Here is a 72,089-nt window from a genome sequence, read left to right as displayed (position 1 = left end):
AAAAAAATTTTTCAAGACTGACAGGTTGGGGGATGTGCCCACCCCACTGCCCACCCCTCGCCCGGCCTCTGGGCTCTCCCTGACAGTGGCAGGAAGTGCTCTCAGCAGCCGGTAGGTGTCGAGGTTTAATCAAGAGCCCACTGAGCAAACAGGAAGTGAAGAGGCAGCAGAAACACAGAGAGGCCTGGAGACCCCAGGCCCAAATGCCCACTGCCCACTCACAGCCCCTGGCCCTCCTCCCGGCATTCACACCTTTGTGTCAATAGGTCCAGCCCCCCCATCCTCCTTACCCGAGAAGCCTCGACCTCTGCTGCCCCAGCCCCTCTGGCTGGGGTGTCTGTAGCTCACCCCTTCCTCGGCTCCCCTGTTATACTCCCCACCCCAGGTCTTGAAGGAAGACTGGGCTCCTTGAAAATTCATCTCTGCGGGAATACAAGCTCTTCCACACGGCACCCCTTCTCTGGGTGTTCCCACTGGGATCCACACCATGTCCTCCTTGGGGAGACTACTGCCAGCAGTGTCCCTTGGGCCCCACTTCCTCAGCTTCCCTCCACCCTAGCACCTGTCTCGCAGGCTTCAGAAGATTTGTTGACTCTTCTTTCCCACAAGATAAGGTGAAGCTCTCCTTGAGGATAGGGTCTGAGGCTTCCTCCATTTTCTTTCCAAGATTTACGCACACACACACACACATATATATAAAGAGAGAGAGAAAGAGAGAGGAAGGAAAGAGGGAAGGAACGGAGGAAACCTTTTCCATCTTTGCCACAGGGAGGACAGTTTATTTCATTTTAACATTGGTCCTAGCTTAATTTTCTTTTTCCCCCCTCCCAGCACTTTTCTTTCTTCCTCAGAGTCTCTGCCAAATTCTCTTGGGGTCTGCCTTCCTAATGAGCCTCTTTCAACAGCAACCATTTATCAAGCTTTGTACTGGTGAATTATGTACACTACCTCATCAGTCTTCTCCACAGTACTTGTGTAGTAGTAGAGAAGTCGGGTGTATGGCGGTATCGAAGGCCAGGACATGAGAACTCTGAGAAGGAATATGGTTTATTTCGACTGGCCAGACTCGGCAGACTCCTGTCCTAATAAAAACTGAGCCCCGAATAGAATTTTTGGGTCCCTTTCATACAGACGAAATAAGAGTGGGGAGTCAAACGGTGCTTATATGCAAAAGGACTTTTTGTTAATTTCTTCAAGTGTTTTATCTGTTAGATAGGTTATTTCCTCTAGGTAAGCTTGATTTAACACAAATCCCCTACATTCTAGGTAAGCTTTTAGCATGAACCCCCCACATTCCAGGTAAGCTTGACACATTTGGCTTGCGTCCCCCCTGAATATCCAAAGCCTATAGAGTTTATACTTCTAAATTGGCTTTCTAGGCATATTTGGATATAAAATAAGTTTGAATTTATGCACAGGCTATATTACTTGGACATAGATATTGTCCCCGTTTCACAGAAAAGGAAACTGAGGCTGGTGAGGGGTGCAGCCTCTGCTTGTGCCCCCAGTGCTCAGATTGTCTCTACCGCCCAATGGGGCCATATTTCTGTTGGTCACCAGGCCAGACAGCTGCTTGGCCTCTCCATCCCTTCCCCACAGGTCCTGGCCCAGCACTAGTAGGTATCTTTGAAAAATATGGAACTTTAAAAAAAAAAAAGACAATATCAGCTGCACACCCAGCAAAATTAGCATTTATTTCTTCATGCCATTTAATATCCAGGGCATGTTCATTTTCCTATTTCTCTCAAAGATATTTTTGTTATAATTGATTTCTGAGTCTGACATGATCCAGCAGTCTTTAATGGCTTCCTTGCTTTCAGATTTGACAAACTATCTCAAGCTCATACTGTACATTTCCTCCCCTAGACCTAAAATATTTAGAGACTATCATGGGTGGGGAGGAGAACATATTGCCATAGGGTTGTTTTGTTTCTAGGTCTTTTTAGCAAGCAGAGGTAGGAAATAGGTATTTTGAGAGAGAAAAATAAATCATGAATATTTTAGTTTTCTTTGGCTGTCATGCAAATGCCATGCAATGAGTCAGCTTAAACCATGGAAATTTATTAGCTCACAGTTTTGAGGCTAAAAGAAAGTATAAATCAAGGTATCATCAAGGCAATGGTTTCTTCCTGAAGGCTGTGATTCTTGGTTCTGGGCTCCTCTGTCACATGGCAATGCATATGGCAGCCTCTCCTGGACTCTCCCTTCTCTTCTGTTCCATTGACCTTCAGTTTCTTGCTCCCTGGCTTTCTTTCTCTTTATCTGAATTTCATTCCGTTTTTGAAGGACTCCATCCTGATTGAGGTGGGTCTCACCTTAACTGAAGTAATCTCATCAGAAGGCCCTACTTACAATGGGTTCACACCCACAGGAATGGGTTAGGTCTAAGAACATATTTTTCTGGGGTCCATACAACTGCAAATCACCACAATGAATATTATACTGATACATTAAATTCCTTTATATTTGTATCTCCTTTTTTAGGCTGAACATCTTGGCTGCTAACAACATTAACATTATTTATTTATCATAAAATGGCCATGTTGGCCATGTTTTTAAAACAATACTACCAGTACTATTACTAACACTGTGCCTCCTGAGTATAGTATGGTTTTGTCTGCTTGTCTTTATCCTCGGGATATATGCTATGAGGGAATCTACAGTCAAAATACTGTGCTGTAGAATCATTTGAAATAAATTCATATCTGTGTGGTTATTTTACTGATATGGTAAACAGCTAGATGCCTTGGTTTTAATTTTATTCATATTTTAGGGATCATTTTTAAATAAATTAAATATTTTTCCTGATTTACTTTTGTTTTTTAAAAAAGTAAATATTCACATTTCCAAAGTCAAAGCCATAGAACAAGATATGTTCAGAGAAGTTTACATTTCTTCCTTTTTCTCCTCCCTCCTGTTCTCTCCGTCCCCTTATAAGGAAGCATTTTTAGTTTATCCTTCTATTGTTTCTATTGGAAACACACCCACGAGTATATATTTAAACAAAAGAGAACATATTATATGTGTTCTTCTCTACTTCTGAGCAAGTTTCTCATATCCATTAAAGGGGATGAGAGGGGAAAAGAATTATTGTCTTGGAAATGACTTAATTGTACTATATAGTGTTTTCAAAGTGCCATTCCAGGCCATAGGGTAGCTGAGGTGGGAGTGGGGGGATCCTCAGGATCCCTGAGCTGGGGGGAGAAGGAGTGGTTGAACACAGGACTTTGGGACCACTGTTACCACATCAATCAGCACAGCTGTGCTTCTAGTCTACTTGAAAACATCCACACCAAATGGGCTTTGAAAAAATGTTTCCACTACCGAAAGAAAAGTCCTAAGAGTCACAGCCAGTTATCAGCTCAACCTCACTGATGCTGGCTTCTAAGAGAGGCTGCTTGGAGACCATTGTTTCCTATTTATTTTACTAGGATGAGATAGTTTTGTCTGGGGTTGCTCACACTCGCGTCCCAAGAAAATCTCTTCTAGGGAGAAAATCCTCATCCATTCAACAGTAGAGCAAAAGACCTGATAAATCATTTTGTCCAAATCTTATTTGAGGGGATCCCTTTTGCATATCTGTGGAACATCTTTAGCTCTAATAAGGCGACAAGAAAATATAGACAAAGGAAACTGAAAAGGCTGCCAGAGATTGGAGCAAACTCTCATTTTGCTGTTAGCACATAAATTTAACAGTGCTTCCAGATGAGGTATCAAATTAGCTCAGAATTGGAAACTGCTGTGAAAGACAGGTATGAAGGCTGACTTTCTTTCGCCAGTTACCATACCCTCCTGCTACCAGCTGCAAAAACCACTCCTGATCCCCATGGCAGGCAGGCAACTGGCACAAATTCCATGCAAACACAGACACCAGCACAAGTCCCGGCCTCACTGGATGTGTTGTCACCTTCCGCCTTGGTGTCTCCCACAATGCCTGGTGTACAGTAGGTGCATGTAGCAGTTGGACATAGTTATGAATTCCAAAAATAGATAATGGATTACGGTTGTTTTTTTTTTTAAGATTTTTTATTTATTTCTCTCCCCTTCTCCCCACAACCCCCCCCCATTGTCTGCTCTCTGTGTCCATTTGCTGCATGTTCTTCTTTTGTCCACTTCTGTTGTTGTCAGCGGCACAGGAATCTGTGTTTCTTTTTGTTGCATCATCTTGATGTGTCAGCTCTCCATGTATGTGGCACCATTCCTAGGCAGGCTGAACTTTCTTTCATGCTGGGCAACTCTCCTTTCGGGGTGCACTCCTGGCATGTGGGGCTCCCCTATGCGGGGACACCCCTGTGTGACATGGCACTCCTTGCGCGCATCAGCACTGCGTGTGGGCCAGCTCCACACTGGTCAAGGAGGCCCAGGGTTTGAACCATGGACTTCCCATGTGGCAGGCAGATGCCCTAACCACTGGGCCAAGTCCTTTTCCCTGGATTAGGTTTTTAATCTGGTCTGTACCTGGGTGTGATTGAGTTACGACCAGGGCTTTGATTGGGCCATGTCATTACGGCATTGAGTCTTCACCCCTTGGTGGGTGGGGACTCACAGATAAAAGGCATGGCAAAGGACAGAGTTGAGGATTCTTAATGCTGGAGTTTTGATATTGGAGTTTGATGCTGAAGTCTTAAGCTGGAGCCCCAGGGAAAAAGAGCCATTCACCTGATAATCTACAGCTAACCTTGTGGAGAAAACAGGAGCTGAGCCCAGAGGAACCCAGGAAGCCTGAACCCTGGCAGACATCAGCAGTCATTTGGCTCCAACACGTGGAAATAGACTTTGGTGAGAAAAGTAACTTATGCTTTATGGCCTGGTATCTGTAAGCTCCTACCCCAAGTAAATACCCTTTATAAAAACCAACCAGTTTCTGGTATATTGCATTAGCACCCCTTTGGCTGACTAATACAGTACACAATATATATTTTTGGAATGGACAAATTAATGTAAATGGAAAGGGGTCAGAAGCATGGCTCATCACTTTTAAAAGCTGACCAATGTTCCTTTGGTTATTGTGTGGGTCTCCACCACTAAGATACTGCCCCATGGCCACTTGAACATATTCATATACTTCAGAGCCATGCCCCGGTGCACTCTCCCCACACATCCCCCCATCACTGACACCCGCAATAATGATCCTCCCCTGCCACAGTTATGACCCTTCTGTGATCCAAACCTCCCTGAAAACAGAGCAAAAAATAATAATAAAAATGATAAGAAAATAAAATAATAAATAAAATACAAAAATAAAAAATAAATTTAAAAATGAAAAAAAAATACATTTTTTCACTGTGTCTTTCATCACCATAAGATCTTTTATGTTTTATGTGCAGTGACATCTTCTTCCATATATTCCCCCAGTGTTTTGTTTTTTTCACTTTATCTTCAAGAAGACTTAAGTTATAGAAAATTACATAGAAATATAGGATTCCCATATACCAACTCTTCCTTCTAATAACATTTCACATGTGTATGACACATTTGTTACAATCGATGTACAAATGTTGAAGCATTGCTACTAACCATGGCCAACAGTTTACATTATGGTTTACATTTTGCACTGTATACTTTTATAGGTTTTGACAAAATTGAAAATGGCCTCTATCCGTCATTGCAAGATCGTGCAGAACGATTCCACTGCCCTAAAAATGATCCATGTTCCATCTATTCTACTCTTCCCTCCTCCTCTACTCGGAAACTGTGGTAACCACTAAGTTTCAAATTCCTGAGAATAAGGTTTATAGTTACATGCAACAATACTGAGGGCTTGACATATTGAATTCCTATCCTGGGAGGTCCTGCTACATTCTCTAATAGAGCAGCAAGAATCCCCTGAGTACATGGCAGCCTCTAGCAAAGGAAAACGGACCATTATGCCAAGCCCTTGATTTTTTTTTAAACTTTATTTTGTACATTTAATAATTGAAAATATAAACAATAATTAAAAAGAAAAATACAGTTGAATAAAAACATGCATTTCTCAATTAAATGTACTGGATACATAAACTTTTTTTAAAAATTACACAATATGTTACACAATGTATTTGGTTCATAGTAATGCAATCATACAGTATTTGTCCTTTTGTGTTTGGCTTATTTTGCTCAACATAATGTCCTCCAGGCTCATACATATTGTCATATGCTTTATGACTTCAATTCTTCTTAAACAGCTGCATAATATTCCATGGTGTGAATGCACCACAGTTTGTCTATCTACTCATCAGTTGATGGACACCTGGGTTGTTTCATATTTTTGGCAGTTGTGAATATTGCCACTATGGGCATGGGTGTGTGGATGTCTCTTCATGCCCTGCTCTTCTGGGTATACACCAGTAGTGGTATTACAGGATCACAAACCTATATTCAACTCCTTTAGGAGCTGCCAATAGCCCTCCACAGTGGCTGTACCATTCTACATTCCCACCAGCGTGGGTAAGTGTTCCTTTCTCTCCACATCCTCTCCAACACTTGTAGTTCTCTGTCTTTTTAATAGTGGCCATTCTAATAGCAGTGAAAGGATATCTCATTCTAGTTTTGATTTGCATTTCCCTAATCATTAGTAGTGTTGAGCATTTTTTCATGTGGTTTTTTTTTTTTTTTTTTGCCATTTATATTTCTTCTTTGGACAAATGTTTATTCAGGTCTTTTACCCATTTTTAAATTGGGTCATTTTTCTTTTTATTGTTGAGTTGTAACATCTCTTTATAGATCCTGGATATTAAATCCTCATCAGACATGTGATTTCCAAATATTTTCTCTCATTGAGTCTGCTGCCTTTTCACCCTTTTGATGACGTCCTGTGAGGTGTAAAAGTGTGTAATTTTGAGGAGGTGCCATTTATTTATTTTTCTTCTGTTGAGCCTGCTTTGGGTCCAAGAAACCACAACCTACTGCAAGGTCTTGAAGATGTTTCCCTATATTTCTTCTAGTAGTTTTATGGTCCTTGCTTTTATATTTAGGTCTTTGGTCCATTTTGAATTGTTTCTTGAATAGGGAGTGAGATAGGAGTCCTTTTTCATTCTTGTGGTAATAGATATCCAGTTCTCCCAGCACCATTTGTTGAAGAGACTGTTTTGTCTCATTAACACGGACTTGGTAGGTTTGCCAAAAACCAGTTGACCATATAGGTGAGGGTTCATTTCCGGATACTCAATTCTATTCCACTGGTCAATGTGTCTATCTTTATGTTAGTACCATGCTGTTTTGACCACTGTAACTTTGTAATATGTTTCAAGGTCAGGTAGTGAAATTCCTCCCATGTCGCTCTTCTTTTTTAGAATGCTATTTGGATGCACTTTCCCTTCCAAATAAATTTGGCAATTGCCATTTCTAATTATGTAAATAGGTTGTTGGAATTTTGATTGGTAGTGTATTGAATGTATACATCAGTTTGGGTAGGACTGACATCTTCCAATTCATGAATATGGAACGTCTTTTCATTTGTTTAGGTCTTCATTGATTTCTTTTAGCATTGTTTTGTAGTTTTCTGCATATAGGTCCTGTACTTCTTTGGTTAAATTAATTCCTAGGTATTTGAGGGTTTTTTTGTTGCTATTGTAAATGGAAATTTCCCCCTGATTTCCTCCTCAGATTGTTCAGTACTAGAGTACAAAAACATTACTGATTTTTGCATATTGACCTTGTAGCCTGCCACTTTACTGAACTAATTTATTAGCTCAAGTAGCTTTGTCCTGGATACTTTTTTTGCATTTAAAGTGTGTTTTGTCTGATATTAAAGCTACCCCTGCTCTTTTTTTGGTTACAACTTGCATGAAGCATCTTTTTTTAACCTTTCACTTCAGCTGGTTTGTATCCCTGGGTCTAAGGTGAGTTCCTTTTAAGCAGCATATGGATGGCTCATGTTTTTTATCCATTCTGTTAGCCTTTATCTTTTGATCGGGGAGTTTAATCCATTCACATTCAAAGATATTACTGTAAATGCATTATTTACTTCCAGTATTTTATTCTTTGGTTTTCATATGTCATATCATATTTTCGTCTGTCTTTCTACTCTTTTGGTTATCCTTTCTGCTATTCTTTCTTCTGTACTTTACTCCAGGCCTCTCTCTCATCTTTTTTCTTTCAGATTCTAAGGCTTCTTTAATATTTCTCGCAAAGGTGGGTTCTTTTTTACAAACTCTCTTAGTTTCTATTTATTCATGAGTATTTTATAATCACCTTCATATTTGAAGGACAATTTTCTGGATAAAGAATTCTCGGCTGGCTCTTTTTCTCTTTCAGTATCCTAATTTTATCATACCACTGTCTTCTTGCCTCCATGGTTTCTGATGAGAAAATCATGATAAGTCTTACTGGGCATCCCTTCTATGTGATGGTTTGCTTCTCCCTTGCTGCTCTGAGAATTTTCTCTTTATCATTGACATTTGACATTCTGAGTAGTATGTGTCTTGGAGTAGGTCTATTCTGATTGGGGTATGGTGCACTTCTTGGACAAGTAAGTTCATTCCTTTCATGACAGTTGGGAAATTTTCTACTATTATTTCCTCAAATACGCTTTCTTCCCCTTTTCCCTTCTCTTCTCCTAAAATTCCCATGATATGTATGTTGTTGCATTTCATATTGTCATTCAATTCTCTGACCCCTGCTCAATTTTTTCCATTCTTTTCTTTTCAATTTCAGCTATTCTGTCTTTGGTATCATTTATTCTTTCTTCTATCATTTTGAGTCTGCTGTTGTATGCTTCTAATGTATTTTTTATCTCACCTTTGTTCTTTCATTCCTATGAGGTCTGTTACTTTTCTGTTCAGGATTTCAAATTCTTCTTTGCACTCACTCAATGTCTTTAGCCATATTGTCTTTCAACTAATTAATTTGATTTTGGAAATTTGTGCACACCTCGCTAATTGGTTCTCTCAAATCCTGCATTTCTTCTGGGGCTTTGATATGTTCCTTTTCTTTGGCCATGTGTTCCATTTTCTTAGTATGATTCATAATTTTTTGCTGATGTCTAGGCATCTAATTAGGATGTAGTTTACTCAGATGCTCAATTTCTTTTTCTTTTATAGGGATTTAGTGGCAGGAGGCTGTGTATTACTGCTGCTCTTTGATTCTTGGCCTGACCGGATCATTAGGATTGTCCCTGCTAATTGCTTAAAACTGAACTCTGGACCCAGTAATTGGTTGCAGAGTCACTTCCTAGGACCTTGGGAAGGGAGGCTATAAAGGCCAGAAAAAGCCTCTCTTACTTATTTTTAATTTTCTCACGTACATTTCCTTGATCTGCCAGCAGATGGTGCTCTTTGGCAGCCCTCTCAGTTGAATACCTGGGTGGAGTGTGTTTGTTGCAACATAGACCAGATCAATGTGATAGATTTTCCTGTCTGAAGACTAAGAGCCTTGTAATTCAACCTTTCTCAGAGACAGTTCTCCAGCCTTCTCTGGCAGCCCCCTCCCTTTTCCCAGTTAGGCAATATTTCCACTCCCCTCTGCACCCTCAACAATTAGTCCTGATTAGTAGAGAAGGAGATTGGGAGGGTTGTATATCTTTAATCCCTTGAGATTGGGAGGTTCATATATCTTTAGCCCCTTGCCAGCTCCAAGACAAACAATGGTGTGGACCCACCTGGCCTGGAAGGGCTTGTGGGACACAGCAGACCAGATTTGGGGGTCAAAAGCTGAGTCAGCCTTAGGCTGTGTCTCTGTCTCCCCCTTTTCCTGTGGAGGTGAGTCCTCAACTGTCAGTCCTGGCTAGAAGAGAGGGAGATGGAGAGGGTTGGATTTCTCCTGTCCTGTGCTGGCTCCCAGGGCAAACCATGGTGTGGTTCCACCCAGCCTTGGAGGGCTGGTGGGACACAGCAACCCAAATGTGTGGGTCAGAAGCTAAGTCAGCCTTAGGCTGTGTCCCTCTCTCCCCCTTCCTGGGGTGGTGGATCCCTAGATTCCCCTCCCCCCACAGAGGCCTGAGTATTCTAAAGTGTCTTTGCTGTGGGGGAGGGTGCAGCAGCAGCCACTGGTTTCAACTCCTTTGTCCTCTCCTTTGTCCCTCTCTCCTCTGGGCAGTGTCCAGTTTTGCCTGATCTCCCAAAACATAGAAAAATTTTTTCCAAGCTGTTTCAGCCTATCCTCTAGCTATTTTTCTGGAGGAGAAGAGAATCCTGTGTCTTTCTAATCTGCCATCTTCCTGATATTGATGGTTGTACTTAGGAACCTTTTCTTGTGAAATTAAAACGTAGCTTGGTATTATCTATTGCCTAAGAGTTGCCCCCAAAAGCCTCCTTGTTGCTGAAATGTGGACTCTTTCAAAGCAATCTCAGCATTTAAATGCACTACCTTCCCCTGGCATGGGACATCACTCCTGGGGTTGAGTCTCTCTGGCACCAAGGTATTATTACCAAGCACCAACTAGCAACACATCTGGAAAAAGACCTTGACCGAAAGGGGAAACAGTAAATATGAATGAGTTTTTATGGCTAAGAGAGTTCAAAGTGAGCTGGGAGGTCATTCCAGAGTACACTTACACAAGTCTCAGGAGGATCTCACTGACTGCCACAGTAAAACAATACCTCAAATAGTGGGGCTCCTGAGGGCTCTAGAGACATCTAGACACAATAGGCAGGGCAGACAGTCTCAGAAATTCAGTACCCTGTCAGTGGGCCTTACTTTGGAATATATGCTCCCCAATGTAACAGAGTTAAACTCATTTATAATTTTCCTACACATGGCTCTTCTGTCTCTTTTATTTGAACCTATAAATAGCACCATGCTCATAAAATATATGTCCCAGAGACTTATCTTTGGTCTGTACATATGCCAGTTGAGCCCTGAATCTCAGCCCAGTTTCACTGGACTTGCTCAGGACAATTAACAAAAGGATGATGGACAATGCCCATCCCCTCCAAAACAGTATTTACAACTACTAGCAAGACAGTTCCAGCCATCTGCTCCATGGGCTCTAAGTCCCCTCTCAATTGGAAAGAGTGGGCATCACTGTCCCTGTAAGGAAGGGGTTAAGTTTAATTTTTACATGAAGGTGAATCCAGAGCCAGCTGTGCAGCTGGAGGAGGGTGGGAAAGAGGTTCTAGCGGCTTTGGAGCCAAGAATTTGAAAAGCGGTGCCAAAGTGAGGGGGATCAATGGTGAGAAGTGAGGGCAGGGACAAAGTGAAATGGCACTGAATTTGAAAAGCAGTGCCAGGAGTGAAAGCGGCGCAGAGTCTACCCAGCCTATGGAGATGTAGGAAACAGGAAGCTGCAGATCAGAGCGGGAACCATGTAAGTTAGACCTCTCAGATAGACTGTAACCCCTGAAGTGCCCAATCAATGGGGAACAGGGGAGGGAACTGAGTGTTAGGTTTAGGGTATAAATGTCAGTGTTTCTTGCTGTTTGGTGCACCAGCCATTTTATCCAGGTCGTGCCCCCTTTCTTGCAAGATCATTAATAAAATTATTTTCTCTTCCACAATCAGGTGAGCTTTTGTTCTCTTACAGGTGCAGTTTTCTTTCTAACAATCCCCAAATTCAGAAGACTGAGGAATGAACAAACATAAGAGGGAAATACAACTATGGACTAAAGTAGTCTTATTATTATTCTAGCAATGGAAGAACTTGTATTATTGATTTAAAGGCAAGGGCCACTAGAGATTCTAAGGGGAGGGAGAGGGAAGAATAAGTGTAACATGGGGCATTTTGATATGTAAATAACATTGGAATTGTCCTCCATGACATTGCAATGATGGATACAGGCCATTATACATTTTGTCAAAAGCTATAAAATTTGGTGGTGCGAGTATAAACTATAATGTAAATTATAGACCATGGGTAGCAGCAATTCTTCAATACCTGTTCATCAATTATAACAAATGTACCAACTAATGAAAGATGTTGTTAATGGGGCAAAGTGTGGGAGGGTGAGGGGGTGGGGTATATGGGAATCTCCTATTTTTTTGTCTTTATTTTTTTAATGTTACATTCATAAAATATGAGGTCCCCATATGCCCCCCACCCCCTTCACCCCACTCCTCCCCCCATAACAACAACCTCCTCCATCATCATGAGACATTCATTACACTTGGTGAATACATCTCTGAGCACCGTTGCACCTCATGGTCAATGGTCCACACCATAGCCCACACTCTCCCACAGTCCACCCAGTGGGCCATGGGAGGACATACAATGTCTGATAACTGTCCCCATAGCACCACCCAGGACAAGTCCAAGCCCCAAAAACACCCCCACATCTCATCTTTTCTTTCCACTCCCTACCCCCAGCAGCCACCATGGCCACTTTCTCCACATTAATGCCACATTTACTTTGATTACTAATCACAATAGTTCATGAATAGAGGATCAGTTATATAATCTAAAGCTTATTTTAGTATTTTTTTTTAAATTAAAAACAAACAAATGCTGACCAACCTCAGTGCTAGACTGATGTCCAAGTAGCATTTTCTATGGGTAAAATTTCCATTCTAGTATCATTTGGGCCAGAAGGGAATTGTTCTGTGTTCCTGTTCCATGATGCCTTGAAATTCAAAGTGTATCTATGGGACTGGCATAGCTGTAAGAAAGCCCTTTGTGAGGTCATCATCCCACACTTACCAGATCTCCATAGTTGTAGGCATGCAAGCTTTTCAAAATATTTGAGGCACCATGCTCCATTTTGCAAACCCTCTTTTAAGAAACATCATTTTCAGAAGTCAATTTGATAGCACCAAGAGGAGGCAATGTCTCCAATATTTGAAAACCCTGAGATCTCTGCAATACGATGGATTTAAGGCCATATTTTTGGGAGAAACTGATATCCCAGAAAGTCTTATAACTGGGGAAGATTTTGACAATGGCTATTTCATGCAAAATCCCACTTGGTGTATTGTGCACGCTGGGGGGAGTCAAGGATGGGTGCCTTGGAAATATCGGGTATTCTTAAGAGATGAGTTATGTACCAAACAAGAAGACGGCCTCTTTTTTGAGTTCTGTGATGTAGTGAAGAAAGTCTATGGAAGCTGTGCCATCGTGGTCAAAGAAAGAAGGTGGCAAAATGGGATGAGGCCAAAGGAAGAGAAAGAGTCTGAGGTCCAGTCCCATGTCATTAACCTAACAAGCATCGTGTGTTCCTCTGAGGTGGCCAAGTCCTATGGCCATGAACTGCTCTCTCTGCCCTCTCCGTACAATTACTTGAGCCCTTTAGATTCAGCCTGGTCTTCTCTGAAATGGTTTATCGTCAATAACAGAAGCGAATTTAGTTTGCAGTCCACTGACAGACTCTATTCTTACCAGTATATACTTTTCAATAATTTAATTAGCAAAGGGATTGAAAGGATAAATCCTGGCAAGTGGAAAATAATAAATAACAGAGTGCGGAGATGGGAAAACTACTATCTTGGTAAATTTTCTTAAGGGTGATTCCTCCAACAAGCAATGAGACAGTGCTACGTGTGTGGTGCTTACTAACTCCATTGAGCTGGATTCTGGACCACTTCAGCCAGAGATACTTCAACAGTGACCTCACAGCAGAGTTGTTGTGAGGATTAAGAGGCTACTAAGGATGTTGGCAGAGTGTTGAGTTTGCTGGAGGCATCAATAAAGTTTATCAGTAGAGGAGGGGGTCTCAACTCTCATCTTATTTAGACCACTTTGTTTGGAGGGCTATGTCAATAGGAGGATCGTGGCTAACCCAGCCCCAGGGAGGATGGCAGTGAGTTGGGGTGAGGAGAGTTAAAGAGTATGTGGACAAGCCAATTAAAAAAAAAAAAAAAGAACCAAATATGCAACAAGAAAAATAAAAATTTAGTGTGCCAACCAGCTGGAGCCTACAAAAATAATCCACAGGGAGGCAGCTTGTCATCAGCAAGAGACATTATCCAGACTATGGCTGAACAAGGCTTTTTCCTTCCCATTGCTTGTCAACAAGATGGAAGAGGGTGAGTGATAGACTCCAGGTTGGCTGGAAGTCCTATAAAGGGACATGGAAAAATATGATAGTCATTGGCTCAAGTGGGGTCATGGTAGATGAACAGATGGAATGAATGTGGGCCTATGGAACCCACTTACCCAATCCCTCCCCCACCCTGACTTTAAGAATCCCAACAGGAGGTCATTAGGCTTTGCAATGGTTGAATCACTGGGGCCTAAGATAGTTGAGCCCCAAGCAGCTGCTACAACAGTACTCTGCTCAGTTTGGGACTGCTGCTGATGTAGGTTGTAAGGATTTTAGAGAAAAAGGCTTTATTTCTATTAAACATATAAAATCCACTCTTCCTTGTATATGTTCAGGCAGTGGTAAAATAGAATTAATCTAGTGTAAAAAATAACTTCTGAAAATTTCTCTCCAAGGCCTAATAGCTAAACTCTACATAAGCTTGTGAAACCAGATAGGTTCTTGATGCTGTGTGCAGAAAGCATCGTATTTGTCATTGACCTTGCCTTCCTGCCCTGCTTTCCTTCTGAGCTCCCTCTCCATGTTACTCAGAAATACCTTGTTGGATGGAAACAGATATTCAGCAACTAAGCAGTGGATTCCTGCAGTATTTTGTTATTGTTACAAAAGGATTCCTAGTTTACATTTCCTTTGGGGATTAATCATATCCAAAACAGCCAGTGGCTCAAAATCATGCTATTAGTTGTATTATTGTGGCCGATCTACTTTATAACTGAAGGGTCTGTATTAGTTTCCAGTGGCTGCTGCATAAATTACTATAAACCTGGAGGCTGAAAACAACAAGAAATTTATTCTCTTACAGTTCTAGAGTCCGGAAATCCAAAATCAGTTTCACTGGGTCAAAATCAAGGTGTCAGCAGGGTCACGCTCCATCTGGAGGCTCTGGGGGTACAACTGGCTCCTCACTTCTTCCAGTTTTGGTGGCTGCCGGCATTCCCTGGCTTGTAGCCACATCACTCCCATCTCTGCCCATCTGGCCATGTTGCCTTCTCTTCTATGTGAAATCACCCTTTGCCTTCCTCTTAGAAGGCCCCCTGTGATTACATTTAGGACCCACCTGGGTAATCCAGGATAATCTCCTTATCTCAAAATCCTTCTCTAAATCACATATAAGGTAACATTTAGAGTTTCCAGGGGAGAGGACAGGATATCCTGGGGGGGGGGGGGGGGGAGCATTATTTAACCTTCCCCAGATGGCAAATCATGGAAATCATGGAAGGGTTTAGAGCCAGGGCATGACAGGATCTGATTTAATTTACAAAGCATCCATCTGACTGGTGGGGGAAAGTAACTGGAAGAGACGAAAGTAGAGGCAGGGCGACCACATAGGAAGCTCCTGCCACACCCCAGGGTAGAGAGCAGGTGCTGGAGCAGGTCGAAGGGGGGATTCTGGTGCAGTGTGAAGACAGGTGAGAGCATTAGCTAATGGACTGGGGGAGTGAAAAGGCAAAAAGTCAGGAGTGACCCCCAGGACTTCTCGACTGAGCTGGGTGAAGGGTGTCACTGCTTATGGGGACAGGGGACCCAGGAGGAGGGACGAGTGTAAGGATGCTATAAGAAAATGAAGAGCTTAGATTTGGGCACACTTTGAACGAATGAAAAGCAAAATGCCCAAGCACGGGATACAGTGAAATCTGGCTCAAGAATCCACCTTCCGAGACTGGAAGGCAGTCTGCTGTAGACCAACTTTGGGGCTTCTTTCTGTGACCATCTGGACGTTGGGGCTATGCCTTTCCAGGACATGGGAAGGCCTGGTCCTTTATGCAGAGTGGTAGCTACTGCTCCTTGTTCACGCCTGCATGGCCCAGTCAAAGAAGTGGATCCTCAGCTGGTGGAGCCATCACCTCCGTCCATCCAAGCTTGGTCATGGGGGCCTTGGCGGAAGCATCACCTTGGCACGGCATCCTCACAAATAAAGACAGAGTCATGCTCCTCCCATGTCTTCCCTCCAAAGGGTCCTGGTTCTTGCATTTTGCAACACTCCCCCTTTCTCCCACATCCTCCCCCGCCTCTCCCAGCTCTGGGCACAGATACTTCCTTTTACTCCTTCCTCAGACACTGAAGCCTGGTAACTCACAAGAAAGGCCTTGATCTTTAGTGAAGGGGATAATAAGACCCCAGAAGAAATTGCTCACCCTATCTGGGAGCTCAGAGTCCTGTCTTAGAACACGCTATTTTGGTTAAACACTGAGGAAGGGGAAACTTCTTCCATTCTTTTCCTAAGGAGCCTGCAGGAATTGTTTTTTTTTTTAAAGGACATCCACACAAAGGGTAATTTCTCAATCGATCACTACTCCATATTTTATTCAGATGTTGAAGTGATCTCAGGAAAAAGAATGATACCTGTTCTGATGAAGACACAAATAAGCTATCTGCAAAGAACCTGGAATAGAGCAGCTCTCAATAGAACAAGAAGAAAATTCCTTTAGAAAATGGAACTCAATAGGGAAAGCCTTACTTGAGGTCATTTGTTCAAAGCCAAGCCAGCTCAGGATCTGGGTGCAGCACAGCCAGGTTGAAGGAAACAGATAGGCAGACAGATACTAATTAAAACCAATCGAACTACTGTGATCACCATTTTACAGATGGGGAGACTGAGGCACAGAGAGATGCTGTAACTTGCCCAAGACATCATAGCTCCCGGTGTATGAAGGAGACTCAGCTGCAGTGTTCACGCCTGGAGCCCTTATCCTCTCTGCCTCCATTAGGAGCAGCTCGCTTAATCTTCATGACAGCCCAGTGAGGCAGGGTCTTTTACCGATGAGAGACTGAGAGAAGCCATTTGGGCCAGTGGGTTTCTAAAGCCCCTGCTCCTAATCGCCACGCTTGGTGCTCTCGTTAAAGCCCAGCTGCGTGCTTTTTCTCCCATAATTCACATGGCATAAGGTTCCACTTTAGCAGCAGAATAGGTATCAGCTGGCCAAACAACCATTTCCAATGGTGAGCTGCAGTAACTTTGAATTTCAATACAAAGTTGAGCTGACGATACAGAAGACCATTTTGGGGGGTGGGGGGATGATTTTTGTGTTTTGTTGATTTTGTTCAGTTGGTTGGTTTTTGTTTTTGTTTTTTTTTCTTTTCAATTAGAGAAGTTGCAGGATAACCAAAAATGCCTTTTAAAGACAACTATTTGAGAGTGAAAAAAAAAAAAATCAGTGTTTTTAGGTAATCAGATAAACAAGATAAACCAACAGGAATTGTTTTTGTTTAAAAACCAAAACAATCTAATAAACCTGTTTGGAGTTCTATTCCTTCGAGGCCTTGTTTAATCATTAGAAAAGCAAGTAGGGGAAATAGAACTTCAGGATAACCAGCTCGAGAGCAAAAGAACCACCTTTAATTTGCAATTTAGTTACATAAGCTTGCACTCATAATTGAGAAGTTCAGTTTTATATTAGGCATGGGAATTTCCAGCAGAAAGTAAAAGAAAGTGCAGTGGGCTCCGGGAACTGGATGGACCTACTTGGAATTTCAATTTGCCAGTTAATTAGCTATGAGAATTTGGGGGAGTTACTCTACTTCCCGGAGGCTCAATTAACTCATTAGTAAATAGGGTTGTGGGCTTTAAAAAAGTTCACCCATGCCAGGCTGCCATCTCACATCTGGCACCCATGGGGTGCCTATAAATCGAAGGCTTTATCAATTCAGTCCAGGCGGTGGCTGAAGCAAATATGTCCACAATTAGATGTCATCTCACTGACTAACCTAACAGCCTTCTTACTCTTTGAGGCAGATGTTTGCTTCATTTTATCACCAACAAATAATAAAAGTAGACATACCTTAAGATTCTTTCATCAAAGGACACTTTCTTCTCTGACATTTCTTTGAAGACCGTCTGCAATAGGTTAGGGGGATTTGTGATAACTGCTATTTTTCTGGTGGGGGGCTGGCACAGGGAGGACAGTAAGTTCAGCCTCTTTGGGGACAGCCATGTTTTGCACGCTGAATGACTTAAACCGTGGGTGACAATACGCAGCAGCACCTGGGTGACCACACTTCCGTGTGGGCAGCAGTCATCTCCTGCTGAGCGGTTGAGCTGATGCACAGCCATGCTCCCTGGCCTCATCGCCACCAACGCCCACATCCCCTTCTCACAGACCAGGGGGACTCCTGGGAGAGTGGAGGATTAGAACACGGCGCTGCCTGGGAGAGTGGAGGATTAGAACACGGCGCTGCCCCAGGCATGAGCCCGATGCCTGCCGGCTCTGGCCAGGTCCACCGAGTAGGGTCCTGGGCCCATGCGAGTTGGATTGTGCCCTCCTGGCCCAGCGGGTTGAGCTGCCCACAGGGGCGATGCCAGCTGACTCCATTTGTCCACTTTTATAGATTCGAGGCCATTCGGTTTAGGCAACAGCCACGTACAGGAGGCTGGGCCGGGATCCTGAAGCTCAATTTACAACTGAAGACGGGGCGGGGCAGCTGCAGCTGGGTGAGGAGGAGTGCAGGGCCCGCTCTGCGCAGCTCTGGCCAAGCGCCAGCGGCTCAGCCAACAGCACGCCCTCTTCTTCTTAACCCCAAAGGCGAGATGAAGACCGCGGGCATGGCATCCCTCGCTTTACCTTCCCACCGCACTTATCATCCCCCACCCCGCCCCCACGCCGGGCCCACCCCAGCCTGGCCGGCGCCCCCCAGCCCCCTTCCTCCCGGAACGGTCCCCCTTCCTCCAGCGCCCCTTCAGCCTGGAATTGAGCTCAAGCTTCCTCCTCGGAAACACCGCTTTCCCCGCCTCCTGCCTCCCCCTAAGGCTACCAAAGCCTCTTCCTCTTCTGAGGTAAAAAGCGTATCTGGAAAGTTGGGAAACAGGATAACTTCTTTTAAAACAGTATATGAGAAACATTTTGAAACAATGGGCTCACTCTGTTTTCAGGTGAAGTTCCTCCAAACTTAAAGCAATGGGTCCCCCTGTGAATCTGCAAAGTAGAATAAATATGCCAAAGAGCCTTCAAAACATCTGGAAAACAAGGAAGATACTGAGCCAATTATTTGAAAATAAACTGGTTATTCATAACTAACATTATTTAGAAACAAGTTTGTTTCCCAACTTTGCAGACACCACACACACACACACACACTTGAAACAATGCAAATTCCCCACTAAGTGTTTCTACTTCCTTCCATCTTACCATCTCCTGGCTCCCCACAGCGGGCCTCTGCCCCCACTGTGTCCTTGACACTGCTGTCTCAAAGACTTCCTGGCCCCTAACAGTGAAGTACAGGGACTTCCTGCCAGGCTTCCCTTTACCTGACCCAGCAGCGCATGCGGGTGGGGAGCAGACCCCAGTGCTAGACCATGAGGCCTAAATCCTGACTCTGTCTCTCTCTCACCAGCTGGGCCAACTTTAGACAGGGCAACTAACCTCTCTGTGCCTGGTACCTTATTTATGAAAAGCGGTTCCCTCCTGGGAAGCTGTTGTGGGGGACACTTCTTTTAAGTACCTGGAAGAATAAAGGCAGAATGAGGACTTGATGCTAAATCTACTCTTGCTTCTCACCCTGACTCCCAGGACAGCTCACTTTCAGTCTTGGCCAGCGGCTCATTTGTCACTGCCCATCATTTAAAGGACGCCTCATCAGAGTTACCTGGGGAGATTGTGGGTCTCTCTCCCACAGGTTCCCATCCAGCAGATTAGGCAGGAATCTAGAACCCAACCCAGGAATCTGCATTTTAAACAGCTGCTCATGCTCTCTCAAGTTTGAGAAGCCACCCTCAGTTCTCTTTTCCCTCCAGGGTCTCCCCGATTCCCCTGGCTTCACTCCACCAGCGGGGACCTCTGCTGAGGAAGCTCACAGCTGTTCTGGCAGTCAGGCGTGAACTCCCCAAGTTCAGGGTTGGAACCGTTCACCTCTGCCCCCTTGGTGCCCAGCAATGCTGGGTGCTAAGCCAAGGCCAACGAATGTCACAGGGTGAGATGGAGTGATGGACAAGGCTGGCCATCTGGAGATCTTTAGGAATGAGACATTTAGACAGCAATGCTTTCCAAATAGATGGGACTAGAGCTTGGGGGTAGGGGGTGGTGGCCCTTTTAAAAAATGCCCAGATTTTGAGTTTGAACTACTTAGTTTCTGAAATGCATTGTGTACATCTCTGCCTTGAGACATGGAGCATATAAAGCGGTTTAACCTTCTCTCCAGGGCATACAGTCCTGATTATGGACACTGAAATGGGTGGTGTCCCAGGCATGGAGGCTGTGGGCCGCTCTGCAGTCCAGTGCTCAGGATCAAATGCTGCGTTCTTAGGCCTGGTCTGCTTCTTAAAGTCCGCTTCCTAGTCTAAAGACTTTCTCCTTTCTACTTCTACCACACCATGGGCTTGGAAACCGAAGAAACATGTTAGGAGCATGTTTAATATAAGATTTAAATAGGATTCTGGGGGATCCCCTGGGGGTGGAGAGCAGGGATGCTCTCTGCAGCATCTTTTAGCTCCTCAGATGGTCTCCTTAGGCATTTGTTCTCAGTTATGGTCCAGACATTGGCTGGACCGTGTGATCCAGATGGGGGTCCCACTTTACCAACCTATCTATTTACTGACATCCACCCGGGCACGTGCACATTCGATCCATTATTCAAAATCAAACTTCTATGCATCCACTGACTTAAGTATGTGGAGTGGCATGATGTCAATAACTCTAATTAGTGAGTAATCACCTCCCCCTAGTGGCAGAAGAGCGAATTAGAAAGGTAGACAGGACTGCGAACCCATAGGCGAGGTCGTTTAGTCCAGCCCTTCAGTCATCTACCCAATTCTGCAAGATAATCTTGCTGGATGTTCCGCAAATTCCAAAACCAAACATTAAATTCTGAAGACTAAAAAAGAAAATCTGTGTTTAAAACACACACGGACAACCCTTGGTTAGACTATTTAGACTCTCCTTGAAATGCCAGCAGCCCTTCCTGCCACCAGAGATTTCCGAGGCTCCTGGTGGTTGCACGTGGGGAGAAAGTGGCACCCAGAGGTGGTGGGCCTGCTGGGAGCAGCGATGTCCTGGACCTCAGCTGTCATGGACCACACTGTCCAGCAACGATCTGGACTTTAACTGGAAACAAAGACATAAGAAGAGGAGCTGCTTGATGCTGGGAAGTAAGCAGAGTCCTATCCACCAGGGCAGAGGTGTAGACCAGGCAGGCGGCTGGGATAAACCCACAGGCTGCAGAGGGCGCTCTGACGAAGGCAATGGTCCAGGGTCAGCTGCAGGTCTGGACACGGCGCAGAAATCCAGGGGTGCCAACTGCACCTGGGCTCTAGTCATTGGGTCGTGCTCCAGAAGACCCCTGCTGCGGGGGGCAATTCCCAGTGGAGGTGGCCAGGGCCCCAGGCGAAGGCCGGGTAGGGAGCCTCCAGGGAGGTGGCAGTATGCGCTTAAGTCAAAGTCTTCTGAGTGTTTTCAGATGTCTAGCTTGTAGGATCAGGCTCTAGTCTACAATTAAATCACTGATCCTATATAAATTCTTGCCTGCTTTCCAAATAGGAAGAGGATCCGGTGAACACAGTAAAATTGAAGAAAGCTAATTCCCCTTACGCTCAGGTTAAAATTCAATTAAACCAGCTGGGCCATGGTGCGGAGGGACAACTATTAATGGGCACACATGCAAACTTTCCATGTGGCCATCTGCGATGAGGCCAAACACTCAACCATATTTCTGTCCTAGGTTACTGCTTCCTCATTCCCCTTTCACTCTGATAATATGGGAAAAGTCAGAGAATAGGGGCCTTTTTAATGGCATCTCAGTCTAAGTGCTGAGCATAAAAATCTGATTATTCTCACTTCTCTCAAATCTAAAGCACTCTCTCCTGCAGGCCCCACTCAATTTCTCATCAGCAAATCCCAACGAGCACGCTGGTGGAGGAGAAAACACATCCCAGAGCTCGTCTTAGTCACCCAGGACAGGGCTCAAGGTAGGGTTTTGAGACTTAGGGCCTGTAACAGTTTGGAGCTGTATGTACCCTAGAAAAACATGTTCTTAAACTTAATCCGTTCCTTGAGTATGAACCCCCTGAAAGTAGGATCTATTGATGGGGTTACTCTAGTTAAGGTGTGGGAGCCCACCTCAATCAGGATGGGTCTTAATCCTATTACTGGACTCCTATATAAGGAGAATGAAATTCAGACATAGAGAGAAAACCACAGAGGGAGCAGCCAGAGGCTGAACTTCAATCTGGAAGAGAAGGAACTGCCTTCCAGGGCACTGCCATGTGACAGAGCCAAGGACAGGAGACTGCACATAGGATCCAGAGCAAAAGTCTTCAGGGAGAAAGCATGGCCTTGATGTGTCTGATTTGGACTTCATTCCACACTCAAAAGTCCTGCATGGATTTGAGCAGCCAAGGAAACTAAAACAGTTCTCATCAAGGCAGATGGCCCTCAAAGGTTTTCTCCCTGTTGACCCCCCTTCACAGCTCAAGATAGGAGTGAGCTCTCAACCGAGTGCACCGGAAGCCCCTGGACTAGCCCACAGCCACCTTCAACCCTAACAAGGAAAACACACGCACAAGGCTCTGGTCCTCATAGATGAAGAGGCGTGTACAGCAGGGTGGCACGTCAGGGGGCACTGAGGTGTGGGTGAGGGCCAGCAGGCGGAGGCCTCCCCCCGGTGCTCCATTCCACAGGAGATGCTGCCTGTTCCACAGCCCATCCCAGTGGAAATGCCCCTGTGGTCTGAACTCACAGCTAGGGAATGCTGGAGGGGTAGGTTTGCAAAAGCTCTCTCCTCTCACCACAAAGTGTGTGTACGTGTGTGCATGTGAGACACTCGGCTTATTCCAAAGACCAGAGACACCCTTTTTACAAAGACATTTCATTTTGGTAAATAAAATACTGCTTAAGCATATAAAATGTCACATTGTTTTAAATTAAAGCTATACGTTGGAGGCTTATCCTCTGACACATCATTCAATAATCATTCTTCTCTTTTTTCTCATCTGGAGTCCACTCAAGCCGACATTTAAATTCCAAAATCTAGGAGAGAAGATCAAAAAGATAAATAGGAAATGTTTGATAAAATAACTTAAGTGCTCAACATTTGCCCTTATGCTCAGCCACTCAGGCTTTAACAAATAGAAACCACTGAAGTTTATCTATTAATGAATATGTATTTTGGCATCACAATTTCCCTTCCATCTAAAAATCCCTTTTGTTTAAAAAATGCTCCAGTCTTAGAAGCTGCCAGTGTGTGAGGGGACGGGAATTCCCGTTGTCAAGTCTAGGTTCAGCTGCTCTAACTGTCCATTCCTTAATTCACTGACAGATCTCTGTTGAGAACCGTGGGAGGGAGGGAGCATGCATGATCTCACACCTCATCTTCACTTCCTCTGTTCAGTTTAAGGTACAAAGTCGTGGCTCTGTCTGGAATAGAAATCCAATAGGCAATGTTTCAACTAAACCGCCTCCTGCATCCTTTTGAATGTCTAAGTGCTTCCTCTTTGCCCACCCAGTGCCCACTCCCAAGTTTCCGTTAATGAAACATTAAAAAAAAAAAAAAAAGACTCAAGGCTGCCTAACAGTGACTTCTTTTGCCTGGTAAAAGCACTTAGCTCACTGAGGGTGGGCGAGTGGTGGACAGAAGAGGGAGGCTGTGAGTCTCTGCCTGGGATGAGTAACAGAGGGCGGAAGTGCTTTGAGCACACGCACTTCCCCTGAATCCGAAAGGCAACGCAGCGTGGTGAGTGTGTTTGCCTCTGCTTCAGTTTCTGATTCTGCTTCTTCATTTTCTCAATGTACCTACCTCAAAGAGTTGCTGCAAGGATTCAGCTGTGTATAGACTGTGTATGAAATGCTTAGCAAAATGCTGAGCACAGACTAATCATTCAGTAAGTGTTATTATTACTAATAAGTTTGCTTTTAACCTGAATAAGTCTAAAAGGAGAAATCAGAGTTAGAGAAGGCCAGAATCTCAGAGCAGGAAAGTTCTGGAGGTCACCTTGCGCAGCGGTTCCTCCACAATGAGGCTGAGAGCACTGCGTCAGAAATGCCTCACAGGGTTTGAAAAGAACACCTAGACCTAATCACGGACATAAAGACTCTCTCTGAGGTTGGAGCCTGGGAATCTGAGTTTAACAAGCCAATACCCTTCCTCCACCCTCCCAGGGCCATTCTGATCATCAGCCAGGCTTGGGAACCACTGATCTAGAATTCCGTGCCACCATATTTGAATCCTCTAATTTTCAGAGAAGGACAGTACTCAATCTGACAAAATAAATTTGACTGGCTCACCATAATTAAGGAAACTGCTAATGGTCTTAGGTTAAATCTGTCAGAGGAGCTTAACAATCACTTCCCAATGCTGTGGTGCATTTAAATCAACAAACCTTTTCTGGGCCCCTCCTGGGAGCCCTGGGATGAGGACTGGGCCACAATGAGTAGAGCTTCATGCTTGTGAGAACACCATCAGGAAGGGGCAAGGAAACCAGCAAGCAAAGGCTGAGGGGCCAGAAAGTCTACAGTGGTCAAGGAATGGGCGGGAGGAACATGGGAATGGGCAGAGTGGGCACAAGGGGTGGCCAATGTGATTTGGGTTAAGAACAGATTGGGAAGGGATCTATATGCCACACCCAGGAGTCAGAGTTATCTTAAAGATAACAGGATTTCTTAATTTCAAAGCCTGTGTCTCTCCACCCCTTCCTCCCCAGCCATGGCTGAAATGTCTTGCACAATTATATGTGTTCCTAGTATGTGTGCTTCTCCAGGGAAAAGGTTAGCCTCTCAAAGAGTTCTTGCTCCCGATACTGGAGAACAAGGAGGGACTACTACTTGTTCCTTGGGACCAGCTTGGTAGCAGAGGGCTTAGGGAGGGCTGGAGACGGCGGCGCTGGTGGCAGGGAGACAGGCGGGAAGCTCCTCAACAGGGTGGGTGCAAGGACCGGGAAGCACAGCTCACCCTTCAGTAAGCGTCCCCGTCAGAGGACAGCGGCACACAGCCCCTCACACCCCTGCAATCAGCGATTCTCTGAACCGTCTCATTGGCCCACAGGCCTGCCCTAACTCACTGTATTTGCGAAGCTCCCGTACCTTTGATTTCCCTTTATTTCTCTTTCTCTAATTGCTTCTTCTTTTCAGCCTCCAGGCTTTGTAGTTTTGCTTCCAATCTCTTCCTCTGATAAACTTTGACTCCAGCGAATGCCAGACAGAGAATGACTGTTTTTGCTGCCAAGATATACAGCAACAAGGGCACATGTTCAAGAACCTTGAAGAAGAAAGAAACCATTCTAAACCATCCATTATCACTACGGCATGCACCTTTCATGTTCCTTCAATCAATGACTATTTCCTGCATACCTATTATGTACAAGGAACTAGGCTAGGTGCAGGGGCGACACTCCTGACCAAGGCAGACAGGGTCCTTGTCCCCAGGGAGCTGAGAGTCTAGGCTCAGCTCTGCCTTTCATTGTTCCCTTACTCTTGGCTCCCGGAGTCAGCCACAAGCCCACCTCTGATGGCAGTAACCCTGGTCGCTCACAGCTTAACCCTGCAATTTGCAGGTCACCCAGACCCTCTGCTTCTGAGTCAGCAAAGTGGGCTGATGAAAGGAGCAGGGAATCCTGGGTTACAGCTCTGGCTCAGTCACGGAGGGGACTGGGTGGTCTGGGCCAGTCACCTGACCGTTCTGAGCTTCTGCCTGCTCACCAGGCAAGGGAGGCCAGACCGGACCCTCCTCCTGGATCCTCTCCCACTCTGGGGTGCTCCCAGTTCTCCTCACGTCCAGTTAATCATCAGCACTGGCACTCAGAGGTAAAATAAATAAACAAAATACAAAATTTTAAAACTTAGCCAAATATTAACTGCTCCTGTAATTTCCTGTTGGAGAGAAGCTTTAGCCTATTGGCTGAAATGAAGTCTGGGCATTAACTATGAATTTCAATTTCTCACTCTGCACTAGTGTGTTCTGTTATGAAATTAAATCAAAACAGCATCTCAAGGCAAATTCTGTACTCGTTTCATAAACATAATTAGTATGACCTGAATGATGATGAGCCTTGTGTGATTGAGAAATTTCTCACAAATAAAGTGAAAATGCATGCTTCTGTTAAGTGAGCATTATTTTAGATGACTAAATGGAATTTAATCCAGTGAAATCACTAGGTAAAATTGCCAAACATTGATTACTGAAAGTAATGCCAGTACAGGGAAGCGGATGTGGCTCAGCCACTGGGCTCCTGCCTGCCACATGGGAAGGCTGTGGTACGGTTACTGGTGCTTCCTAAAGAAGACAGCGAGCTGGTGTGATAGGCAGGTGTGGCAAGCTGATACAACAAGATGATGCAACAAGAGACATAAGAAAAAAAAACATAATGAAAGACACGACACAGCAGGGAGCAGAGATTCCTGGTGCCTCATAAAGAGGATAAGCAGGATGGCAAGCTGGTGCGACAGGCAGGTAAGGCAAGCTGACGTGACAAGATGACACAACAAGAGACACAAGTGGAAAAACAAAATGAGAGACTCAATAAAGCAGGCAATGGAGGTGATAAGCGATAAGTCCCCTCCCTCCCACATTAGAGGTCCTGGGTTCAGTTCCCAGTGCCTCCTAAAGAAACGAAGATGAACAGACACAGCAAGTACAAACAACAAGGGGGTGGGGAGAGATAAATAAAATAAATCTAAAAAAAAAAAAAGGTAATGCCAGTACAGTGGAACGCTACTTTTGGGGAGTTAATTTGCATTTCCTCTAATAGTTTCTCAAGGGAAAGCGAAGCCCATGGAGGTAGAGAGCCTGACCTGCGGTCACACACTAATCCATCATGAGGCCACAGCTGGAGCAGACATTCTAACCCACAGACCGTCAGTCCTCTCTCCTTTGATTCCTGATATTTGGTGAAATGGAATTGATGAAGTCACAATTTATGTACACTAATGATTCTATAATTTTATTCCAAATTCCTTAGAACTCAGTCGTAGGTGTAGATTTCACTCTTACAAGACATAACATCAGTTCCTGTCCCTTGAGAACTTGCTGCATGTTAAGTGCCTTACAGAGAGGAATTATTCCCTTTAATCCTTATAATACCTCCATTAGGCAGATGGACTGTCCTGAGCTTATAGTTGAGAAGTTCAGAAAGGTTAGGAATTGGTAAGGCAGGATTTGAGCCAGCTGAGTGCTACAACGCCTGGCTCTTCATCATTACATGATACTGTAAGATAGAAGTTATTCTCTCCCACCCCCATTAATTTTACAAGTAAATTATGTTAATAATGTGATAAAAAAAGAATGCGAGACCTAGAGGTGAGGAACAGGAAATCTAAGTATATACATTGTTATAATTTAGCTCAACTAGTAAGAATACTAACTAGGTGATAGTTTGCAACTGTAAAATTAACTGAACAGCAAAGAATAAAGACAACATATGCATTTCAGAAAGATCACTCTGGCAACTGTGTAAAATATGTATAAAATGGGAAAAATCTTCCAAAGCAAAACCTTTCTCCTGGCACCTAGAGGAAGTTTAGCCTTTCATTGGAATTCTAGGTTCATTCTCATGCAGACCTTAAGGCTCACCTCCCTGAATTCCCTCTAATTCATCTATATTCTTAAAGGTTCACATTTTTTAGAGAGGTGAAGGCTTGATTCCATAGATACAAACCAGCTAAGAAAGAAGAGAAGGTTTAATATTGTTATGTTTTACCTCCTTGGAGGCAAAAGTTAACAGTCTGGATATATGAGCCTCTTTTTAGGTTAATTAAAATTTTCTAGGCTAACCGAGCACTGCTTCATAGTGGGAAAAGTTACTTTTCCTCCAATTTTCTAAACTGCACTAGATGGACCTCTGGAGTCTTAAGATGGCTGAGCCCACATTCTAGCCCACGGATCCCTGGATCTAAACATGAAATTTAGCTTTAAAAGTTACAGGGATATGTCACCTCAACCAGCAGTTAGAAAGCCCACTGAAATGTAAACATCCCAACAAATGGACTTAAGAAGTGGGTTCAGTAATTATTTTCTTTTTAAAGGTAGTGGAGAGAAGGCGGCCAGGGCTGGGGATCAGCGCAAGGGGGAGGCAGTACAACCATCACCGAGGTCAAGAACACTAACAGAGCTAAAGTGGACTTCCAGGACCGCCCCCCCTTCCTGACCTCTTGGGCACTGAGCTTCAGCTGTGTTCAATCTAGTCCTCTGATTTCATTCTAACAAAGTCCTTACATCTCTCAAAACAGGCGGCGCTTCGAGGAGGGAAGTGACTCAAAGATTGCTGGGGTGGACTAGGCCTATACTCACTTCCCTTGAGACAAGCACTGATAACTATGTATGAGAACGGCTAATTTCTTAGAGAATGAGGCCACACTCCTGCTGGCAGTGCTGGGACTGTCCCTGACAGGTCACCTAGGGCTCCATACTCCTCCAGCCTCCACTAGAGCGCTGTGCAACCAGGGCAGGAGGCAAGGCCACTCCTCCTCATCACGGTGCTGTGACTGCCTGGAGCTTGAAAGGCTCCGGCAGATTTTTGTTCAGGATTGGCCTGGGTGGTGGAGATGATGTCATGCCACAATTAAAAAGCAAGTCCTCAGGCCCAATACCAGACCTGCCCGATCAGAAACTCTGGAGGTGGGGCCCACAACTGGCATTTCAGCTAGGCTTCCAGGTGATTCTGATGTATGTGGCCCTGGGAGAACCACGGCTTCCCAGCACTGAAACATAATGCCTGAACCTTGTAGATGTGGACTCAGTAGCAGTGACTGCCTCTGCGCCCCACTGCCTTCAGCCACGATGGAGAGTAAAAGCCCTTCCCCACATCTCACCCCCACACTGCTCTCTGTTCCTTCCCTCTCTCTTTCCCACCTTTCCACTGTGAGCTCTGGAGCTCCGATGAGTTGGAAACAGGCTCTCCTACATTTCTAATTGCTTCACAGACTACTCACACTACTTCCTCAATTCCACCAGGCTATCCTAGGAAAAGAGTTCCCATAGCCCTCCTGCAGACCCAGAACTAGGGAGGAAAGGGAGAATTCTGCACCCGCCTAGTAACCTGATCCTGCTTCCAGACTTCTCCAGTTTTGCAACAGAAACCATTGGATGTTGTGAACAAGGTGATGCTTATGATAATTTTAAAAAATACATGTAATACGATTCCTAAGTTTGAAAATATGCACACCACACTTAGATATAGAGAAAAATTACTAGAAGAAAGTACACCAAAAGTGTTAAGACTAGCCATCTCTAGATGGTGAGATTACAGAAGATATATATTTGATTTTATACTTTTCTGTTCTTTTCAAAGTATCCACAATAAACACACATTTTAGTGGCTGCTCTCTTAACCACCCTCCACCTCACTCACTCCGGGGATTTAAAGGGAAGATCTCCTTTCTCTCTGCAAAACTTGCTGACTTTTGCCCATGGCCCACTGGATGCTGGCAGCTCGCAGGTTACTCTCTGGTGGCCCTGAGCTTCTGCTCCCACCAGCTTAACATAACGCCCTACAAGATCAACTGTGTTTATTCCCCAACCACTTGAAGTTGAACTTGATGATGCCATAAGAGTACTTCATTTAAATATGACACAAATATGATCGTGTTAAGAAAAAGTTATTTCCATGAAAAGTAAGTTGAATGCTTGAAAAGACTCAAGTTTGAGTTGGAAATAAAAAATACTGTTGGCAAGACAACTGCAAAAGATCAGGGAGAAAGAGCATAGAATTCTGGAAAGATCCTCTATATAGACTGCCTCATAAGATTTTAATGCATTTTAAAGAACCCAGGGAAGTGGACGTGGCTCAGCTGATAGACCACCCGCCTACCATGTGGATGGTCCAGGGTTCGATACCCAGGGCCTCCTGACCCGTGTGGTGAGCTAGCTCACGCACAGGACTACCGCACACAAGGAGTACCATGCCATGCAGGGGCACCCTTGCGTGGGGATGCCGCATGTGTACTTGCAAGGAATATGCCCTGCAAGGAGAGCCATCCCACGTGAAAAAAAGTGCAGCTCGCCCAGGAGTGGCGCCATACACACGGAGAGCTGACACAGAAACAGTTTCTCAGTGCCACCAAGGGTGCAAGATGACACAGAAGAACACACAGCAAGTCAACACAGAGCAGACAATGGGGGATGGTGGGGGGAGGGAAAATAAATAAATAAATCTTTAAAAATGAATAAATAAAGAACCCAAAACATGAAGCTGTAGATGATGCTTTAAAGACATAGTTTTTGTGAGAAAAGTGAGGCAGAACTGTAGTCAGTGACTCAGATCCCAAGAAGAAGGCCTGGCCTTTCCCCAGCAGTCTGGTGAACTAGTGTATATTTATATGTTTTAATGGAAAATAGAATGTGAAATATTATATATGACTCTTGCTTTAATCTACTTGTATGTTGTTGTTTTAAATCCACTTACCTCTAAGTAGCTGTTACTGTGAAATTTGCATCCAGAGGAAAAGAAAAAGTTCAAGCCATAAATGTTTAAAACTATTTGTACCTTCCAGTTCATGTTGGACCAACTGTGAAGTCACTGCTGGCCAGTGCAGGTCCACTCAGAGAAGTACATGAGCAGGGGGGTGTGCAGGCCAGGTCTTGCTGTTCCTGGGGGCAGAACACAAATGGGTCAATCTGGGTTGTCTAGAGCAGACCACCTTGGGAAGACTCTTCCTTTGATGGAGAGAGAGGGCACGTGAGCACAAGAGAGTAAGCTCTACAGAGAGGCGGGTGGAGTCATCAGCGAGGCTGCCTAGCATGGTGGACAGCAGATGGCTGGGCAAGGTCTGAGATGGGCTTGCAGCTTTTTGAGCAGAATGTTCTCCTTGGCAGCTCTTCACTGGGGATGAGGGTGCAGCTCCCAAGGGGTGGTGGCACTGCTGCTCCTGATGGGACGTGTGCTCCCATTCTTTTCAGCTGTGGGCCAAAGAGACCACCTTCAAAATCTGTCCCTCCACCCACCTCCTGCCCTGAACAAGATCTGGTTTGTGAATATGTATGTCTTTCTGTTTCTCGGGTCCTCTGAATGTTAATTAAGCTAATCTCAGTTTTTAAAAATATCTAGAGGGACATTTATCCCCCCTCAGGGGAAAAGATTTGTGCGAAGAAAGCAATTCCTATCTAGAATTCCTCCTAGAATGTGAGGAGACATGGGCGAAGGTGAGGCAGAAGTGACAAGGCAGGGACACAGCCCAAGTGCAGGATCTGTTGAGGCCTGCCCTGTCCTATCACTAGGTTTAGAATATAACACATACCCAAGAGTCAGAGGGGAACAGATGTAGCTCAAGTGGTTGAGTGCCTGCTTTCCATGTACGAGGTCCTGGGTTCAATCCCCAGTACCTACACACACACACGCACACACACACACACACATGTCAGAGCCAAGAGTTAGAAGCCTTGAGCTTTGGATCAAGAACCTACCCGCTTTGGTAACTGACTTCCCTTTTGGGGACTGGGTCCCATCTGTAAATGAAGAAAGGGGGTGTCAACGAGATGGTCTCCAAGGCCCCTACTTTTTTTTGAAATTCATCAACTTATGGCATAACAATCAAAGCTTAAGCTTAATTTTATTGTGCCAGGCCATGCTCACCTGCTTTAAATGAATGAACGAATTCAGTTCTCTCAGTAGCCCTACAAGTTATAATTCACTGTCTTCACAGTTATAATTCATTTTTCTTCACAGAAAGTTTAAGTAACACGTCCAGGGTCACACTGGTGGGACAGGGATTCAAAGCCATTCAGTCCAGCTCTACAGTCTTAATGTCAGGGAGATTGCTCTGTGTTTAAAAATTATGGGGCTGCTTTTCTTTAAATATACTTGTGATTAGAATTAAGAAAGGCAGCAGAAAATTTCACAGACACTTAGAATGGGGATAAGATGAACCTCAGGGGAAGATGTTTTATAAAAGCTTTCAATTACAAAAGCATCCCAATATAAAAAGCTTACCCCTCATCTATTCAAGGTTATAGTATCTCGAAAACAAGCTGGCAGTTGGCACAAGATAGCCAGGTTTTCCCCATGACGTACTCAAAGTTAGATAAGCTAATGATAGGAATTTAAATCATAAATCCACTTAAATATGATGATGACTGAAGGTGTTCATTGCCTGCATGTATAAATGGCTTGCTTGTTTTTAAGTAGCAGTGGATTTTGACCTGCACTGGAGAAATCTATTCTTAGCATCTGCTGCTAGAATTTTCACTTTGAGTAATCCCTAATAATCCTAGGGATCAGCCATGGTGTAAATTACAATGTTGAAGGTCATGTAAATTTTACTTTCATGATTCCTGCTTTAATTGAGTTGTGCACAATTATGGCAGGTAAGTTTGGCTGCTCCCCATGATTTTTCTGAAGCTAAAATCATATACCCAGTGAACTGATACATAGGATATTGATTCCCAAGGTCAAGGACAACAAATAGGTCCAAGAAGCTTACAGGAGGAAGTAAAGAGCACACCCAGCACACTGGCTCTCTGGCAAACATGTAGTACGTTTACTAGCAGTATAACCTTGAACTAGTCACTTGGCTTCTCTAAAACCCCAACTCCTTCATCTGTGAATTCTCCCTCAGAGATGGAGTGGCAAACAATAATCACCATGCTCAGCACATGGAAAGCACTAAATAAATGTCAAATGTTATTATTATGATTAACATTACTCTCTCCACTAAGGGACATGCCAAGCTGAAGGACATGAACAAGTGGCCTCCCAGGCAAAATGCTGCCATTCAAGAAAGCAGGGAGTGGTGGAAAGGATCCTGAGGACGGGAGCTTGAGATCTGGACTTTCGATTCTTAGGTGGCACCAGATGGCCAGTAATATGACCTGGGACAAGTTATTAACTTCCCTGAGCCAAAGTGTTCCCATTTTTAAAACTAAAATCCAAAGAAAAACTCTCTGATTCACAACTCATCCTCCTTTCTGATATCACAGAATTTGACTATAAAAACATACTGGGAAAAGGGACAAGATGGCAGCTGAGTAAGAAGCTCCAAGAGTCAGCTCCTCCTACAGGGCAGTTAGTAATCACCCAGAGCTATTTAAAGCACCTGTGTGAGGACCAGAAGAGCATCCTGCAACATCCTTGAAAGAATGGAAGAAGACAGCATATCTGCATAGAAGATTCATGAGTAGGGCAGCCACGCCGTGAAGGCTGGTGCCAGTCCTCCAATGGCAGTACCACCTGCCCTGAGAGCTGTTCCGTGGCTGGAACTGGAAGCTCCACTTCCCAAAAATGGGGGAGGAAGAGGATATTGGGCATCAACTTCAGCTACTGACTAGTAAATTCAGATGGCTAAAGTATAACCCTAAGAACAGCTTAAGTCTGAACCTGTCCATGTCAGAAAGAGGCTGGTAGCTGCCATATTTACTTCACCAAAATCACAGTGCTGGTAGGGACTGGCTTCTTTCCACCCAAATCGGCCTGCAGCCCTAGCCTAAGCTTTAGCCCCATCTCTGGCAGGAGGGAAGCTGGCAGGAACTGCACCAGCCTCTCCAGATAATTGCAGGTATATCTGGCTTCACAGACTGAACAGATACCTGGGGCTCCATCCCCATGCCCCAATAGGAGAGGAGAGGAGCTGTGTTTCCTAAGCCTGTCTGGGCAACTGCAGGCACTTTCAGCCCACATGAACTAGTTTGTTGAGAGCTTTCAACTCCATCTCCACCCCTCCAATCCCACAGGATAGGAGGGGGCTGGTGTTTCTTCAGTCTCTCTGGGAAACTGCAGGTACTTTCAGCTCACACAGATTGAATAGTCAGACACCTATAGCTCCATCCCAGCCCCCAAGTAAGATAAGAGGGGAGCTATGTCCTTCAGCCTGTATGGCCTGGACTGGTGGGTACCTGTGGATCCACCCCCACCCCCCAATAGGAAAGGAGAGGGCTGATGTTTCCTCAGCCTTTCTGAGCAATGACAGGCACTTTGGTCCCACAGTGACTGAACTGCTGGGCATCAGTGGTTCCATTCCCTCCCCATAAAGGGCAGAAAGGACAGTACTCCCTCAGCCTCTCAGGGCAACTGCAGGGGCATTCAACCCACACAAATTAGATTTTGGGGGCACTCCAGAGGGTCCATCTTCACCCCTGGTGGGGGGGGGTAGTGCTATGTCAGTCTACCTGGGCAACTGTGGTCATTTTGGACTTACACAGCATAGACTGCTGCCCACAACTGCAGCTCCCTCCCCACCCTGGGCATGGGAGGAAGGGGCATGAAGCTTCATCAGTCTCTCTGGGCAACTACAGACAGTTTTGGCCTACATGGCTTGGATTATTACACATAGCTGGGGCTCTGTCCCTACCCCTAGCAAAAGTGAAAGGTGAGAGAAGCTTCGCTGGTCTCTGGGGCAATGCAGGCAGCTTCAGCATCCAAAGCTTACAGCACCAACTGTATCCTCAGCTCCTACTACACTATCAGCAAGGAAAACAGGGCAAGAAAGCCCTAAACTAAAGAGAGAAACTGCATCCAGGATAAATACATCTAGTAAGCCAGATGCCACGACACCAACAAAAAATTACAATCTACAACAAGAAACAGGAAGATACAGCCCAGTTAAAGGAACAAGGTAAGCCTCCAGATGACATAAAGGGGTTGAGACAACTAGCCATAGATGTTCCAACAAATCTCCTTAATAAATTCAATGAGAAGGATATTAAGAAGATACTGGGTGAGCACAAGGAAGAATTTAAAAGCATACATAGAAAAATAGCAGATCTTGTGGGAATGAAAGACACAATGAAATTTTAAAAATACTGGAGGATTATAACAGCAGATTTGAGGAGGCAGAGAGAAAGATTGGTGAGCTTGAAGACATGGACTCCAAAAGTGAACATTCAAAAGAACAGATGAAGAAAAAACAGAAAAACTTGAACAGGATCCCAGGGAACTAAATGATGGCAAGAGGTGTACAAATATATGCATAGTGGGAGTCCCAGAATGTGAAGAGAAGAGAAAAGGCACAAAAGGAATATTTGAAGAAATAATGGTAAAAAATTTATCAAACCTATTTAAGGACATGAATATCTGTGCCCAAGAAGTACAATATACTTCCATCCAAATAAATCTGAATAGACCAACACTGAGACACATACTAACCAGACTATCAAATGCTAAAGACAGAGAGAATTCTGAAAGCAGCAAGAGAAAAGAGATGCATAACATATAAGGAATACTCAATAAGTGCCAATTTCTCATCAGAAACCATGTAGGCAAGAAGGCAATGATATGATATATTTAAGATACAGCAAGAGAAAAACTGCCAGCCAAGAATCTTATATCCAAAAAAAAAATTTTTTAAGAGAAAAAAAAAAAATCTTATATCCAGCAAGATTGTCTTTCAAAAATGAGGGCAAGTTTAGAATATTCACAAGTAAACAGAAACTGAGAGAGCTTAAAACAAAGAGACCAGCTTTGCAGGAAATACTAAAGGGAGTGCTACAGCCTAAAAAGAAAAGACCAGAGAGATAGGTATGGAAGAGAATCTAGAAATGAAGATTATATCAGTAAAAGTAACTAAATGTGTCAAAGAGTATTGAAAATAAAATATAACAGATGTATTAGTCAAAGGGGTGCTAATGCAAAATACCAGAAATTGGTTGGTTTTTATAAAGGGTATTTATTTGGGATAGAAGCTTACAATTACCAGGCCTTAAAGCACAAATTACTTTCCTCACCAAAGTCTTTTGCCATGTGTTGGAGCAAAATGACTGCTAACATTTGCCAGAGTTCAGGCTTCCTGGGTTCCTCTCTTCCCAGGGCTTCCTTCTCTCTGGGCTCAGGGTTCCTCTCTTCCTGGGGCTTGCTTCTCTTTCCTCACAATCAACTCCTCTGTTTGCTTACTTCCTAGGGTTCCAGTTCAAGACTCCCACTTCCCTTCTTTGTGGTGCAGTTTCTTTGCAAGTCCCCACTCCCTCAGTTGACTAAAGGTCATACCGATGCTGCCCAATCAAAGCCTTAATCATTATTTAATCAAGTAAACCTCTGGATCCAATATAATCTGATATGTCCAGAGGAAAAGACCAGTTTACAAACATAATCCAATATTCCTTTTTGGAATTCATCAATAATATCAAACTGCTACAACAGATAAAACCCAAAGGTCATAATGGGTGAAATAAGAACAGCCTTTACAGTAATAACATTGAATTTTAATGGATTAAATTCCCCAATCAAAAGACACGGATTGACAGAATGCATAAGAAAATATGAGCAATGGGATGCAGTGAAGGCAGTGCTGAGAGGGAAATTTATAGCCCTCAATGCTTACATTAAAAAAAAAAAAAAGAGCTAAAATCAATTACCTAACTACACAGCTGGGGAACTAGAAAAAGTACAGCAAACTAATCCCAAAGCAAGTGGAAGGAATGAAATAACAAGGATCAAAACAGAAATAAGTGAAATTGAGAACAATAAAGAGAATTAACAGAACCAAAAATTGGTTCTTTGAGAAGATTAACAAAATTGACAAACCGTTAGCTAGACTGACAAAAAAAAGAGAGAAGATGCAAATAAATTAAAAACAAAAATGGTGACATTACTACTGACCCCACAGAAATAAAAGAAATCATAATAGGGTATTTTGAACAACTGTATGCCCAAAAAAACTAGACAATGTAGACAAAATGGAAAAATTCCTAGGAGAGTATGAACAACCCAGAAGACCCTAGAAGAAACAGAAGACCTCAGCAAACCAATCACAAGTAAAGAGATTGAAACAGTCATCAAACAGCTCCCGAAAATGAAAAGCACAAGACCAGGTGGTTTCACAGGTGATTTCTACGAAACATTCAAAGGAGATTTAATACCAGTCTTTCTCAAGCTCTTCCAAAAAATGGGACAAGAAGGAACTCTACCAAATTCATTCTGTGAAGCCAATATCATTCTAATACCAAAGTCAGATAAAGATATTATGAAAAAAGAAAATTACAGGTCCATTTCCCTAATAAATACAGATGCAAACATTCTCAACAAAATACTTGCTAATGAAATCCAACAACACATTAAAAGGATTATTTAACAGGATCAAGTGAATTTTATACCAGGCATGCAAACGTGGTTCAACACAAGAAAACTGATCAGCATAATATACCACATTAATAAATCAAAGAAGAAAAATCACATGATCCTATCGATTGACACAGAAAAGACAACTGACAAAATAGAGAATCCTTTTTGATAAAAATACTACAAAAGGTAAGAATTGAAGGAAACTTTTTCAACATGATAAAGGCCATATATGAAAACCCACAGCTAACATTGTACTCAATGGTGAAAGACTGAAAGCTTTCCCATTGAAATCAGAAACAAGACGAAGATGTCCACTGTCATCACTGTTGTTCAATACCGTGTTAGAGGTCCTAGATAGAATAATCAGGCAAGAAAAAGAAATAAAACATATCCAATCAGAAAGGAAGAAGTAAAACTTTCACTAGTTGCAGATGATATGCTCATATACCTAGAAAGTCCTGAAAAATCTAAAACAAAGCTGCTATAGTTAATAAATGATTTCAGTAGAGTGTCAGGATACAAGATCAATATGCAAAAATCACTGGTGTTTCTATACACTAGAAACGTGCAATCTGAGGAAGAAGTCAGGAAAAACCTTCCATTTGCAATAGTGACAAAAGGAATCAAATATTTAGGAATAAACTAAATCAAGGAAGTAAAGCACTTGTATTCAGAAAACTACAATGCATTGTTAAAAGAAATTTTAAGACTTTTTAAAATTTGTTTCTCTCCCCTTCCCCCACTCCTGCCCCCGTTGTCTGTTCTCTGTGTCCATTTGCTGCATGTTCTTCTTTTGTCCGCTTCTGTTGTTGTCAGCGGCACAAGAATCTGTGTTTCTTTTTTTTTTTTTTTTATAATTTTTTTATTTTTTATTGACTTTGTAATAATATTACATTAAAAATATATATGTGAGGTCCCATTCAACCCCACCCCCCCACCCCCCCTCTCCCCCCCCCCCAACAACACTCGTTCCCATCATCATGACACATCCACTGGACTCGGTAAGTACATCTCTGGGCACCTCTGCACCTCATATACATTGGTTCACTTCATGGCCCATACTCTCCTCTATTCCATCAAGTGGGCCCTGTGAGGATTTACAACGTCCGGTGATTACCTCTGAAGCACCATCCAGGGCAGCTCCGCGTCCCGAAGACGCCTCCACCTCTCATCTCTTCCTGCCTTTCCCCACACCCTTTGTCCATTATGTCCACTTTTCCCAATCCAATGCCACCTCTTCTATGTGGACATTGGATTGGTTGTGTCCATTGCACCTCTATGTCAAGAGGAGGGTCAGATTCCACCTGGATGCTGGATGCAATCCTCCCATTTTCAGTTGTAATCACTCTAGGCTCCATGGTGTGGTGGTTGTCCTTCTTCAACTCCATCTTAGCTGAGTGTGGTAAGTCCAATAAATCAGATTGTAGGTGCTGGAGTCTGTTGAGGCTCAGGATCTGGCTATCACATTGTCAGTCCAGAGATTCAAATCCCCTAAATATATCTTAAACCCCAACATTAACTGCACCTCCAGCACATTAGCATGAAAGTCTTATGAAGGGAGATCCCATCTGAGTCCAGATTCATCACACATAAACACCATTTCCAAAGAGGGGCCATCTGCCCTGGTAGTTAACCCCATCGGCCATGACCATAACTCCCATGGGTCTCTTTAGCCCTCAAAGGAACCAATATCTGGGGGTTGTATCTGCTTTGTCTGTCTCTCTGACTCTGCTCAGTTGTGCATGAGGGCAAACCTTCTGCCAGCCTCCAGACTCTTTTTTAGAAACTCGTAGCCATATAAACTCATTTCTCCTTTCCATTTCCCCCTTACTTTAGGTCAAACAGCATTTTAAAGTCATAGTATTTTATGTAGATATGGATATTCTGCTGATCCGCATTGAACCTTCCGTATAAGGTCATTTTCCAGTTGCATCATCAGTTGGTAGTTGATAGTGGTCCCTCGTTGCCAGGGAGGCTCATCCCCGGGTGTCATGTCCCGCGCTGGGGGGAAGGCATTGCATTTACATGCTGAGTTTGGCTTCGAGACTGGCCACATTTGAGTAACATGAAGGCTGACAGAAGGAAATTCCCAGGCACAAAGTTGCTCTAGGCCTTGTTCTTATTTTGGGTTTATCAGCTCACAAGCATAGTCATTAGCATCTGGGGCTCACTGTTGAACCCTCACTCCCTCCTGGTCCCCACCACTGTACCTGGGAGACTGTCGCTGCTCCCCTAGGGACCACGATAGAGCACCACTGGCCAGGAACCCAGTACCCCCCCTACTGTGGTTTTTAATTGTTGCCACTATGAGTATATCCAAACTTTACCATGCACCCTGGACATATGTTCTGTACAGCTCCCTGTCAGTCATATATCACCTGTCATTGGTATCCCATTGTGTTTCTTTTTGTTGTGTCAGCTCTCCGTGTGCAGTGCCATTCCTGGGCAGGCTGAACTTTCTTTTGCGCTGGGCGGCTCTCCTTATATGGTGCACTCCTTGCGCATGGGGTTCCCCTACATGGGGGCACCCTGCATGGCACGGCACTCCTTGCGTGCATCAGCACTGCGTGTGGGCCAGCTCCACACGGGTCAAGGAGGCCCAGGGTTTGAACCGCAGACCTCTCATGTGGTAGATGGATGCCCAATCCACTGGACCAAGCCCGCTTCCCAAAAGAAATTTTAAAAGATCTAAATAACTGGATTGGAAGACTAAATATCATTAAGATGCCCATTCTTCCCAAATTGATGTACAGACTCAATGCAATCCTGATAAAAATTCCACCAGCATTTTTTAAACAAATGGAAAACACAATTTTAAATTTATTTAGAAAGGTAAGGGGTTCCAAAAAGCCAGAAACATCTTAGAAAGGAAAAGTGAAGTTGGAGGACCTGCACTTCTGGAGCTTAAATCATATTACCTAGCTACAGTGGTAAAAACAGCATGGTACTGGCAAAAAGATAAGACGCATAAACCAATGGAACCGAATTAATGGCTCAGAAACAGACCCTCACATATATGGTCAAGTGATTTTTGACAAGACTGTCAAAACCACATATGGACACATACGATAACATGGATGAATCTTGAAGACATTATGCTAAGTGAAGCTCAGGTAGAAGAAGAGTCTATTCACAAATGGTGCTGGGAGAACTCGATATCCATAGCCAAAAGAAAAAAAAGAGGACTCCTATCTCATATCTTATACAAAAATTAACTCAAAATGGATCAAAGACTAAATATAAAAGCAAGAACCATAAAGCTTCTAAAAGAAAATGTAGGAAAACATCTTTAAGAGCTGGAGGTAAGTGGTGGATTCTTAAACTTTACCCTGAAAGCATAAGTCATGAAAGAAAACATTGATAAATAGAACCTCCTCAAACTTAAACACTTTTGTGATTCAAAGGATTTCATCAAGAAGGTGAAAATGCAGCCCACTCAATGGGAGAAACTATTTGGAAACTACATATCCAATAAGGCTTTGATTTCCTTCTATATAAAGATACCATACAACTCAACAATAAAAGAACAATCCATTTAAAATTGAGCAAAAGATTTCAACAGATATTTCTCCAAATAGGAAATACAAATGGCCAAAAAGTACATGACAAAATGTTCCATATCACTAACTATTTAGGGAAATGCAAACCAAAATGACAATGAGATATCATCTCATACTGCACAGAATGGCCATTGTTAAAAAAACAGAAAACAGTAGTGCTGGAGAGGATGTGGAGAAATTGTAGGATTGTAAAATGGTGCAGCCTCTGTGAAAGACAGTTTGGTGGCTCTTCAGGGAGTTAAATATAGAACTGCCATATGACCTAGCAATTCCTCTACCAGGAATATATCCAGAAGAATGGAAAACTGTGACATGAACAGACATCTGCACACCAATGTTCATACAGGCATTACTCACAATTGCCAAAAGATGGAAACAAACCCAGGGTCCATCAACCAATGAATGGATAAACCAAATTTGTTATATATGTACGATGGAATACTATGTTGTAGTAAAGAAATGATATTGGGAACATAAATATATGGATGAATCTTGAAGACATTATGCTAAGTGAAATAAGCCAGACACAAAAGGACAAATATTGCATGGTCTCACCAGTATGAACCAAATACTAAGAATAAATGCATGGAGCTAAAACTTAGAGTATAGGTTATTAAGAGATGAGGGGAAGCGGACTTGGCCCAGTGGTTAGGACGTCCATCTACCACATGGGAGGTTCGTGGTTCAAACCCCGAGCCTCCTTGACCCCTGTGGAGCTGGCCCATGCACAGTGCTGATACGCGCAAGGAGTGCCCTGCCCACTCAGGGGTGTCCCCACATAGGGGAGCCCCACACGAAAGGAGTTCGCCCTGTGGGAAGAGCCACCCAGTGCTAAAGAGAGTTCAGCCTGCCCAGGAATGGCGCCACACACGTGGAGAGCTGACGCAGCAAGATGATGCAACATAAAGGGACACGGATTCCTGTGCTGCTGACAACAACAGAAGTGGACAAAGAAGATGCAGCAAATAGACACAAAGAACAGACAACTGGGGCGGGGGGAGAGAAGGGGAGAGAAATAAATAAATCTTTAAAAAAAAAAAAAAAGAGGTAAGAGGAAGGCTGCAAAAGAGTACCAATTAAAGTATGTGGAAGTTTTAACTTGACTATAAACGGGCAGACATGGTTAGAGTTGAGAGTAATACATTATAGTGAATAGCAGCAGGTATATAAATGGGAATGTGGCCAGAAAGGGTAGTCTAGGGATGTAAATTCAATTGAAAGAAAGCTAGAGAATAATCTAGGGACTGAATAACAGTGAACGCAGAAGTGGTTGAGAACTGTGGTACAGATGCAAGAGTGTCCATCTGAGTTAGAGCAGATGTACATCACTATTGCAGAGTGATGGGAATGTGAAGAATGGGAAAAATAAAACTGGTGTGACCTATGGACAACAGTTAACAGCAATACTATAGTATTCATGCAGCTATGCCAAAGATACCCTGCATTGATAATGGGGGAGCATAGAAAAAGTATATTCTGTGGACCATGATTGGTGGTAATAATATGATGCAATTATCTCACAATTGTAACAAGTGTTCCACCATGGTGTGGTGTTGGTGAGAGGGTGTTGTATGGGAATTACAGACTATAGTTAGTAGTACAATTTTGACATATTCTTTCATAATTTGTAAATGTTTCACAACAATGCAAGGTATTAGTGGTGGCATGATGTATGGAACCCCTAATGATGTTATCCATGTTATTATTTTAAGTTTACAACCTTTACTATACACTATACACTCATTGTTTATATATGTTCATGTATGAATAATATACTTCAGTAAAAGTTTCAAAAATTAAAAAAAAAAAACGTACTAGTAGATGCTTCAACTTCATGCTTAGAGTCATAAGATTCAAGCTCTTTAGGAAAGAAATATATTTAAAGTGGGAGGGGTGGGGGTAAGGTAGGGAGGAGAGGGCAAACCCCCTGATCAGCCAGGCATATTCCTACCCACAGTCTCTGAATTACAACTTTTTCTCACCCCCCTTAAATTACAAGTCCCATGTGAGCCATTTTCCTGGCACTCTGCAGGCTTTCTGCAAATGAGAACAACTAAGAAAGCTAAAAATATCAGTAGGCTATTGGTTCTGCTGTCATATGTAACAGATACAACATTAGAAACCAGAGGCTCCTGCTATGTGACAGTTGAACTATAAAACCCAAGAAAATGCAAGAATGTTTTGAGGGACATAAAGTCTTTTAAATTTCCGCTGAAAATATCTCAGCTTAAAACTCAAAAGCAACAAATGGCTTAGCTCTAACTCCAAAGATCTGTATTCCTTTTACTGTAAAAATATCCCGATTTTTTCTTTGGCAGGTTTCTCCAAAAAACAACAAAAACTCTCCGTTATTTTAATTAAGCCACTTAAAGCAATATGGACAATGTATTGTCCACAGTCTAAGTTATCCTTTAGGCACAACAAACTCAAGGGTCAGGCTATCTCTTGGTTTCCAAATTCATCTCTGCCATTACAAACGCCTGCCTTTTAGTTGAAATTCCTGAAGGTGTTCTCATTCCTAATCTCAACCTTTTTCACACCAATCCTTATCCAATCATCTCAAGTAGGAGTGGATCCAAGAAGGGGGATTCCAGGTGAAACTTGAGCCTCGCTTGACCCACTCCTGACGTCTGGGCTTGCTCCCCGATTAGCAGGATTCCCAGGGCCAGAACGGCTGTGGCTGGCAGCGCTGTTCCCTCTGCACTGCTCACGGCGTTAACCTTTAGGAACCCCACCCCAACCCCTGCGGCTTCGGGGATCGCGTGAGCAGACCGCGGGGTGCCTATACCTCTATCTGCTGGAACCCACGAGCCGGTAGGGGAACCTAGGTGCCTTTGTTTACTATACTATCCTGGGCGAGCCGATGAAATCCTCTAGGCCTCAGATCCACCTAGGTAAACTCGGGGCTCCGGCCAAGGCCCTCACTCGCCCGGAGTGAGAAAGCCCTGCCCCGCCCAGACTCCAGGATGAGGGCCTGAGCTGTCATCGCTTCCCCGACCCTTCCACAGAACAGGCGTCCAGAACATTCGCCCGTTCCTCCAGACCCTCCCGAGACCGACACCCGTTCCCCGCGCCAGGTCCGCGGGTTTCGCGGACCCTGGACCGCCTGGCGGGGCCGGGCCGCTCGCGGTGGGCGCCGTGGAGAGAGAGCGTCACCCTCCCCGTCTCCCCGCTTGGAGCCGGCGCCGCGCGGCCAGTGACCGGCTGGCGGGCGTCCGGGACAAAAAAGGCGAACTCCAGGCTGCCCACTGGACTCTCGTAGCGCCGAAGGACTTTAGGGCTTCACGACGGGCACCCACCCACCCCGACGTTGAGCACTTACACTTCCGGCTGCGGAGTTCGCGAGGCGGATACCCAAAAGAGGACGCCTACACTCCCGCCAGGGAAACTACATGTCCCGAAATGCACCGCTTTGCGCTGGCGCGGTGAACTCCAGGCGAGCCGCCTTTGGGCTGGGGAAGCAGGGAAATTAGGAACGATGCCCCCCTCCGCGCAGTCGCAGTGGGTTCTGGATGGCCTTCCTGGGCTGCGGCGGAGTCCGGGGACAGGAACAGGGCCCCGAAGACGGCTCGGTACCTTTCTCAAAGACACTTGGCTGGAGGAGGACGGTGGCCGCGGCCGGAGGAAGGGTGCGGGAAGCCCCGTGCGCCCTCAGCCATCCCTTATCCCCGCTGCCTCCTCGTTGCTATCTGCGCCTTCTTCTGAGTCTCCATAAGAAGTTTCCAGATTTGGCCTTCATCTTGTTTGATAAAAATGCACGCGTTTTTCTTTGGCATAACGGCAGGTAGCCGTTCGACAAATGCTCTTTCAACGCGTGCGGTGTTTGAGCACACAGCGCCTACCCTATGAGAGGGAATCTTCACAGAGCTCTTACGTACGGGGCTCATCCTTTTGGATGAGGAAACTGAGGCATGGAAAGATTAAGTGGCTTCTGCTAGAAAACGCGAATAATAAGATGGCAGTGACAGGCTTGTGAAACTAGGCGGTCTGACTCCCAGCCTCATCGTGTCTTTTTGGGTCGATGGAGTAAAGATGTTCAGCGGAGTGCAGAAGAGAGAACAAATGAGGGAGTACCCTGGGTAAGGGAAGCTTCCTGGAGGAAGTAAACTTAGTTTTGTTTTAAGCAATTTGAAGCTATTGTCAAATGTGTGTCTCATAACCTCTCTATAAGGGCATAATAATAGCCATTTCACCAAGGGAAAATGGAGACAAATGAATCTGCCCAGGGTTTTAGAGTCTGCAAGTACCAAAATGGGAATTTGAATCCAGGTAGTCCAGGCCTGGAGTCTTACCACTGAAGCCATTAAAGCAGATTCTTTTTCAAGTAGCTTCTGAGCTAAGCTTTAAGAAAAACTAATTGGCACTCGGGTCATATGGAACCAGCAAAGCCAGCAAAAGGAAGTCTAAAAGCAAATGGGGTGGAGAAGAAAAATAGCAAGTTGTTTGAACCAGCAGTTCGGGTTCCCAGTTGAAGGTGGAAAGCCAGGTTGGTGGGGCGTCGCTGGCAAAAACTGGGGCATATGGTTTCAACAACTATATACCCGACATGCTTGATAAAAATTTAGCATTTCTCTCAATCCCCAAAAGTGAGGTTGGGAAGCAGATGTGGCTCAGGTAGGTGGGTGCCTGCCTACCACATGGGAAGTCCCTGTTTCATTTCCCAATGCCTCCTAAAGAAGACAAGCTGATGTGAGAGGCTGGCCTGGCAATCTGATGCAAGAAGGGAACACAACAAAATGGCCCAGTGATGATGCACAGTAAGGAGCCACAGTGGAAGACTCAACAAGCAGGGAGCCAATGTGGCTCAAGTGATTGAGCACCTCCCTGCTACATGGGAGGTCCTGGGTTCGGTTCCTGGTGCCTCCTAAAAAAGATGAACAGGATACAGAGAGCACTCGGCAAACAGATACAAAGAGCAGACTGCAAGTGCAAACAGTGTCGGGGAAGGGGGGATAAATTTTTTTTTTAAGTGAGGTTGATTCATAACCATCTATGTTACCTTCTTGTTTTAGCTTGCTAAATGCTCCTGGGAGATATAACAGAAATGAGGTGGTTTTTACAAAGGGAATTTATTAGGTAAAAAGCTTACAGTTCTGAGGCCTTGAAAGTTCCAAATCAAGGCATCATCAGGAGATCCTTTCTTCTTGAACTACAGCTGTGAGTGATCAGGCACATGGCAGTATCCGCTAGTCTCTCCCCCCTTCCTCTGGGCCTCATTGTCTTCAGCTTTGGGTTGCTCCATCTGTGACTTTTCTGTCTCCTGAGTTTGTCAACTTCTGGAGGCTTCTCTATCTGCAGCTTCTTCCTGTGTCTGTGGCTTTTATTCCTCCATTTATAAAGGACTCCAGTAAGAGGATTAAGACCCACCCTAAGTGATCTAATCAAAAGGCAGATCCCTTAACTGAACCGAATCTAAAGGTCCCATCAACAATAGGTTTACACGCACAGGAATGGATTAACTCTAAGGACATCATCTTCTGGGGTCCACCCAGCTTCAAACTGTCACACTCCTATACTTTCAGTGATGATGGTAAACTGAATTTAATGAAAAGTTTAGGTTGTTTTTCCTCACTTTGTTTTCCTGGTATAAACCTCAGATCCCTATCTGGGTCTAGACCTGAGACTTGCGTTCGTAGCCTACAATTCCAGGTTTCTGATCTGAGGAAGGAGGCCACTCTTACCACATCTGCTCTTGGAATATGGATGGCTTTTCCCAACACTGTAATTTAACATACTCAATAACATAATTGCCAGCTTTTTTTTATTAGGCAACAGATACCTTGGATATATCTAAAGAAGCAAACCTTGTAGTTGGTTTGAAGAGTATGTGGTCGATTGACTTATGTATCTAAATTTGGACATGTCCTTAATTTGCATTCCTATGGGTGTGAACCCATTGAAAATAGGAGCTCTTCAAGATGTTATTTTTAGTTAAGGTGTGGGCCTGGTTGAATGAGGGTGTGTCTTAATCCATAGTACTGGAGGCCTTTTAAATAAAAGAAACTGGAAGGCAGAAGTCAGTGAAGGACAGGAAGAATCTGTAAGTCAGTGTAAACCAGAAGAGCTGACAAAAGGAAAGGTCATTTCTATATTATGGGAGATGGAGATACTAAGCAAGGAACTCCAAGGATTACTAGCAGCCAATACCAGAATGCCAAGACTCCATGAGAAATCAAGGCTTGCTATTTTCTTGAATTTGGACTTCACTTAGCCTCAAAATTGTGAACCAATAAATTCTGGTTAAGCCAGAACCTTATAGCAGCTCTGGCAAATGAAGACAGAGTCCTACAAGCATGGCCTGAAGAAAAGTTCCTTGTTTGAATTTTGTCTTAGTATCCTGAAGCTTGAAGCCCTGCACACAATTGCTGTGCCCTGGGGGTGGGGAGAAAAGGGTAAGCAGGGAGGCATGGGGCTACTTGATGCTATCGGATGCTACAGGCCTATATATCTTTTGTCTTTTATCACTGATTTCCTAACCTCAGCTGCTCTGGGAGACAGGACCTTGACTGCATCTTCCCTTTTGTCCCTCCTGACTGCCCACATCATGTTGAATTCTCTTATAACTTTTCACCTTATATCATGAGGTTTGGGTGTCTATTCTCTTCCCACCATATGAATTCCCTCTCTACTGTGTGAGTTCCTCCAGCACAGGGAGCCTCATTCATTTCTCTACTCCTGGGACTGGATTGAATTCATGAATGAAATTGCCTTATCTCTGTGGACTGATGGCTTCTCATCTATAAATTAAGTGGTTTGATATGAACAAGATGATCTCCAATGCATCTTCCAGGCTGGACATTCTAGGACTCCATGAACCACATGGTACAAAATATTAAGCAGTCACTCTAGCTTTTCAAAAGACACCTGCAATTAAGACAACTTCTATTTCATTAGTCTCTTTAAACATAAATGAAAATAAGTTACTGTATATAGAAGGAAACAAAATTAAGTGAAAAAAATAAGTGGTTTATAAAAGTTTAATGACTTTTTTATTATGTTTTGTACAATAACAAGAAATTTTGGTTGGTTTCATGAAAAAAAATTAAATATTGCTTTAAAGATATGTCTGCGTTATGCTAGGTACTTCATAATATTTCACTTGTTTGGTCTGGACTCTGAGCCCTTCAAGAGACTTGAGAAATGCTCTGAATTCAGACTTTCAAATACATTACATACAAGGAAAACAATAAACATAAAGTAACCCCGTAGTTCTGTTTATTTGTCACTTTAGACTCTGAATTCATGAATTAACAAATGGTCCTATGTTGATCCAGTGAGCAAGTGATTGATTTTTTTCCTTTGGCTTCTGGATAAAACAGCTGAGTTATTTATAAAATTGATTCAGTCACATACAAAACGATGAGTCATGAGAAAGAAAATCTAATGATTTGTAAATTTCTGTAGCTCAGATACTTTGAAAGATATCTTTTCCTTTTAACTTTATTTTCACTATTGGTATTAACTTAGATTGCATTTAAATTGCACAGAAAATAAAATAAGTCTTCAGCATAAAATATTGCTCCCACAAATAAGCACAAATTACTAAGATTGAAATGTCATCTGTTCTAGTTGACCTGTCAAATGATCTTCTTGAAAATTCTCAATAAAGTGTGTCTTAGATTGCCAGACTGCTATGGCAAATACCACAGAATGGATTGGCTTAAACAATAGATATTTATTGGCTCATGGTTTTGAGGCTAGAAGAAGTCCCAAATAAAGATGACAGCCAGGTTTACTTGCTCCTTCAGTTGGTGGTGTTCTGGTGCTGGATGCCAGCAAACCTTGGGGTTCCTTGGCTGGGAGCTTTGCCTCCCATCCCATGGCCATGTCTTCTTTTGTCTGCTTTTCCAGCTTTCTGTTGGTTCTACTCTGCCAACTTCTGGCTTCCAGGTTCTTCTCTTTAACAAGCCTCAATCAAAGGGATTGAGACCCACCCTCATTTAGTCAGGCCACACCTTAACTAAAATTACCATCTTCAAGAGTTCCTATTTACAGTGGTTATGGATTAAGATGAAGATCCCATCTATGATGGGGTATATAATTCAATCTGCCACAGAGAGCAATGTTTGGTTTCTTCTAAGCAATGGCAATTTTAGTTTGCTTCATTACCTAGACATCTCTTTAGGTCTGGATGTCGGAAGATGGCTTCATGTCTTTCTTGCTTATCAAGGAGACATTTTGAAACCTTCTGCACCAACATTCTCATGGACGGTGGCCTTTGATTCTTCTAGATTCAGAATTTGGCTTTTGTACTTTACGCACCAGTCCTCCACGATGTATTGGTGGTAAGGGTCGTTGGAATGTTCTTGTCTCTTGGATTTCACTGTGCTCACCAAGATAGCGACAATGATGAAGGAGAACATTCCGATCATCACCATGAGGTACAAGATGACATAGTAGAAGTTCTCAGCATCAACTTTGGCCTGCAGGGCTTCCTGCGCTGCTGTTGTGTTCCGGCGCCAGTTGTCCATATAAGTGACAAAAATCCTTTTGAAGGCATCTTCTAGCGTTTGCGTCAGATTGGATAAAGTCAGCATGTTCCCCACCTGCTGTAATTTAAATGAGAAAATAGATGATCAAAGTTAAGAAAACAGAGCCTTTCTGCATCTGATTGTCTTAAGGGAGGGATGAAAGGAGATGCAAGGGGGAGAATCCCTTGAATGAATATCTTGTTAACCTTTCAACTGATTGTTGTGTGATCATATGAGTGACTTTTCCCCCAGCTCCTGGAGGGAAAGTCTAAACACTTGCAATTTCCCAAGAGCCTTTGTTACCAATCCCTTGCTCCTTCCTACCTGTAGTTTATGTTTGCAAGATGATTCAGCTAGGGGCAGCCCCAGGATGTCTTAGGGTGGGATGGGCCAAGCCAGGGAGATCAACCAGGTGACGGGTTGGGTGTTGAGCCAGGTCTTGTCAGCCCAATCTCCTGGAAGAGGGGACTGGAGATTGAATTCAACAGTGTGGGCATTGGGTCATTCGGTCATCCCTGCCGATGAACCACTCCAAGAAAAACCCTGGATGCTGAGGCTCAGGTGGGCCTCCCTGCCTGGGAACATACATGGATGAGCCAGGAGGATGATGCATCCTTTCTCCACACGGAGAGGACACCAGAAACCTCGAGTTTGAGACCTTCCCATACCCCTCTCTATGCATCTTTTCTTTGGGGTCCTTCTTATCTGTATCCTTTAATAATAAAAAAAAAAAGTTTAGTTTTGTTTTAAAGACAAAATTTTAATACCAAAAGGAAGAAATGAAAAATTTCACCTGCAAGCAACTCATCCAGTTTGTTTTTCCAAACGAACACATTTTAAAAGCACAAATAGTATCTGTATGCTTTTTGCTGTAATAAAAACTGTACTCTTAAGTATGGTGTTTTCCTGAGTTCTGTGAGTCATTCTAGCAGATTTTTAAAATTAAGACTGGAATTAAATAGATCAAAATGTTAATAGTGTGTGGAATACTTAAACATATGTTTTTTCCCTTCTTTCTATTTTTCTCATGTTCCAAATTTTCATTAATCTGGCATTGCTTTTGTTTTTAAATAGAGCAGGAACCTCACAATAAGCCTAATGCCTTGTTCATAACAAGCATTCAACAGCCATTAACTGAATGAGGCAATGACTCACTTATGCTTCCTGTTTTTAGAGGATCGTGGGGCTTTAAGGCATAACATAGGGCAGAAGATCGCAAGGGATGTTGACAGACACTCCAATTTGTTTCATCTCCTGAGTTTAGACAGTGCTTTATCCTAAGCACCCTAAACTGATGAGTATTTATGACCATATTTGAAAGAAGTTAGGTGAGTGATGCTAAGAAACAACCAGAAAGATGGTATTTTTCAAATCCTCTCCATTTCCACAGCCACTGCCCAGACACCAACATCTCTCACCTGGCTGATAGCATGCAATGGAATACAATCCCTGGAAACCAGCTCCGGGGGGCACACCTGCCCCTCGCTGCCTACACGGCAGTCACTGGGTCCTTTTCTTTTTTCGTAGGTACTGGGGATTGAACCCAGGACCCCGGAACATGGAGGCAGGCACTCAACCACCAAGCTACATCTGCTCCCCAGTACATTTGTTTGTGTTTTTATAATGTTCTGGGGATCAAACCTGGGACCTCATACATGGGAAGCAGGCACTCAACCACTTGAGATACATCTGCTCTCCAGTGTGCTCTTTTTAAAGAGGAAAATTGAATCCTATCATTCCTTGCTTTCAAAATGATCCAATAACTCCCCATTGTTCCTAAAATAAAATCCAAAAAAATTTTTTTAAACATGACTTTCTTGGCCTGATCTGAGCTCGCCCCTGACCACCTTCCCAACTGTCCCTTGCTCATCATGATCAGGTCACAAGGGCCTTTCTCCAAGTCAACAAAACCTCTCCTGCCTCGGGGCTTTTGTGTGTTTTATTGCCTTGACTAGGAATATCTTTGCCCTTCTTTCTTTCTCCTGCTATCTCCTCAACCTGTAGGTTCCAGTTTAGCTGTCACTTCTTTTGGGAAGACTTCCCTGGCCCCTATTCTAGATTAGTTTCACCACCATAGCCTCTTCTTTTCCTTCAAATCACTCTTCACAACATGTGGTAACTATATATATATATGTGTGTGTGTGTGTATACACCCTGTGAGTTTTGTGAGTGTGTGTGAGGGTGTGCGAGTGTGTGCGTGGGTTCATAGATATGGCAAATAAGTGGAAGCACAACTGAAGAGAACATAGCTAGTAAGTGAAGCCATGCTTGGGTAAGGTCCACAAGCTCAGTAAAAGCCCAATGACCAAACAGTGGCTTTGCCTACTATGGTTCTGGAAGCAGTGCCCCTTCTCTTTCCCGTGGCTTTGCTTTCCTCCTGTGGAAAGAGAGAAGTTTCAGATCTTCTCAGTTGGGAAAGGGGCGCAAATGCACAGGTCTTTCTCCCACAAGATGTGCGTTCCCAACATTTTCCTCACTTACAAATACTGCACCTATGAGAATATATTTTCCTCAATATAATGTTTTAAATTAGATTATTCAAAGAGCTCTAAGATCTTCCTTTCCTTCTCCCCTACACACAGAGCCTAGGGGATTGGAAAGAAATTTCACAAAGAAATTTCCCCAAAGTACACCCCAAGCACGTTTTCCGAGCAACGTAACACAGATGTGCTGCTTTTTCCCCCTTAAAATAACAGAGTTCTTTGTAAAAGCATATAGGTGAATAGGTTTTAATCCTACCTAAACTTCACCCCCAACTCTTTAAACCTTAGAAAAGATGGGATCTACTCACCTTGGGGGAGGGGCAGGTCACCCTTGTTTTATCTGTCATTAGATGTCCCTTGTGGAGACCCAGGCCCCTCACCCCAAGTGCTCAGCACATAGTCACTTGTATGACCTAGACATAAGTAAAAGGTTAACATCACTCCCCAGAGGAGAAAGGACGCATAGATGTTATCAGAAACTACAATCTTCCCAAAGCAGTAAGCATCTTTGATAAACGTCTTTCCTACAAGTGTAGTGCAAACGTCTCCACATCTCACACGTTTACTTCATGTGACCCTAGCAGGAACTCTGTTCTCCTACCCTATGGAATGTCTTTGTCCTGAAACCCCTTACAGTACCCCTCATTTTTCTGTCTCTCTGTGGGGTGCTGTCTTTTCTCTAAACCTCTGCCATGGGAGAGCCTCTCTTGTGTAAGTCCCAATAAAGCTTATGCCCAACTAAGTGCCAGGTGCATTCTTTGGGCTCAGCAACCTGTGCCCTTCAGGAGCTGGGTTGTCCCATCCTCTCTCCCATAAGCTGTCATGGCTAGACTTAGAAATACGATGGGCAGAATGACTGCAGGTGTGAACGTTTTCACCTGCTGTTTCTGCCAACCCTTAGCCACATCTTCATCCAATAAAGAACCTCACAATTTTGCCAGGCCACATGATCCCTGGCTGCACCCTCTAGATAGAATTTGGTTTCCTTTTGGGAAGCCAAAATGGGAAAATGGGTAGAACACAGAGACAACTAAAAAAAGGGGAGTTTACAAAATACAGGGCTAAGTTTACAAAATAAAGGGCTGGTGGTGGAAAGGAATGGAGGGAAGTTTGGTGTGTTGAGAGGGTCCTGAGCAGCTGGGAGTAGGAGAAAACCAAGAAGCAGAAGGAGAGAACTTCCTCTGGATAGAGAACACATTGCTGTGTACCGTTCTTTCCAAGGCATTGTCAAGATTGGAACCATTTTAGTGTTTTTGGTTATGGGACAGTGATGCTTTGAAACAGCTCTGTGTGAGCAGCACATGGGCCACATGAGGCCTCACCTTCTCTTTGGGTTCCCCAAGCTGCAGAGCACTTTGTGCCCCTCAACCCACCATTCTTCCCAAATATCTCCTTCACTGCCTGTGTGCTTTTCCTGGAATCCTCACATCAGTTATTCCTTTGAGTGCAGCAAGTAAAGGTTCCCAATATTATATGGAGAGGGCAAAGGGCTCAGCCTCACTGATCGCCAACACCTTTCCAAGAACGTTTTCATCAAAGCAACTAGTTAGCTTTTCAGCCCATGTGAAAATTCTAGACCAGTGCCAGACTTTTCAGAAGCACTCACTTGTTAGTTGCCTCTCCTTCAGGCTTGGAGGGAATGGGGTTCAGGGGAGGTAGGCTCATGTTTAGCAAGACAATCCTGAGGTGTGCATCAAGGAAGCCTTAAGATTCCAGAGCCGGAATGGGAGTGGGTCCTGGGTTGCCCCACAGAAGAAGGAAAGACAATTTCTGCAGGATAAGGGGGCTGTTCGCAGACTCCAGGTGTGTTCCCTTGTACTTTTGGAAAGTCAGATCTGCTGTCACCTCATCCACAAGGCTTTCCCTGGCCTCCCCAGGTCTGGGTTAGAGATCTCTTATCTGTGCTCCTCTGCAAACTACCTTTTTTTTTTTTTTCCCTCCAAATTACCCATTTTTTTGTGCTTATTCATGTGATACTCAGTACTCCATAAGACTGGACTTATTACCACCACTTTGCAAATAAGGGATCTGATGTTTAGAGAGCATCAGTAATTTGAATCATAAATACATGAGGGTTTGAGCTGCTGGAGGGCAGGCACTGGTTTATCACCTTTGAATCCTAGAGACTGCACAGCAATTGGCACTCCACAGATCTTTAGTCAATGTTTGGTGAAGGAATGAATGAGTGAAAGAATGAATGAACAGTCCTCTCCTGTGCACTGTGGAATTCAACTGGAAACTACCAGAAGAGTAATTCTTAATTTATTTGGGTCTGGGAAGGGGGCGTGGGAGATGGGGTATAGGGGGAAGTTCCCCCCAGATTCCTTGAAAAATAAAATTCTTTGATTTTATTTTTCCCCAGAAAAGTGTACATTTGCACATATGAAGCTCCACATACAATTTTAGGGGATTCCTGGGCTTCACAAGCCCACCTAAGAGTCTCTCCAACAAAGTATCTTTGAGATGAGGGACTGTAGGCCCGAGTTTCACCAGCAGTATTTGGGTTTGTTTCCAGAAGTTGGCATGACAGCAACCCCCAGCCCCCAGCCTCTTAGACTGAGTGCCCAGCACTGCCAGGTGTTCGTTCAGCTCTTCTAATGTGGATAAATCCCCTCTGCTAATCAGATCAGGAGGTACTTTTTTTGTTGATAAGACTTAATCATAGGGCTGAAAAGGAGCTATGGAGATGAAATAAAGCGCTGACCCAGGGCCAGGTTGAAAAAGTTGAAGCCAAGGGCGGTTCACTTTTTTGAACTCTGCTGCATAGGACAAGACTGAACAGTTAGCTGTCTGTTCTGGAACCAAGGGGGGGCGGGGGAGAAATCAACAAATCACAGTGTGTGAAAAAATTTCATTGATGGACATCATGCAAAAACATATTCAAATCACAAGTCAATATTAACTTCTGATTCCTAGGAATAAGTGTTAACTGATAGCCACTGACCCTGCTTGGTTTATGTCCTTATCCCACCTCCAAGCTGAATGTTATCACAGGCATTGACTTGAGTAGCATAGAGCAGCCATTATTTATGTTCTGCTGAGCCACATGAAATCGTCATTTGTGTAGCTTGAAGTTCACAAAGATGGGCAATTTCATTTGGTTTGACCTAATACATGGGGACTTAAATTTTCAGCCATTTTCAGTAAATGGTTCTTGCTGAGTCACAGAACACGGTGGGCCACCAGAGATCATCGAGGCCAACTGGCTTGCTCATTAGACCGGTGGACTAATTATAGCCCAGAGACCTTAAAGCACCTGCCCAAGGGCTTAGGGCTAGCAAGTTGGGCAGTGCTGGGACTAGAACCCAAGTCATCCAGGCTGGCGCCGAGCACCCACTCTGCCCCAACCGAGGTGACACATTTCAATACCTCTCCATTACCACCACCTGTGACTGGTCGGTTTAACGGGATAAAAGAAATGAGACCAAGACCATGGCTTGTGCTCACACCCATCAATTAGCTGTGCCCTGTCTCCAGGCCACAGAGGGATAGTCTAATTCCAGCTGTCACTGTCAAAAATATGTGTGAATCATGACAAGGTCAATCCGGATACTACAAGGAGAGGAACACTCATTTGACCCCAGAGTCCAAAGTTCTCTTTCCTTGAAAGATGGAATTTCATTGACCTCACCTGGGCTGACAAAAGACATCAAACTCTTTCATTTTTATCACAAGAACAGCAAAAGTTATGATTACTTATATTTAGCATGAATTCCCTACAAAAGACATGGAAAAATTTCATCTAAGTCAATTGCTGAAGAAATGAATAAGGAAAACACTACCAAAAAAAAAAAAAAGTGCCCAGGCAATATGCCAGAAAAAGCATGCCTTTTATACTTTTCTGGAAAATGAAATTAAATAACTGTGGTCCTTAATTCTTCAGAAAAGCAAAGAATCAGTACTCGTGACTTACCTGTGAGATGCGTGAGCCGTGGGAGAGTCCTTGCTGCAAAGTCAGGCTGTCCTGCTGCCTGTGTGCAGGTGTCAGCAAGCTCTGCAGGACCGCACCTAAATCGCAGCCCTCTGGCCACCTTCCGGCCAGGACCAGCTAAGCCCCTGCTCACTGCGGTCTGCAGCCCTCGGCTTTTATGAACCCTGATGTTTAATCTAATCTGACATGGAAAGTTAAATACTGACTGGCAGTTGGGAATTAACCTTGGTGCCTGTCGGGCCATGCCTGCTCAGAGTCTGGCACTGTGCAGAGGTGGCACGAGTTCCCTGGTTAGGCCCCAGGGTGCCAGCCCCAGCTGGGGCAGTGCCTGGGCACACCAAGCGAGCATCTCTTCCCAGGAAGAGCAGCAGGGCAGCTCGGTGGACACGCCATTCGCTGCCAGAACTCTGCCTGTCCAGATATGAGCACAGTCTTCTCCCGATGGTTGGAGTTGGCCAAGGAGAAAGCCAGTGTGATTCCAGGCAAGTGCCCCTGTTCTGGAGACTTCCCCATGAGTCAAATTTTGTCTAAATCCCCTCTCTGGGACAACTTCAAAGTGACTGAATAGCAACACTGTTGTCTTGTAAAATAGAAATTGGTCCCAAAGGTACTGTATGGAGGGATGGAAGCAAGCCCAATAAAGTACATGGAGATCTACACAATGCTAAGCCAACTCTGCTTACCCAAAGATCCTCTATCAAGGTTGGTGTCCTCGGAATTGGGTGGGTAGAGATCAATGAAGCTAACACTACGGAGCACTGACCACATTCTTCTTCAAGTGTTCTTGTTGTCTTAACCTCAATGATCTTTGCCACAACCCAATGGAGAGGGTACAGTAAACTTTATGGTTGAGGAAATCCAGGCACAGAGAGGCCAAGAGGTCAGGATGACATAGAGGTGAAGCCAGGATCCAAACCACATCAGAATGATGCACACACAACCCAAATCTCCAGGGGCATATAGGGCAGGCCGTTCCTCAATAATAACTAGTGTTTAGCACTGGGAAAGGAAATTTCACTTTGTTATGCAATTTAATTTTCTCTTTAAATAGTGCTCCGAACAGTTTGTTTTGAAGTACACTGGGTGACAAGAGGTAGACGGCTAGGAATTAAGATCCACTACGAATTATAGTCAAGTGGAGGTGGTAGGTGTGTTCTAAAGAAATGCAAAGCTCTGTAGAACTCTGCACCAGCTTCTTATTATACTATGTGTCTTGTGGATTGACGTCATTTAACAAGACCAACAAGAAAGGAATAGTGTGATAGTCCCATTCGACTGACAATGCCTCCCTAGATGGTCTGAAAGTACCTCTGTAGAAATCCAAGCAAGACAGATTCAAATGGCAGCCTGGGAAATTCCACTGGGGACACTGCTCCACCTGCTGGTAGGACAAGGAATGGAGACCAAACTTCCTTACTCCTATATCAGCCTGGCTGTTTAACCTCAGGTCTTCAGGGGAAGAGCGTCAGAGCAGTGTGAAAGTCTACACTTTGGTAATTAAAGACAGAACTGGGAGACAGTAGATCATGGATTCTAAGAGCATGGCTTTGGAGGCTGCAAACAAGTGTCTGAGTCCCCATTCTGCTATGTGACTTTGAGGAAAATATTTAGCCTCTCTGATCCTTAGGTTCTTAATCTGGAGGATGGAAGTGTTAAGAGAAATTACTCCATTGGGTTGTCATAAAATTAAATGAAATAATAGGTATAAAGCACTTAGTTATAAAACATGGCACCTAGTAAGATACATATCCATTATGTCATTATTTTTTGAAGAAATGGGAAAGAGAGCATGGTAGCTAAAAGCAGAACTTGACCAGACCTAACCAAAGAAAGGAATGTTCTAGCACTGGTTAAAGAGGAGCTCCTTCATGCTTTATTTTTAAATTGCTCTAACCCACATTCCTACTATACAATTTGCACAATTTGAGTAAAGGGGGACCTGAAAAAATGGATGCAGAAGTAGAGGGTAAGTAGGACCCAAGTACCAGTTATAGGCTGGCGAAGATGGAGTGAGGAGAGAGTTGTTGGTTGAATGTTTCCTGTGACAAGCTGCAGCCTCCTCCATCTCTGCATAGAGGTCCATCCTGAGAATTCTTTTCACCCCTCTCCTTGGCTGCAATCCCTCTCTTCCTCTTTCTTGAGGAAAAGGGCACCAAACATTTTTACTCTACCATAGAGGCTCTCAATAGATTGCCATTCGTCAGCCCTAACAGAAGAGTAAAATGATACCTGCCCAGAAAACAAAGCACTTTAAAGCAAATGTTCCCTTTGAAAATTGAATTGCAGCCCACATCTTCACAGAGTTCCTCTGCCTACGTATGACAGATGTTTTTAAAACCCAGGGAGTTGCGTCTGCTTTTGAATTTAAAATTGCATGATTCAGCCTGTCACATCCAGCACTAACAAAACCCAAAATGCTTTCAAAAGAGAAGAGCTGAAGGAGGCTTTGTTGAGAATCAAGTCTGCCTTTTAATCTACCAGTACTGTTCTCAGGACTCCGCTGTGGACACAAAATCAACAAGCTAACAAGACTTCGCAAGCAGCACATAACTGCTAATGATGATGGGGAATGTGGAAAGTTGGGTAATTTTCTCTGGAGGTAATTTTCTTAGCCTCTATACCTAAAGCCAGTCCCCCTGATGGAATCTCCTGCATATTCTTCATCTATTGACATCCTGTTCATGGTAGGTGAAGACCTTAGCCCCTACATCTCCACATTGTCCCAATATATTTATATCACAATTTAGGGTTAAATCTACCTTTAGAGTTTGCACATTATTATGATGATATAAATATAAATATAATATAAATGATATAAATTTATTCTTTGATGAGCCAAGTAATGAATCGTGATTACATCTCCTCTCCTACATATTTTTTTGTTTTTCTTGGAGTTGATAATTATTTCATTTTTTCCATTTTTGCTTAGCTATCTTTGAACCTCCATACCCCTCAATGCCACAGAAATGCCTCCCACTACAATTTTCTACATGGTAAAACTTGTCAGATAACGAACCCATTCCATTGCTTCCTTACAGGTGTCCCTAGAGCCTCCATCCTCCTTTAACATCCTCGACCATTGCTCTCTAGAGCTGTCACCTTGGGACTTCCATTTGCCACCCCCCTAAGGATTCTCTTTGCCCCTCTCCTTGACTGGAAAGCATCTTCCTCTTGAGAAGGGCACCTAAATAGCTTTACTTCACCCTTTTGAAGCCAGAAGTTGACCTGTTTCTTATTAAACCCCTCCCAACTGGCTGAGAGTGCAAAGCGAAAATGCAGTTCAGTAAAAGCAGCTTTGTAAGACAGTCCTGAAGACTGACTTAATCCAGGAAGGAAGAATATTGTGCAGAAGTAATCCCTATTATGTTTGGGGGAAGCTAAGAAGCAATTCTGGAAACAAGGGTTCCGGCATCAAATCAGTTTGGGAGACCTTGGCTTACCAAAGGTAAAGAGGTTTCTTTAGTGGAGGAGTTTTTAGGGTCTCAAATATAATCCAAACATTGTAAACCTAGAGGAGGCGATTCTATGCAGCATTTCCCAAGTAAATGTGATGCTAGAACATCTATTTTCCACAAAGCATTTTTTCAGGACCAGGGATCAACAGCCCCAGTGTTTATCCAGAACACAGATCTGAATTGGTGGTTCTTAGCTGAAGCTGTGAATTCTAAGAACCAGATGCACACTAATCAGTGCTCGCTAGACAAATTTGCATAACACATATCCCTAAAATCTTGCATTCGGTTTCACTTTACTGCATTACGCATTTTTTTCACATAAGCAGAATTTTTAAAATGATTTGTTTTTCGTGCAAAATGTAATGTTCCAAAGGTTAGCTAATTTAAGAAAATGAGTTAAAATGGAATACAATTATACAAACAGTACAGAAAGTAACTTTATCTGCCCCCTAAATCTAATTTCAAGGGAAGGCTGCTGTCATTGTCCTTGAGTAAGTTCTTCCGATGCAGAGCAGTCTCTGACCGCACATGGCACGTGCCCTCGTGTTAAGGCGGGAGCTCGTCTTGCCCTGGTGGAACAGCTCATGCGGGAGGCCTGCGTGGAGAGGCTCGAGGCTGCTGGCGCCCGCGGAGCTTCAGCTGCACTGCTGGCAGAATGCCTGCAAGGGCGCCCTGCTGGTGGGCGTGCAGCGGGAGCAACCCCTTCCTGGAGCCCAGATACAGGATGCTCTGAGGACTGCAGGGAAGTTCATGGAAGAATGCCTTCAAGCACAAGGTGATGAGCCACTGCCTCCAAGTTTCAAGGAAACACTTTAAAAAATAATTATATATGTGTGTGTGTATGCATTTTAGTAGAGACATAGTGAACTTAGGGAACAATTGTGCATTTGTGTGGAATTCCCATACGACACCCCTCCACCAACACACTACATTATTGTGGAACATTTGTTAAGTCTTTTCACTACAATGTGTTATCATCAACTCTATCCACTTCCACACTCTTATAGTCAAGTTAATCTAAACTTCTACAGACATTAAGCATCCGTCCTCTTTTGCAGCTCTCCTCTTATCTCCTAATAACCTATATTCTAGATTTTAACTCCATGCATCATTTATTCTTCGAATTCATTTCATGTTAGTGAGATGTTGCAATATTTGTTTTAGCTTATTTCACTTAGCATCATGTCTTCAAGGTCCATCCATGTTATCCATGTTATCATATATGTCCTAACTTCATTTCTTCTTACAGTAGCACACTATTCCATCATGTTCCACCAGTTTTGTTTATCCATTTATCAGTTGATGGACACCTGGGTTGTTTCCATCTTTTGGCAAATGTGAATAACGCTGCTAGGAACGTTGGTGTGCAAATGTCTGTCTGCATCACAGTTTTCCGTTCTTCTGAATATATTCCTTGTAGAGGAATTGCTGGATCGTATGGCAGTTCTATATTTAGCTTCCTGAGCAAACACCAAACTGTTTTCCACAGAGGCTGCACCATTTTACAATCCCACCAACAGTGAAGGAGTGCTTCTATTTCTCCACATCCTCTCCAGCACTTACTGTTTTCTATTTTTAAAATATTGGCCATTCTATATGGTATAAGATGATATCTCATTGCTGTTTTGATTTGCAGTTGTCTAATAGCTAAAAAATATGGACTGCTTCATAAATTTGTGTGTCATCCATACACAGGAGCCATACTAATCTTCTCTGTATGTTCCAACTTTAGTATATGTGCTGCCGAAGTGAGCACTCAAGAAAACACTTTTTCCTAGCCAAACAACTTTCAGATATTTGAGACTTTTCCTGTGAATGGTCTGGTACTACAGCTAAAATTCTACAGAAATTGAAGCATTTTTGCTCAAATGAGGAAACTGGGTGAAAAAGTAGATTTTAAAAATAATGGCCTGGTTGTTTTGAAGTTCTTTATACTAAAACAAAAATCTTACTGCCAAATATACCAGACTACATCTCTTTTGCAAGTGAATTACCAGTGTTTCTATACCTGGAATACCACATATGCTTTATTTACTGGATGTTTAAATTTTATTTTATTTTTTTTAGGAGATACTGGGGATTGAACCCCAGGCCTTGTATATGGGAAGCAGGTACTCAACCACTGAGATATACCTGCTCCCTGGATGTTTACTTTTTAGAAAAGAAAACATGATTGTTTTTTAAAAATTGATTATTTGTAATTTGTTGTTTCTAAGATTTTTATACTGTAACAAAATTTGTTCTTGTCTCATAAATATAGTTTCTAAATGAAGATAAGCAACTGTAATATTGAGGGGAAGACTAGGCTTTACTAATCAAAGGATGTCTTGATTTTTCTAAATGAGAAGATTGTTTAATTTTTAAGCACTAAACATGGAAGCTGTTTCTGGCAAATTGTGGGGGGGAAATATTAAAGTATTATCTACCAGGTTGCCCCACCCTAAGTATGAAGCAGATTTGATCTTTGTCTTAAGTTCTTCTATTTTATGGTTGTGCTTTAAAAAATACTATTATTTCATGTTTTTAATAAATGTTTAAGGTGAGACCTACAGAACATTCAAATGGTTAAAGAACAAAATAATGTGAAAATATTATAGCCTTGAATAAATCTTAATGTCACAGTGGTTTATTTTGACGATGTGCCTTCAGTTTGACTTGGGACACTTTTTAGGAGGATTTACAATAATCTCTGAGGAGTTTGGAAATAAAAATCTGCTTACTGCACTTTGACAATGTGATAGCCAGATCCTGAGCCTCAACAGACTCCAGCACCTACAATCTGATTTATTGGACTTACCACACTCAGCTAAGATGGAGGTGAAGAAGGACAACCACCACACCATGGAGCCTAGAGTGATTACAACTGAAAATGGGAGGATTGCATCCAGCATCCAGGTGGAATCTGAGCCTCCTCTTGACATAAAGGTGCAATGGACACAACCAATCCAGTGCCCACATAGAAGAGGTGGCATTGGATTGGGAAAAGTGGACATAATGGACAAAGGGTATGGGGAAAGGCAGGAAGAGATGAGAGGTGGAGGCGTCTTCGGGACATGGAGCTGCCCTGGATGGTGCTTCAGAGGTAATCACCGGACATTGTAAATCCTCACAGGGCCTACATGATGGAATAGAGGAGAGTATGGGCCATGATGTGAACCAATGTATATGAGGTGCAGAGGTGCCCAAAGATGTACTTACCAAATCCAATGGATGTGTCATGATGATGGGAACGAGTGTTGTTGGGGGGGGGGAGAGGGGGGGTGAGGGGGTGGGGTTGAATGGGACCTCACATATATATTTTTAATGTAATATTATTACAAAGTCAATAAAAAATAAAAAAATTTAAAAAAATAAAAAAATAAAAAAATAAAAAATAAAAAGTGCATGAGTAATCATGAAAAGAGCAAAAATAAAATTTATTTGTTGAAATCTGCTTATGTAAATTGCAAAGCAGGAAAATAAATTCCTTTATTTAAATAAAAGAAAATAAAAAACAGTGAGGAAAAATACTTTGAGAAAAAATTGAATAGAAATTTTTTTAAAAAGGTGATAGAAATATATCCAAATACATCAACAATAACAATATCATTAAACATAATAAGCACATACTAAAAGACTGGGATCAGTCAGATTGAATAACAAATAAAATCTAGTTATATGCTGCCTAAAAGATACACATATAAAATAAAAGCAAATCAAAAAGCCAAAAATAAAGTTCTAAAAAATATACCAAGTAAAGGCTAACCACAGAAATCTACAAGAGCAATATTAACATCAGAAAAAGTAAAATTTCAGGTGATTGATGGAATACGAAGGGTCACTACAATTTAATAAAAGGAACAATCTGCCAAAAAGATATTAAAATCATGGGCTCAAAATACATAAAATAAAACTGGTCAATTTACAAGAAATCGAAGTAGCCACATGTGGAAGCTGGATTTCAGAAACTGATAAATCCCCCCAAATAGTAAGCATTTAGAATATTTGAATAATGAAATTAACAAGCTTCATTGAATAAATACATAAAGGGAATTCTACACCCAATTGATAGAGTACATATATCCTTTACAAGTTTCCACGGAATGTTTAAAAAATTTCCTGTGTGCTAGATCACAAATGAAGTCTCAAAAAAATTTTAAATATCAGTTTCATGTATATTAGTTTCCATGATCATAATACAATTAAGTTACAACTAACAAAAAACATATAATCAATACACCCATATATATCTGAATATTGAAGACCTTATTTTTAGTTAAGTAAGCCAGGCACAGCAGGATAAATATTACATGACCTCACTGACATGAATTAAGCAAATTGAGCAGACTCACAGAGCTAAAGTCCTTAAGATAGGCTTATAGGAGATAGAAAGGGAGTAGAGGATGGTGAGCCAATTCCCATAAGGGCAAAATCTAACAAAAGGTGGAGGGGTGTGATTGGGCAGTGGATGGGCATGACAGTGGTGCAATGACATGATTGGGTTCGATGGTGCTGGTCTGTGAGGGGGAAAGGTGGGGGGTTGGGTTGGACTATCCTTGGGGCTGGGAGGAAGGTCTAGGAAAGGTGCAGGTGAACTCTGCGGATTTGCAGGTCTGTGGTTAAACCTATAATGTTGGAAATGTTCTTTTGGGAAATATGGCAGGGAAGGGTTACTGGTGTAGGGTGTTGGATGTTGGGGGGTGGTATTTGGAATAGGGTGCACGTGGGACAGGCTTCTGTGGAATATATAACTATCCATCTTGTCATAGTGTGTTATATCAGTGGGTGGAGACCCACACATTAAACAAGAAAATCTTTCAACTCCCATCCTGGGGAGTCCTGCTATGTTCTCAATTAGAGAACATTGGCATGTCTAATAAAAGAGAATAGACCGATACGTCAAGCCTTCAATATTATTGCTAGTAACTGTGAATCTTACTCTCCAAAACTGAAACTTAATGGTTCCCATAGGTTCTGAGGGGAGGGGAAGGGAAGAATAGAATAGATGGAACATAGGGCATTTTTAGGGCATTAGAATTGTTCAGAATGATCTCGCAATAATAGATACAGGCCACTTCAAATTTTGTCAAAATCTATAAAAGTATACCATCCAAAATGTAAACCATAATGTAAACCATTGACCATGGTCAGCAGCAATACTTTAATATTTGTATATCAAGTGTAACAAAGGTACAATCCACATGTAAAATGTTATTAATAAGAGAGAAGGGGAAAGGAGGAGGGTGTTGGGTATATGGGAATCATCTGTATTCTCTATGTGACTTTTCTGTATCTGAAAGCTTCTTTGAAGATAAATGAAAGAAGACACTGGGGATATATATGAAAGAAAATGTAACTGTATATACAAGACAACAGATCTTACGGTGATGAAGGACACAATGGCTAAATTTTTTAAAACTTTATTCCAAATTTTTAAAAAATTTTTGTATTAATTGGTTATTTTTAAATTATTATTTCATTTTCTTATTAATTTTATTCAGTTATTTTGTTGGCTTCATTTTTTAAGAGGTTTTGGATCACAGAAGGGTTACAGCAGTGCTGGGGGATGATCACTGGTGCAGGGTGTCAGTGATGTGGGGACACATGGGAAGGGGTTCACCTTGGACATGCCCCTACAGCATATGGATATGTTCAAGTACTCATGGGACATTGTCTTGGTGGGCAGAGAGCCACAAAATAACCAAAAAAATATTGAATTCCCATCCTGGGAAGTTCTGCTACATTCGCTAATAAAACAGCAAGAACTCCCTGAGTGCAAGGGCAGTGCCTAGTGAAGGAAGACAGACCATTATGCCAGGCCCTTGACAATGATGATCGTACTTATGAACCTTCTCTTGTGAAATTGAAACTTAGCTTAGTATTATATACTGCTTAAGAGTTAACTCCTGAAAGATTCCTTGTTGCTCAAATGCAATGTAAAGGAAGTGGCCATCAGAGGTTCTGAGGGATTGGAGAGGGAAGAAGAGGTGTAATATGGGGCATTTTGGGAACATTGGATTTGTCCTGCACAACATTGCAGTAACTGATACAGGCCGTTGTATATTTTGTCATATCTTACAAAATTGTGTGAGACAAAGTAAAAGTTATAATGTAAACTGTAGTCCATGGTCAGGAGTAATGCTTTAATATGGGTTCATCACTTGTAACAAATGTACCACACTAATGAAGGATGTTTTTAATGTGGGAAAGTGTGAGAATGGGAGGGAGTGGGGCATATGGGACTTCCTTATTTTTTTATGTAACATTTATGTAAACTAAAGCTTCTTCAAAAATAATCATAAAAAAATTATAACAATTTCACCAATTGGTTAAAGAGGAAAACCTTATAGAAATAGTAAGGTATTGAATAGTATAGAAAATGCAATATATGAAAACTTCTGGGGCAGCTAAAGAGTTTCTTAGCAGCAAATTTATATAATTAAATGAGTTATTTTAAAAACTGATAGAAAACAAATTAAATTTAAATCTAAAAGATAAGTAAGAACTATGAAGTAAACTAAACATATGGAATAAGTGAAATTTAAAAAGAACAAATTAACAAAAGAGAAAACAAAGAAAAACAGAGAGATCAATAAAATTGAGAGTCACTCAGAAAATACCATTTGAATATTCAGATGAAATAAATAATTTTCCAGAAAAAAATACAAATTTCCAAAATTAACTCAAGAATAAGTAGAATTTTGGCATAAAAAGTAGAATCTATAAAATGTGTAAATTCAAGGACAACCACCACACCATGGAGCCTAGAGTGCCTACAACTGAAAGCGAGAGGATTGCATCCAGTATCCATGAGGAATCTGAGCCTCCTCTTGACATAGAGGTGCAATGGATACAACCAATCCAATGCCCACAGAGAAAAGGTGGCATCGGAGTGGGAAAAGTGGACATGGTGGCTAATGGGTATGGGGAATGGCAGGAAGAGATGAGATGTGGAGGCGTCTTAGGGACTTGGAGCTGCCCTGGATGGTGCTTCAGGGGCAATCACCGGACATTGTAAATCCTCACAGGGTCCACTGGATGGAATGGGGGAGAGTATGGGCCATGATGTGGACCATTGACCATGAGGTGCAGAGGTGCCCAGAGACATACTTACCAAATGCAATGGATGTGTCATGATGATGGGAATGAGTGTTGCTGGGGGGGGGGGAGTGGTGGGGTGGGGGTGGTGGGGTTGAAGGGGTCCTCATATATATATTTTTTAATGTAATATTTTTACAAAATCAATTAAAAAAATTAAAAAAATGTGTAAATTCAGTGGATGGATTTACTAGGAGGTTAGATATAGCTGAAGAGAAGATTAGTGAATTAGAAGATGTCAGTAGAAGCATAGAGAAAAAATAATGGGGAAAAAAAGGGAGTATAAGAGATACAGGGAATAGAACAAACAGAAATGCAATTGGAGTCCCGGAAGAAGAAGAGAAAGTGAATGAAAGAGAAGAAATTCTTGAAGAGATATTGATAGAGGATTTTCCACATCTGATTTTTAAAAAGGTGAGCCATGTGTGATGGTTAGGCTAATATGTCAACTCAACCAGGTAATTGTACCCAACTGTTTGGTCAAGCAAGCACTGGGCTAGTTGTAATACAAGGACATTTATGGGCTTTAGTCATCAGTGAGTTTACTGCATAGATAGCTGATTACATCTACAACCTACCAGGGTGATTGCCATCAGCAATATGTGATGCTTTATCCAATCAGTTGAATGCCTTAAAAGGCTAAGTGAACTCAGCATTCAGAGAGAATTTCCCAACTCATCTTTGAACAGCCAATGTCTCCTGAAAACTCATCAAGGACCTTCATTGGACTTCCATCAGAGCCCCTGGTTTGCAGCCTGCCTGCAGAGCCAGACTTGTGCATCCCCAAGGTCACATGAAATAATCTTATAATATCTAATAATATTTACAAATATCTCCTGTTGATTCTGTTCCCTAGAGAACCCTGACTAATACAGCTTAGTACCAGGAGTGGTTCTTGAGGAACAGAATCTTGAACATGGGATGTCTGAGGTGGTTCTGGGAGTTTTGCAATTGGGTGTCTACTCTAATTGAACTCAAGTGTACTAATGACTCCCTTTCCAATAATGAAGAGGCCACTAACAGCCCATGGCTTGAGTTGGCAATGGAGATACGCAAAATATCATGACCGGATTAGCCTACTTCCATGCTTATAAGAGGTAAGGATCTGGGTGAGAGTGTTTTCACTTAACAGAGTTTTGTGGAGTCAAAAGGTATAATGATGTTGGCTGGATCCTCCTAGATACTCTGGATACAGTTACAAAAAAAGAGATGAGGTAAGGATTTCAAATTTACAACTTAAAATGCTGCATGAAAGATATGAAAGTTTCTGCCTGAAGAGATTAACCCTGTTTTATCAAATGACAATGCAAAGGAATGCCCTGAGGTCAGTAGATTGAAAGGCATTTCTTTTTTCTTTTTTTTTTTTTTCTTTTTTTTTTTTGTTTTTTTTTTTGTTTTTTTTTTTAATTAATTTTTTTATTTTTTATTGACTTTGTAATAATATTACATTAAAAATATATATGTGAGGTCCCATTCAACCCCACCCCCTCACCCCCCCTCTCCCCCCCCCCCAACAACACTCGTTCCCATCATCATGACACATCCATTGGATTTGGTAAGTACATCTTTGGGCACCTCTGCACCTCATATACATTGGTTCACATCATGGCCCATACTCTCCTCTATTCCATCATGTAGGCCCTGTGAGGATTTACAATGTCCGGTGATTACCTCTGAAGCACCATCCAGGGCAGCTCCATGTCCCGAAGACGCCTCCACCTCTCATCTCTTCCTGCCTTTCCCCATACCCTTTGTCCATTATGTCCACTTTTCCCAATCCAATGCCACCTCTTCTATGTGGACACTGGATTGGTTGTGTCCATTGCACCTTTATGTCAAGAGGAGGCTCAGATTCCACCTGGATGCTGGATGCAATCCTCCCATTTTCAGTTGTAATCACTCTAGGCTCCATGGTGTGGTGGTTGTCCTTCTTCACCTCCATCTTAGCTGAGTGTGGTAAGTCCAATAAATCAGATTGTAGGTGCTGGAGTCTGTTGAGGCTCAGGATCTGGCTATCACATTGTCAGTCCAGAGATTCAAATCCCCTAAATATATCTTAAACCCCAACATTAACTGCACCTCCAGCACATTAGCATGAAAGTCTTATGAAGGGAGATCCCATCTGAGTCCAGATTCATCACACATAAACACCATTTCCAAAGAGGGGCCATCTGCCCTGGTAGTTAACCCCATCGGCCATGACCATAACTCCCATGGGTCTCTTTAGCCCTCAAAGGAACCAATATCTGGGGGTTGTATCTGCTTTATCTGTCTCTCTGACTCTGTGAAAGGCATTTCTAATCCTTCTCCTTACCTACCCCAATCAACCCTCTTCTCTTTGAGACCTATTACTAGACTAAAATCACAAGTCCGGGAAAGTGAAATACAGTGTGGCCCATGAGGAAGTATGCTATACTCTGAAAGAACCTCATGAGTTTTCCAACTTATATAGACAGGAATCAGGGGACTATGTCTGGGAATGGATACTAAGGGTATGGGGTAATGGTGGAAGGAATATAAAGTTGGATCAGACTGAATTTATTGATATGGGCCCACTAAGCAGAAATTCTGGATTCAGTGCTGTACCTCGAGGAGTTAGAAAGGACACTAACAGTTTGTTCGGGTGGCTGACTGAAACATGCAACAAAAGACGGCATAGCCTCTCTGAGGTTAAGATGCCAGATTTGCCCTGGTATACAGTGGAAGAGGGAATTCAAAGGCTTAGAGAGACTGGAATGCTAGAATGGATTTACCATTTAAGACCTGCCCATCAACCCCAGGAATGTCCAGAAGACACACCTTTAACCAGGACTCTGAGGAATAAATGTGTAATACTAACTCCATCTTTCCTGAAGAACTCTGTGGTTGTTCTTCCTGTAGTCCAGATATTACAGTAGGGAGGTCTGTAAAAGAATTAGAATCCTTAAACATTATGGGGATGATTAGATCTTGGGCAGGTAAGAGTCAAATATAAGCAGTTAATCGCAAAAGACAAAGCAGCCCTCAAAATGGTCTGAGTCACAAAGAGTTATGACTTGGGCTAATAGATCATGGGGTACCTAGAAGTGAAACAGGTGGGCAGTCTACTAAATTTCTTCTCAATCTGTATATGCAAAAGAGTTCTAGGTTGAAGGACCAAAATTCTAACTCAAATTACAGATGTGGAGAATCATGGCCCCTTAAATCAATTCCCAGGCTTGAGACAGTTTACAGACCCAGCGCCTCTTGAATGAGGAAAAGGCCAAGTCCCCTTGGGGAAGGATCCTGTTAAACTGCCAAAAATTTATGCTGTTAATCTTCCTCCCAGCTTCCCCCAAGGAGACCTACGGCCTTTAACCAGAGTAATTGTGCATTGGGGAAAAGGAAATGCTCAGATATTTCAGGGATTAGAACCGGCTCAGAAGTGACCTTAATTCCAGGAGACCCAAAAATGTCACTGTGGTCCACCAGTCAGAGTATGGACTTATGGAGATCAGGTGATTGATGGAGTTTTAGCTCAGGTCCATCTCACAGAGGGTCCAGTGGGTACCAGGACCCATTCTGTGGTTATTTCCCCAGTTCCAGAATGCAAAATTTGAAAAGACATACTCAGGAACTGACAGAATCCACACATTGGATCCCTGACTTGTGGAGTGAGGGCTCTTATGGTAGGAAAGGCCAAGTAGAAGCCACTAGAACTGTCTCTGCCTAGCAAAATAGTATTAATATATCAAAAGCGATACTGGATTCCTGGAGGGACTGCAGAAATTAGTGCCACTATCAAGGATTTGAAGGATGCAAGGGTGGTGATTCCCACCATACCCCCTTTCAACTCTTATTTGGCCTATGCAGAAAACAGATGGATCTTGGAGGAAGACAGTAGATTATTGTAAACTTAACCTGGTGGTGACTCCAATTGCAGTACTGTCCCAGATGTGGTATCATTGCTTAAGCAAATCAACACATTGCCTGGTAACTGATGTACAGCTGTTGATTTGGCAAATGCTTTTTTCTCAATTGCTATTATAAGGACCACCAGAAACAGTTTGCTTTCAGCTGGCAAGGCCAGCAGTATACCTTCACTGTCCTGCCTCAGGGGTACATCAACTCTCCAGCCCTATGTCATAATATTGTCTGCAGGGAACTTGATTGTCTCTCCCTCCTACAAGACATCACAGTGGTCCATTATATTGATGATATCATGTTGATAGGACCTAGTGAGCAAGAAGTAGGAAAGATGCTAGACTTATTTGTAAGGCATTTGCATGAGAGAGGATGAGGGATAAATCCTCTGTGAATTGCTAGGTTTCCAGTGGTGTGGGGTATGTCGAGATATCCCTTCTAAAGTGAAGGATAAGCTGTTTCATCTGGCCCCTCCTATGACTGAAAAAGAGGCACAACACTTGGTTTGTTCTCTTTGAATTTTGAGGACAACACATTCCTCGTTTGGTTGTTCTACTCTGGCCCATTTACAGAGTAACCTGAAAGGCTGCTAGTTTTGATTGGGTACCAGAGTAAGAGGAGGCTCTGTAACATATCCAGGCTGCTGTGCAAGCTGCAGTACCACTTAGGGCCATATGATCCAGCAGATCCAATGGTGCTGGAAGTTTCAGTGGCAGATAGAGATACTGTTTGGAGTTCTGGCAGGCCCCTATAGGAGAATCACAATGTAGAGCCTTAAGATTTTGGAGCAAAGCCCTTCCATCCTCTGCAGTTAACTACTCTCCTTTTGAAAAACAGCTTTTGGCCTGCTACTGAGCCTTAGTGGAGACTAAACACTTAACCATGGGTCATCGAGTTACCATGAGACCTGGATTGCCTATCATGAGCTGGGTATTATCTGACCCACCAAACCATAAAGTGGGGCATGCACAGCAGCCCTCCATCATAAAGTGGAAGTGGTATACACAAGATAGTGCTTGAGCAGGTACTGAAGGCACAAGTAAGTTACATGAAGAAGTAGCCCAAATACCCGTGGTCACCACCCCTGCCATGTTACCTTCTCTTTCCCAGCCCACAGCTTTGGCCTCTTGGAAAGTCTCTTACAATCAGTTGACTGAGGATGAGAAAACTTGGACCTGGTTTACAGATGGTTCTGGATAATATGCAGGTACCACCTGAAAGTGGACAGCTGCAACATTGCAGCCCCATTCTTGAAGGACAGTGGTGAGAGCAACTCCTCCCAGTGGGCAGTACTTTAAGCAGTGCACCTAGCTGTTTATTTTGCTTTAAAGAAGAAATGGCCAGAGGAGCATTTGTACACTGATTTATGGGCTGTGGCCAATGATTTGGCTGGATGGTCTGGGACTTGGAAGGAATCTGATTAGAAAATTGGTAACAAAGAGGTCTGGGGAAGAGGTATGTGGATAGACGTTTCTAGGTGGGCAAAAAACATGAAAATATTTGTGTCCCCCATGAATGCTCACCAGAAGGTGACTTCAGCAGAGTAAGATTTTAGTGATCAAGTATATAAGATGACCTGCTCCGTGGCTAATGCTCAGCCTCTTTCCCCAGCCATTCCTGTCATTGCCCAATGGGCTCAAGAACAAACGGCCATGGAGGTAGGGATGGAGGTTATGCATGGGCTCAGCAACATGGACTTCCCTTCACCAAGGCTGACATGGCTACAGCCACTGCTGAATGCCCAATCTGCCAGCAGGAGAGACCACATTCAGCCCCTGACATGGCACCATTTCCCGAGGTGATCAGCCTGCTACCTGTTGGCAGGTTGATTACATTGGATCACTGCCACCATGGAAGGGACAGCAAATTGTTTTAACTGGAATAGACACATATTTCAGATATGGGTTTGCATTTCCTGCATGCAATGGTTCTTCTAAAACTACCATCTGTGGACTTACAGAATGTCTTATATACCACCATGGCATTCCACACAGCATTGCTTCTGATCAAGGAACTCATTTCACAGCAAATGCTGTGTGGGAATGGGCACATGCCCATGGAATTCACAAGTCTTATCATGCTTCCCATCATCCTGAAGCAGGTGGATTGATGGAATGGTGAAATGGCCTTTTGAAGATTCAATTGCAGTGCAATATCTTGCAGGGCTGGGGCTTTATATGCACTAAATCAGTGTCCACTCTGTGGTACTATTTCTCCCACAGCCAGGATTCATGGGCCCAGGAATCAAGGGGTGGAAATGGGAGTGGCACCACTCACTATTACCCCTAGTGACCCAGTAGGAAAATGTTTGCTTCCTGTCCCTGCACCCTTATGCTCTGCTGGTCGACAGGTCTTAGTTCCAAAGGAAATGCTGCCACCAGGGAATACAAAAATAATTCCATTGAACTGGAAGTTAAGACTGCCACCTGACCACTTTGGGG

General features: G+C 43.1%; 1 protein-coding gene and 2 non-coding genes across 3 annotated transcripts; 1 reads left to right on the top strand and 2 right to left on the bottom strand.

Annotated features, from left to right (window-relative positions):
* The first annotated feature begins 12,568 nt into the window (after positions 1-12,568).
* Positions 12,569-13,552, top strand: C4H21orf140 (chromosome 4 C21orf140 homolog). Its single transcript, XM_004474468.3, has one exon. The coding sequence runs from the start codon at positions 12,602-12,604 to the stop codon at positions 13,346-13,348; it is 747 nt and encodes a 248-aa protein (XP_004474525.1). The 5' UTR covers positions 12,569-12,601; the 3' UTR covers positions 13,349-13,552.
* An 11,352-nt stretch (positions 13,553-24,904) lies between these two features.
* SMIM11 (small integral membrane protein 11) lies at positions 24,905-55,367 on the bottom strand. Its single transcript, XR_011648711.1, has 5 exons — positions 55,217-55,367; positions 43,672-48,898; positions 31,206-31,247; positions 30,289-30,392; positions 24,905-25,027 (listed from the first exon to the last, which is right to left on the bottom strand). It is a non-coding gene; the product is annotated as a small integral membrane protein 11 (transcript).
* A 4,972-nt stretch (positions 55,368-60,339) lies between these two features.
* On the bottom strand, positions 60,340-60,445 carry LOC111759432 (U6 spliceosomal RNA). Its single transcript, XR_002793417.1, has one exon. It is a non-coding gene; the product is annotated as a U6 spliceosomal RNA (small nuclear RNA).
* Positions 60,446-72,089: the final 11,644 nt, after the last annotated feature.

This window comes from Dasypus novemcinctus, chromosome 4, assembly GCF_030445035.2.
Source record: "Dasypus novemcinctus isolate mDasNov1 chromosome 4, mDasNov1.1.hap2, whole genome shotgun sequence".
Taxonomy (NCBI): Eukaryota; Metazoa; Chordata; class Mammalia; order Cingulata; family Dasypodidae; genus Dasypus; species Dasypus novemcinctus.
This window is presented reverse-complemented; position numbering and strand designations above follow the sequence as displayed.

Bases quoted from the DNA above. Each gene is read 5' to 3' on its own strand.
- C4H21orf140 (XM_004474468.3), top strand. From the start codon at position 12,602: ATGCTCCATTTTGCAAACCCTCTTTTAAGAAACATCATTTTCAGAAGT.